The sequence below is a fragment of the Dipodomys ordii genome, unplaced genomic scaffold (genome assembly GCF_000151885.1).
Source record: "Dipodomys ordii isolate 6190 unplaced genomic scaffold, Dord_2.0 Scaffold34, whole genome shotgun sequence".
NCBI classification, from domain to species: domain Eukaryota; kingdom Metazoa; phylum Chordata; class Mammalia; order Rodentia; family Heteromyidae; genus Dipodomys; species Dipodomys ordii.
This window is the reverse complement of record NW_012267250.1, coordinates 6525618-6597706: the sequence shown is the minus strand read 5'-3', so window position 1 is coordinate 6597706 and position 72089 is coordinate 6525618.

Sequence of the window (72089 nt, the reverse complement as noted above, 5' to 3'; positions counted from 1 at the left end):
CCAAGTCTTCCCATTTCCTAACAAATGGGGCGATGTCATTCTTTCTGATGGAGGAATAGAATTCCATTGTGTGTGTGTGTGTGTGTGTGTGTGTGTGTGTGTGTGTGCATCTATATGTATATGTATATAACCATATATATATATATATATATATATATATATATAATCACATTTCCTTGATTCGTTCATTTACTGAGGGGCATCTGGGTTGGTTCCATAGCTTAGCTATGGTGAACGATGCTGTGAAAAACATAGTTGTGCTAGTAGCTTTACTATGGGCTTATTTGTGATACTTTGAGTAAATGCCCAAAAGTGGGATTGCTTGGTCATGGGGAGCTCTATGTGTAGACTTTTAAGGAAACTCGATATTGCTTTCCAGAGTGGTTGAACAAGTTTACACTTTCACCAACAAAGCAGTAGGGTTCTACATCCCCTCCAGCTCCTGCTGTTATTAGATTTCTTGATTATAGCCATACTAACTGGGATGAGATGGAATCTCAGTGTTGTTTTGATTTACATTTCTTTTATGGCCAGAGAAGTTGAGCATTTCTTCATATGTCTATTGGCCATTCTTATTTCCTGAGAAGTCGCTCTTTAAGACTTTAGGCCACTTATTAATACTGCAGTTGTGTCTTAAGGATTTGTTTTTGGGGGGATTTAATATTTTTGGTTCTAAGTATATTTTAGATATGAGACCCTTGTCCCTTGTATGGCTAGTGAAGATCTTCTCCCAATTGGGCTTTCTGTTGATCTTGCTAGTTATGTCCATTTTCACTCAGAAGCTCTGCAGTTTCATGCAATCCCATTTGTCCAACATTTCCTTGATTTGTTGTGTTTCTGGGTCTTCATTAAGAAAATTTTAGCCTATGCCAAGGAGCTCTAGAATATTTTCTATTCCTTCCTGTATGTTTTCAGGTGTTCACTTTGACTTCAAGGTCTTTGATCCATTTGGAGTTGATTCTAGTGCAGGGTGATATAAAAAGATCTAGCTTTGGTTTTCTACGGGTGTTTAACTAATTTTTCCAGCACCATTTACCTAAAAGGCGGTCTTTCTTCTGTTCCATTTCTTTTGGTTCGCTTATCAACGAATTGGTGGCTATAGGTCTGTGGGTTCATTTCTGGGTCTTCAGTTCTATTCCAGTCATCCTCAGGTCTGTTCTTGTACCAAAACCAACTGTTTTGATTACTATGGGTTTGTACTAGAGTTTGAACTTTGGTATTCATATTTCTCTAGCACTGTTCTTTCTGCTAAGGATTTTTTTTTTGCTATTCAGGGTCTTTTATTGTTCCATATAAATTTTTGGGTTTCTTTTTATATTTCATTGAAGAATGAGGTTTGGAATATTGATGAATATGGCATTAAATTTGTGGACAGTCTTTGACAGTATTAACATTTTCAGGATGTTAATCCTCCCAGTCCAGGAGCATGGGAGGTTTTTCCACTTCCTTAGTTCTGTTTGAGTTTCCTTTTTCAGGCTTTTAGAGGTTTCATTATATAAGTCTTTCACTTTTTTAGTTAACTCCTAAGTATTTTATTTGTGGGGCTATTAAAAAAGGAGTTACTTTCCTAGTTTCAGCTGTGCTCTTCGTGTTATTGGCACGCAGAAAAGCCATTGATTTTTGGAGGTTAATTGTGTACTCTGCTAGTTTGCCAAAGTTTCAAATTGGCTTGAGTAATTTGAGAGTGGAGTCCATGGGATTTTTTAAAGACAAGATCATGTCATCTACAAAGCGGGGAAGTTTTATTTCATCTTTCCTGATTTCGATCCCCTTTATGTTTGCATCTTGTCTTATTGCTGTAGCTAGGCATTCCAATACTAAATTGAAGAGAAGTGGAGAGAGTGGATGTCCTTGTCTCATTCCTGAAATTAGAGGAAATGGCTGTAGGCCTTTATTATATTGAGGAATGTTCAATGGATTCCTAGTTTTTTCAGAGCTTTCATCTTAAAGGGGTGTTGGATCTTGTCAAATGTCAAAAAACATGTGGCTTTTTAACTTTATTTCTATCTATCTGTCTATCTATCTATCTATCTATCTATCTATCTGTCTATCTATCTATCTATCTATCTATCTATCTATCTATCTATCTATCTATCTATCTATTTATTTTGTGCTGATACTGAGGCTTAAAGTCAAGGTTTGACATTCTGACTTTGCCTATTCACTCAAGGCTGGTCTTTTACTACTAGAGCTACAGCTTCACTTATAATTTATTTCAAAGTGTTGAAATGTTGGCTTCTAAAAGTTACCTAAAAAATATTTCATGCTTTAGGGCTAGCTGTTCATTCGTTAGAGCTGTTCTATGTAAGTGTAGACCTCAGAAACACTGACAATATATTCATGTCAGAGGCCAGGATTTTTATGAAAAGGAGAAAAAGTTAAATAGAAATGGAGGAGCTGAAAAAGTTGCCCACTTCTTTTGCCTAACATTTCAATTCCTGTCATAGCATTAACACCACCTTGAAAACGCATAGCACTTCACAGCTGGGAAGAAATGCTGAGCACCAACATCCCATTGGCATTTTGGTGATGAATAATATTGTGAAGGCCCTGGCTGGGATTCTTTATACTGCAGTTGTGGAAAGCAGATGTTTAAAGAGCACTGCACTAAAATACACATATAGATAAAATATCCAAATGCAGTTATGACATTACACCAGGCATGGCAAACCACCACATACCTATTTTTGTGTCTGATGCAAAGACTTTTTCCTGACTGCTTGAGAAGTGAATTAAAATCACATTTTAAAAGACAACATATCTGTTCCATGGACAAACCATGATGGTAATGTTTATATGTCAGGGTTTTTCCCTCATCTAATTCCTCTTGTATTCATACTCCCTCTAAAATAATATATGAATTTTTTTACAATTTAAATTATCCTTTACTGAAGCAAAATCACACAGCTAATATCACAGGACATTCGATAGATGTAACTTTAATCTTCCATGAAATAACAATCAGCTTTTTACATAGTGAATTAAAACTATAATCTCATTTGTCAATTTAAGAAACTCCTAATTTTAAACAATGAAGTATATTGGATTAATTTTTTCTTTTACTGAAGTAGCACTAATCTTATTACAATTTTGAGTATGCAAAATCAAAATATGAAAAAGAAACTTCAATGTCTTCAGTGAATTGCTTTATAAAATCTTTTTCTTTTAATGAGGAATTGATCAATCAAGAAATTAATCAGTACAGTTGATTTATTTTTCTAATATTTCATTGAGATAGAGTGTTCTTTCCAGAGTGTGCCTGGATAATTATCTGCTATTTTAGTCTCACCATCATAGCTGGTATATTTTGGTGCTCACTTTATGCCATGCTTTTTGTTAAGTATATATATGTTGAATTTTTCTGTCCAGGATGCCCTTAAGCCATTTTCCTGTCATTAAGCTATTTTTTCCCAATCTCAGTCTTCCAAGTACCTTGGATTACAAGTATAAGCCATTAGTATGGCAGCATTATAATTTTATGTGATTAATGTTTCACCTATTAATCCTCTAAAACCAAATATAAACTATCAAAAAGATTCTTAGCCTTATTTTCAAGATCTTCATGTACTTAAACTTGCAGTCTTTATTCCATCACTGTGATCTTTTAATTCAAGGTGAAGTATCAGAAAAAGATTGCATAAAGTTTTGTCATCTGTTGAATTACTTTTCTTTAAGGAATGACAGAATTTTACTGTCATGTAACTGGGAAAGCTTTATTGGCATTTAACAACTTGCTCAGCAGACTTAAAAACTAGACTAGAGACCATGGATTCATTATTTTTCTCTTCTATAAAAATCATAGTTGGATCTCAAACAAAGTTTGTACAATTAATAAGAAAAAAGTTTTGAATATATAATTAAGTGAAGGATCATTTGTAATAAAGATGAAAATAGTGACAGCCATTTTCTTTTACATCTCAATATCATAAATGAGACACACATTTTCAATCTTTAAAGCCAGTATTCTAGAAAGAAGAAATAACATCCAAAATGCACTCTTATATGAAGAATTAATTGAGAACAGAATAATTATCTAGTAAATCCTAGTGGTGGTTAGTCCATCATGATAATTAAGGCAGATTTTATGTATGATAATTGCCTTGACCTCATATTTCCTCTTTCTATTTCTAGACACATTATAATATATCCAGAATTATACTTTAACTTGTCAAAAGTGAAATGTCAAGACTGTAGTGTTTCCTGGTTCATAATGAAATTTAAATACAAATTTGAAAAATAACTAAAACTAGCACATGAATCATTTTAGGTAGCATTTTTAATTCTTTATTCATTTCACATTCTTAAATTTAAAAGTGTTTCAAATGCTTGCATAATCTTCAAGATTCCATTTCAATTTAAGTTAATATGTGCAAATTGGGTCAGACTTCGTTGAAAATAAATTATTTGCCTATGACTATATGTTCTTTCCATTTTGGCTTTGTATTATCATTTTATTTTCTTAGATATAGGAACTAAGGTAAATTTACACATATAGATTGCACAGATGAGTGAGTTTCACGTCTGTAGGCTTGGCTTATTTCACTTAATGTAACGTCTTCAAGTTCCCCAGTATCACTGCAAAAAACAAACTATCATTTTTATATGGCTGAAAGGCACTTCATTAGCTTAATTTGGGTCTATCAACTTTGATAAGAAAAAAAATTAGGAATAATTTTAGTTGTGAAATTGCAGATTCAGTTTAAGGTATCTGTGATGGGCAGAATTCTGAGGTTCCTCCACAGGCCCAAATTCCACCTGCTTCTCATCTGAATCTGTGGTTCAGCCTGCTGAGAGGATGCATTGCTCTCTTGTGATTGAGTTACATATATGACAAAGCTGAAAGGAATATATGGATATAGTTAAAATATAGTTGAAAATAATCCTGAATGGATTTTATCTTGAGAGGTGAACACTTAAAAGGAACTGTAAACCTGACCGCTGAAGACAGATCAAAAACCTGTAAAACTATCATATTAAGACAAATGTGTAAGGACAAGTTCTAGGAACTGGGATCCACCTCAAAGGACAAATAGAAAAAGAAAGGACACTTCAGACCTAGAGATGTAGAAGTGTTTATCCTCATTCACATTAAATGAATTCATTTGAAAATAACAATAATCCACATGCAAAGGCTTTTTACACATTGTCTTGATAAATAACCCTCAGAGTAAAAGCTCTCTGCCTTCCCCATTATTGTATTTTTGTTACCTAGATTTTATAATTGACAGAATAATTTAATGTAAATATAATTTTTATATGACTTGAAAAGCATGGTATAATATTATTCTGTTTACTGTTGACAATATTTAAATAGCAAAGTATTCTGATAGAACTGAAGTTGAAAAGTGCCAATTATAATTACATTATTCAGAGAAAAAGTGTAGAACCAGAGTGAGTTGAGATGGGATATAATTTCTCTTTAAATATCTTTAATAGCGTAAGCTGACATTAGCATTATGCATAACTACTTGTAAGAGAATGAGTTTTGACTACATTTTTAGGTAGCTGAGGGAACATGAGAGATTTCAAGGGAAGAGATTTTATAGAAATATGTTCAGCCATCTTTTACAAAACTCAAAAGAATACACTATATCATAGGTACTGTAGAGCTGGACAACTTGCTACTGTAAGCTAATTTCAGTTTATAAAATAAATGCATTAAGAAAAAAGTTAAGCAATCCTGAAAACCTCCTATGTTAAATGAATGTAAGCTAATAAAAAATTTTAAAATGTATGGATATACACTGTGTCATAATTTTAAGTTGTTAATAAATGTCAAACAATCATATGTTATTTACTTGGAATTCTCATTGCAAACAGGACCCTGAAATATTCTGTGGGACATTCCCAAGATCATCCTGAAGAGGAGCAATGTGAGACTCTATCTGAAAAATAACTAAAGCAGAAAGGGCTGAAAACTTGTCCCTAGTTGTATACAATACCTAACCATGAGGACCTGAGATCAAACCCTAGTACCTACCTTAACCAAATATGTAAATAAAGAATATTTATTCAAACCCTAGCACCTAGGGCTTATTCAAACACTAGTATCTACCTCCACAAAATACATAAATAAATAAATAATATTTATAAATAATGTTATATATAAAATTTTAATATATATTTTATAAATAATTTATTTTATAAATTTTATTAAAATTTTATAAATAATTTTATTATAAATTTTTTTTCATTTTGCTTATGTGGTGCTGGGGAATTGAACCCAGGGCCTCATGCATGCAAGGCAAGCGCTCTACCACTGAGCCACCTTCCCAGCCCCTTATTATAAATTTTATAAATAATATTTATCCATAAATATTTATATTTATAGTTTTACATATATTTATATTTATATATAATATATATTATACATATTATATTATATATTTTATATATTATATATGATATATAATGTACATAATATATTATATATTACATATAATATATATTAATGTTTATATTTTTATATATTTATATATATTTATTAATTTATATTTATTTATATATAGTATTTATTCTATTAAAATTCTTAAGATTTTTCTTTAAACACTAACCTTTAAAACAATGAAATGTAATTGCTACAAAGAAATGCCTTATTAGAAGGGAATTAAACTCTATCCTGATTATTATACTGTGAGTCATAGATTATAGTCTTAACCTTGAAACTGAAACAAATAAAGTTGATATGATTCATCCAACTTTACACAGTGATGCACAAGTAGTTTATGATTTCCTATATTTATCTTTCCTTTTAAAAGCTAAGCCACAGTATTTTTATGGATCCAATTGTTCCTAAAAGATAACAGTGAACTCTCTATCATTGACCTTTTCCATGTTCTGTAATTTTCCTGGACCTTAACTCTGATCTTTGCCCTTAAATGCTCTGCAGGAAATCAAGTGATAAAAGTAGAAAAAGAACATTTATAATTGATAAGTGACCACAGGCTACACCTTTCTTACCTAATAACTTTCTCAGAATCATTACTCACGTTGGAAACCTAAAGAATAAATAAAATTAGAGTAACCAAAGAAAAACATGAGTCAATTTCCAGAAGAAAATATTCCCTTGATGTATGATTGCCTTGCATCATCCAGGGTAGTTTATCCTTTGAGTCTCATAAATAACCTAGAAAAATTCAGTCACATTTCACATGTATCTATGACACTATTATTTACATAAATAGATATATTTTGTCACCAATAATAATGATTCATTATGATCTTGCAATATACCAGACAGAAAGGAGGGACTGTTGAAAGTATAGTCCCTGCAGATATAACCTATATCTTGGTATTGCTTTTCTGACATAGAGTTTCCTGAAAATGTGATAAAACAAAAATTATTGTTTTCTTTTTTAAAAGAATTTCTAACAATGATGTACAGAGCTCCATAACACTTCAAAGTACTAGAACTCAATATAGTATAGAATAAATAATTATTTGTTTTTGTTTGGAGGAGGGTGTTTGCATTCACCTGTTCACTGGCAGGAGTCGAGTTCAGATGACAGCGGATAGCCCTTTCACCTCCCTTATGAGTCAGTTCTGTCAGAGATTGTCTCAGCTATTGTCTGTTTACTCCTGTTCAGCAGCTGTGGGTTATAATTTCTGAAACCATTTTAAAAGAACAGATGTATCCTGTCTGCATGACATTGCAGCATGGCATTTTAGCCTAATTCTCTCATATGTTCTATTTACTTATCCTACCTAATAAGCTTTTTAAGCGCATTGAGTTAGTTACTAAGAAGCAAATTTCAAAATGACAATTAGCTGTAATTATTTTCTCTGTAAATATGACATTTGCTTTCAATAATCACATATCATACTGTACCACAAAATCGAGTTGATATTTCTTTGGAGTGATAGTGGAAGCATATAATTAAATGAAATCAGCAAAGAGGCACTCAAAAATATAAGCCAAAGTTTACTTTCTACTCTTATAAATTATCCTTTATATTTGATATATCTAAATGTATTACTATGCTTAAAAACTTAACATTGGACTATCTACTTATTAGATTTTAAGTGTACCATTTAGTATTAGTATCAATAGATTTTAATTCTGCATATGGGATCTCTATAAATTATGTATTGAGCAACTTAAATTTCGTATATAGCTGGCAATAAATTATCCAAAGATTTGAAAAAGTAAAAGTAAAGGAAAGTCACCTTTAGCAATTTGCTATAGTCTTAGAAGGCTATGATTAGTAACTTTCCACTTCCTCTTCTCCAATCCTTACTCTTTCCATATGACTTTTTTCAAATATTTCTTTAAGTACAGCCATGCTGTATTTGTCATTATACATATATTTTAGACTTAATAATTTATGCTTGTGCAACTATAGTCTTATTTTCTAGCCAATATATTTTATCTTTAACATTTACAACAGATATATTACTTTTTTTTGAAGATTCTCTTAAGCATCATCTGTTTTCTGAATCAGCAACTACAAAAGCATGCAGACATTGGAGTGAAATGGCAGATATAAAAACAACAAATGAAGGATACCATGCAATCTGTGTTTCTTTGGGTCTCGCTTACTTGCTTAATATTTTTTCCAAATCATTACATTTCTTTACAAATAGCCCAATATTGTTCTTTCTGATGGAAGAGGAGAATTTCATTGTGTTTATATACCATATTTTCTTGAACCATTTGTTCACTAAGGGACATCTGGATTGATTACATATCTTGATGGCAAGATATGGAGGCTGCAATGAACATAATTGTGCTGGTAGCTTTAGTATAGCCTTGTTTGTGTTCTCTTAAATAAATGCTCAGGAGTGGGATTGATGGATTATAGGGAAGCTCTATGTTTAGTCTTTTGAGGACCCTCCACACTGCTTTCCAGAGTGGTTGAACAAGTTTACACTCCTACAAAATGCAATAGAGTTCCCTTTGGCCACACCCCCACCAGCATCTGTTATTGTTAGTTTTCTTGATAATGGCCATTCTAACTGGAATAAGGTGGAATCTCATGACATTTGCTACTTCTTTTGTAGTAAGAGATATTGAACATCTCTTCGTGTGTCTATTGGCCATTTCATTCTTCAGAGAATTCTCTCTTTAAGTCTTTAGCCCATTTATTGATTGCATTGTTGTTTCATTGATGATTTACTTTTGTGGGGGATTAATTCTCTGAGCTCTAAGTATATTTTAGATATGAGGCCCTTATCTGATTCACTGCTAGTAAAAATCATCTCCCATTTTGTGGGCTTTCTATTTATCTTGATAGCTATTTGATGCAATCCTATTATATCCAGTGGTTTTTTTTTTAATTTGTTGGGATTCTCAATCTTTACTTAGGAAGTTTCCACCCATGACAAGCAGCCCAGTGTTCCCCTATCCTTTTATGAAATATTTTCATGGTATCTGGCCTTATATTGAGGGCTATGATCCATTTTGAATTGATTCCGGTCCAGCATGATATATAAGTATTTAGCTTCAGTTTTCTGCACATGGATAGCCAATTTTGCCAGCACCATTTGTTGAAGAGGCTGTCTTCTTACAACCTGTGTTTTTGGCACCCTTATTTAATTTTAGGTAGCTATTAGTCTGCTGATTCATTTGTGGTAACTGAGTGTGATTATAAATCTACAAATGAACAGAAAAGAAGAAAAATATGAAAAAAGAAAAAAATAGACCAATAGACCTAAAACCAGAGGATATTCTTAGGAATTGATCACAAAGTCTCAATAGCTATGTGCATATAATAATATAAATAATATTTATCAAAATGAACTCTAGAGCTAGTGTTAGTGCCAGTCAGTGTCTCATGCCTATAATCCCAGGTGCTCAGGAGGCTGACATGTGAGGATTCCAGTTCAAAGTCAGCCCAGTCTGAAAAGTCACCATGGCACTCTTTTATCCAATTAAAAACTCAAAAACTAGAAGTGTAGCTCTGACTCAACATGACAGTGCTCTAGTCTTGAGCAAAAGAGCTCAAGGACAGAGCCCAGGCCCTCAGTTCAAGCCACAGGACCACCACCACCAACAACAACAAAATGAATTCCAGGAAATGCAGAGGTTTTCATTCTTTACTGCTGTTTGTGGTTTCTTTTCCATTTGTTTTGTTGTTCATTTGTCTGTCTTTAGGAGGGTAAGTGGGACAAAGAAATGGTGAGACAATGGATGAACAAATGCAACAGTGATATTTCACTAGATACTACATTTAAAATCAACTATACAACTGTGAGTGGAGACAGGAGGGAAAAACTGTCAGAGAGTAAGGGAAGGGGTGAAGGTGTTAAAAAAAATACTCTTTATCTGATTTATGTAACAGTTCCCTGCCCATAATCAGCTTTACAATAACAATAAAAAATGAAAAAAGGAATAAATGTATGCCCCAAAATTAAATAAAATGAAAAGACAAATGATACTTTGATTGCTTCATAGAAAAGTAGGAGAAAGAACATTGCTGTCTGATGAGCATTTCTTATTCCTTTTGCAGTGGTTTTTCAACCCAATATTAAGTGCACTGTTAAGAAACTCCAGTTTACAACACATGCTCCTTATCTGTTGGAGCATCCCCTACCCACCCTGCCACTGTATGACTAAACTTTCAAATAAATTGGTCCCTATTAGGACATTTAATAAAATTTAAGTCTTAAAGCTTTACTCACTCATGTGTAGAATAGAGATCATTATCAAAAGTCCCCAAAGCTTTAATGTGTGTCTTTGAAAACCGTCTTCTTAGATATGTGATTTGTTTAGCATTCTCATCGGCATTTTGCACCAATAGCCTAACCTTCTTTTGCAAACTTTCACATAAAAAATTACAAGATGAACCAAAGAATTTTGAAGCCATTCAATTTAAATTTAGTATAATATTCTGCTTAAAGAAGTGAACATATACAAGACTGTGACCATGATTTTAATCAGATCTGTTGCATAGATAATAGTAAAAATTTGCTTTTGTTGAACAAATAAAATTAAATTCTATACTTATAATGATAGTCTGGCATAACAGCGACCTTTGATAGAAATGAATCAGTTCTTTTATAAAATATAAACTATACTTCTATTATTTTTTATTTTATTTTCATTGGTTATGGGGTTTGAACTCAGAGGCCAGGCACTGTCCCTGAGCTTTTCTGCTCAAGACTAGCACACTACAGTTTCACCAATAGCTCAACTTCCAGTTTTCCAGTGACTAACTGGAGGTAAGAGTCTCATGGACTTTCCTGCCTGGGCTGGCTTCCATTCAAGCTTCTCAGATCTCAGCCTCCTGATTAGCTAGGATTACAGACTTGAGCTACCAGGTTTTGATTATTGAGACTAAAAGTGTACATGATTGGGCCTATATTATAGTAAAGGCATTGGTGACTTAAAACTGATATTTTAGGACTGGAAAACAAACTCTTTGTCTATTATACCAACAAAGAATGAAATACCCACCAGACTCTATCACTGTGCATTGTTATGGAAGATAAGAGTCTTCACCACAAAAATCCTATGTAAGAAGCCAGCATGGGTACAACCTAAACACAATCAGCCTGCCAGACTTCAGGGAAGTGTGATTCCAAGTCTCTTCAGGAAATAGGGGAGAGATGAGGAATTTGCTATATTTATTTTGTGTTGTTAATAGATAATCAAAAATGTCTGTTCAGGATACATACCTGAAGTTCTTATCACAAAGCCTGACAAAGCAACCTACAAAATTTAATGTTGTAATAGATGAAAGTAAAGATCATAGCTATGAATCTGCCAGGTAAGTCATTTAGATGCTATCTCTTTAATATGTAACAAAATTTTCTCCTCCTGATGTTTGCAAAAATTTTAAAATTGTAATATTGTAAATAAAATTGTAATATGAATTAAACTATGAATTAAATTAACATGAGAGTAAAGCAAAGGAAAATTCTGAATGAAATTCTTAGTGAGTGAAAGTTAATGGAAGCTGACATATAAAATGAAATCACTACTACTTCTCCAACAGAACCAAGAAGTCTTTATAGTGCATTGATTCATTAATTTATTATTTTAACAAGAATTTATTGAAACCCTATTGTACAAATAAAGTTCACTTTAAAATAAAAATAATGTATTACTGGAAACCAGTTGCATGTCTATAATCCTAGCTACTCAGGAGGCTGAGATCTGAGGATTGTGGTTCAAAGCCAACCCAGGCAGGAAAGACTGTGAGACTCTTATCTTACAGAAATTAATCATAGTAAAAGCCAGAAGTGGAGCTGTGGCTCAAGTGGTAGTGTGCTAACCTTGAGCAAAAAGAGCTCTGGGACAGTTCCAGGCCCAGAATTCAAGTCCCAGGACTGGCAAAAAATAAAAAGTAAAAAAATGTATTGAGCAACACATATATAGTAGATAGTTCCAGAAGCTAGATCTAGGCCATTTACAACAAAAATGATAAAATTCTATGTTATTACAGTTTCTATCTCTAAACCCAAACCTTTCTAACGAACTCAAAAGAGTATATCAGCATGAAAATACTAGAAAAGGGACTTAAATTAGGGCCTGCTTCTACTGTCATACCACTGCTTTACAGACACCATTTTATTCTTTTTTAAACAATTTCCTCCCTCATGTGTTCAGTAATTTTCTTTATTACTTGCAATATATGTAAGAAGTACACGGTTAAAGTTCCAGGCTTGGTATCTGAGGCCGATCATCTTAGCTACTGAGGCAGCTGAGGTCTGAGGATCACACATCAAAGCCAGCACAGGCAGGAAAATGTGTGAGACGTTTATCTTTAATAAACCACCAAAAACAAAGTCAAAGATGTAACTCAAGTGGTAGAGCACTAGCCTTGAGAGAAAAAGCTAAAGAATAATGCCCATGCCCTGAGTTCTAAGTCTTAATACCAGAACAACAACAACAATGAGAAAGTAAAAAGAAAATAAAGAATATGTTCTTTTTGTTCTTCAAAATAAAATCTTTGATTAAATATAAAATTTACTTATCACATAGGATAATATTATTTTTAGAACTATCTGCACATGTATTAGGGGTAAAAGTTAAAAATCTTCAATTAACACATTGTATTTCTGTTCAGTACACACATACAAAGAGAAAAAAATAAATAAGAGAGAAAAGCAATTTATAAAATGTTAAATATGTGCTTCTAATTGTAACAGGAGAGCTTAATTGAGCTGATGCAATATTGCCAGGCTTAACATTACAATTCTGAAATACTATCTTTATAGAAATAACTGTACCATTCTGTCAATTGCTAAACTGCTTTCCAATATTTTAAACACAAACATTCTAAGTATTGCTTCATTTGCAATTTCAAACCTTCTTTGGAACACTGAGAGTCATGCTCATAGGAAACAGCTCTTACAAGTACTTATTTGTCAAAGGAGTTAGCCTTTTGAACTGAGTAGACTCTAGGTATGCACTGCCTAAGAGAAACTTGTTCTAAACACCTTTATTTGCTTAAACCTAAGAGTCCTATTATCCAAAACTTAGCTGATCTGTCACTTCAGTGTAGGATAAAATCAACTGAACATTTCATACAGGAAAGGGCAAAGTGGATTGACCAGCATGGACCTCTGATCTCAGTAACAAGGAGAGACCTGTTTGGACAAAGCTTATTCCAGAAATGAGCAATCATGTAGAGAAACAAACAGTTCAGAGAAAACCATTCATACAAGAGGGGAGTAGGATTAGAATCCAGGGACTGCCCTTTCAAAAGAGCTAAAATTGAGAGGATGTAAAAAAGTGGTTCAGAGCATGGTCTCTGGACACAAAAGCACATACTTCTTCTCTACCTTCCAACAGAACAGGAAGTTTCACCTTTGCCTTTCTATCATTCCTTCTTGGGCCTTAAATTGTTACTGTTTTAACTGCATTGTTATGGTTTTAACTCCATTTGTCTCTTCTTATCTGCAGACTTTAAAAGAACAAATGGTACAGCTCAAAGACTGACTCTCCTGAACTCTGAGCCTGACTCCTCCTAAAACATGCTCAGAGTGGTCTCTAAGTATATACTGCTTGGTTCCACAGGGTCATCTACAAAGAAAGCATATATGTTGGGACTGGAAAGAAAATGTTAGGTATTTCAAATCTCTGCATACTCATGTTTGATTGCTGAGGAACAAGGACTTTGTGTAGAGCCAGCAATCCGGGGATCTTGCCACAGATGCACCATTAGTATAAAAGAGCAAACAATCACAAAGGGAAGGAAGATGTAAGCTACAACAAAAAGGACTAAGGAATCTAAGTAAAATGCACTTAAAAATGAATAAGGGAGAAGCTTCATGAATTGGAAGATGGTTAAAACGGGAACTCTAGAGGTACTAAAAACTGAGAGTGTGAAAATGAAAGTAAGCACAACTAAAAAGGGAAGGGCACGTACGTGCTTAGTATTATTATGAACAGTCTCTGAAAGGACCTTCAAAATAACAATCAGCTATTAAAACTCATAGTCATTTATGAACAGAATTTCAGTTTCACTTCTTAGCTCCATCCACATTTTCTTTGTAAGGTAGCAGTGCTTAAAATAATCTGTTTTCTTTCATTACTTTGGGTTATCTTTGGAACCATTCTCTTTTTGAAAGTTCTTGCTCTTAGAATGGTATCTAATATCTTTAATATTCCAATATTGGATGTCCTTGATACATATTCCCTCCCCTTCAAAGAGAGATAAAAGTTCTGCCCCAATTCAAGCAGTTATCACTTAATAAAATAGCTTAGAAAGCCAGTTGAAAAGATTAATTAAATAATTTAGCCAACTGATTATATTAATATTAGAAACTAGACTCACAAAAGCATCAAGAAGAAGGCATGACAAATTTATAGGACATCATTCTATTTTATACATTACATTTATTAACATATAAAATGAAAGACGAAACCAAAATTGAATATACTGAAGTTAAGTCATGTAAACCTAGTTTGATATTTGAATATCCAAATGGGTGGGTTTCTTCATTGTGTATTTCTCATTATTCACTCTATGTACCTGGAATTGTAATGGAGAACAGTAATTTAATACTTTCTTATCATTAAAATTCTGCTTACTCATATCAAAAGTCCAAAGAAATACCTGTTGTTCCAGAGATTTGTGGATAGCAATGAGACAAGAAAATAATTCTTATTATATAGATGCATAAAATAACTCAAATATGAAGGTAGGAAACAAAGACAGATAAAAATTGCTAGTTTCATTAAACAAAAGCATAGCAGATTTCAAATCCAGAGAGGAATTTTATAAACTGTGTTCTAAATGTTAAGTGTAAAAGACAAAAATCCTAGAAAACAAACAGTTTTCTGTTGAATATGAAATTATATATACCTATGCATCTTTCCATATGAAAAGGTATATAAAAGGCATTCTATTCAAAATGGCTCTTAGGACCAGAAATTAAACTTTTTAGCATTTCTAATGAGTTAATGATTACTGAATCCTCTTTAAATACTAATTTCAGGAGCAAAATTTTTTCTTATTTGCTTAAGAATAATTCTAACACTAAATTTCAAATTAACTCTTATTTTTAACTGCATTTGTTCAATTGTAACTAAATTTCATTATGAAAAACTGACCTGGACATATAAATGATTTCATTTATGATCAACATATGTTCCTTTTATTATAATTTTCAAAGTTACCTTTCATATTTCTAAAGTGAAACCATAAGAAATAGTGCAGAAAATAAGAAACTATTGCCTATATGAAAAATTTAAGAAATGCTAAGTAGCATACCAGAAAAAACTTCAACATTCTTACACACACACACACACACACACACACACACACACACATCTCCCTTCCCACATTTGCACTTCAATCTGTAAATTAAACACATTTAGTTATAACAGAAACTTCTAACTAACATTCATGGATGGTGTGGCTCAGCAGCTACCATTCATTACAAAGATGTAAGCAAAAATAATAGGTCTGGGTTATTGCTTTTCTTAGGAGATTCCAAACTTAATAGAGTCAACATGAGTCAATGTCTCAGAGTGGTTATGTTGTGAAAATCACTTCTTACAGGAATTACATTTGGTGTCCATAAAAGACTAAAACACCAAACAGATGAATAAGGTTTTCAGTTGTTTTATTCATGCTGAAGCATTTTCATATTTTTTGTTGATGTTCTAGATATTCCTGACATCCTTCTTTAACTTAACATCTCTTCGTTATTTCACAGATTTTCATTCTTTTCATTTTGATAATATTTTATGCTTCTCTTTCATGGATATCCCAAAGGAACTTAGAAATATAGGCTTACATAATGGAAAGTATAGAAAATAATAAGGTAGGAAGTACAATTGGAAGGTTTTATTTTTAAATATTTAAGACTAGAAGAAACTTGGAAAGGTGTTGTATGTGAAACTGAAAAAATATCACAACAAAATTGCTTACTGCTAGCATCAGATAATTCAAATAAAATAAAGCAGAACTGCAAAAAATGCAGATATAGTGAGAGTGACCTACCATGTGTTCCTGTCACAGAAAACATCTTTTTGCTGACAGATACCCTTAGAGCTATTTTCTGACCTACTTTATTCCTACTAAGATAACCATTCAGTAGGAGGGCACTGGCAGGCAAAAGATGTTAAATTCAGGTGTGTCTGTCTGATAAGACTCATAAGAGGCAGTACAGAAAATGCATGGAAAAATGGTAGCATTTATGCATTACAGATCTCAATGACAAGAGGGCAGCATATCTCACAAGGCCAAAGGAAGAGGAGAGACTTCAGGCACACTCAACGAGCAGACAGGGAGCAACAAAGAAGAGAGACAGACAGATGGGGAGATATACAGACCAAAGACTTCATCTAGCAGCTGAGATATTTCCAGGTAGATTTCCCAGGAACTTCTAATTAGTGGAATTACAACAAGCCAGTATGAGGTGCCTGGACTTGTGCTGTGACTGAATGGTAATCACTTGGGCATACATGTACAATAAATTTAGGTGTTGACATTGGTGAGTACATTCAAGCGGATTATTCTTTACCATGTTATAGCTGCTTACATGGTTTCATGAGGCAGATAGATTGACCCCAGTGAGACACTGGGAGGAGTCAAAGAACTGGAAACTGGGTCAAGGGTGACTAAGCACTGCCCTAGTAGGGCAAGTCCAGGAATTTATTCAAATTGATGCCAAGCCAATGTAAAATTATAGGAATCCATCATGCTTTGTTATTTATAACATCTGTTACAAAGTACAAAATATTTACATTATGTAACTGATCAATTATTTACATGTATTTCCTGAATTTATGAATTTTGTATTATGCCTGTAAAACATTGAATATCTGCCCATGACAGACATCAATAATCAAAACCAAGACTCATTTTCACTTTCATGTTCATTTTCAGTAAAATATTTGAGGCAGCTGGCATGGGATTTTCATCACAAATAAGAAAGAAACATTGATGAATTCAAATACAAAATTTATGGGGACTATGTCTCTTCACATGTATTAATATACTGCTAAATGAATCCTAGCACTCAATATGTCCTAGTCACCTTAAAAGAAGCAGCAATTCCAAAATTTAAGTATATTGAACATTTAATATTACAGACAATAATAAAAATAGAGTGGAGAACAATTAGAAAGCATGAGAGTATCAACAATGACTAAATATGGAAAGACAAGTCTGACTGATTCTGCTGTCCCTTTTGAATATATTCTTTTCTTTTCTTTCTTTTTTTTTTTTTTTTTTACCATCGTGGGACTTGAACTCTGGGCCTGGGCACGTCTCTCAGCTATTCAGCTCAAGGTGAGCACTCTACCACTTGAGCCACAGTGCCACTTTTGGTTTTCTGGTGGTTTATTGGAGGTAAGAGTCTCACAGACTTTTCCTGCCCGGGCTGACTTTTAGCCATAATCCTCAGATCTCAGCCTCCTGAGTAACTAGGATTATAGGCCTGAGCCACCTTGCCCTGTTTCAATATATTTTTAAAAACTACCTTTCTCTCAAGAACTTCTTACAACTTGGTACCACAATTGACAACTATTATCTTTCTTTTTCTAACATGCCCTATGTTGAAGCACTGATCCTTTGGCATATGTAATTCTACTCATTCTGCTATATTTTATTGTTCTGTATTTTACAAATAAAAGTAATCAAATTTCTTTAGGGAAAATTGAAGATTAAAAAGAGAAGTGTTACTAACTGTTAAATTTATTCAAAATCTTTAAGAAGTAGAACATGAGAAAGAATTCTTTGTTTGAGAGTTTGAGGGAAACACTTGGAGAAAGCAAAGGAGAAAATGAGCTGAGCAAGCATATATTCTGCAGTGCAAGTCTGACAGCTGAGAAAAGAGAGAAAAAAAGAAAAGGAAAGCTATTTGAAAGAGCCTATGACACTACATGGTGAATCTCTGGGAAAGTGACAGCCAAACTGATAGGGAGCAGGAGCAGCATTAGATTCAGGAAGAAGGTCATGCTCATGGACTCATTGGTATCTTCCCATCTCTGCAGCCATGATACACACCCTTCATCTGTACCTCATGACAGTTCTGAGATGAGAGTGAAAAAGCTGGTTAAGGTCAATTGGTTGTATAAGCTTCTTTATAGGTAGATATTTGCAATGTTATATAAAGCCTTCAACCTGGAGGAGTCCGGAGGAAGATGGAGGAGAACCTGGGGAGCTAAACAAGCTTGTGCATAAAAACCAGTTTTAGTGTTCCAGTGAAAAGTCCAAATGCGCCATCATAATACAGAGAGTTTGGTCAGAGAGGAAAATTCAAGCAGCTTGGTTAAGGAGATAGATTTAAGGACTCAATGGTCTTTGCGGTGGCGGCAGCAGCAGCTGCGGCTGTAGCTACCATATCAACAGAGAGAGCCTGGGACAAAGGCACCAGAGGTGGTGTGCAAGCAGATTCTACTCACTGCCAGCAAGAACTGACAAGGAGCAGAAATATTCATCCTGCTGACCACAGACACTTGCAGACTGTGGATGGCCCAGAAACCGAGGGAAAGGCATGAGTACCCCACAAGACAACCTCATTTTTTCTCATGGAGCAGTGGTAGGAAGGAGGCCACTCCCCTACCAACAGAGAACTCCATCTTTGATTCTATCAAAGGCAGGGTCAAGCAGATAGCCCTAACTCAGGCCTTGGAAGAAGACAATAGGAGACATTCAACAGGTCAAAGGAACCTGACCTGTGGGCTCAGCTCCACTCAGGGGAAAGTTGCCCTTCCCAACCAGAGAAAGCTCTGTCCATGGAGGAGTGATTTTCTTCACTGAGTAAACAGAGCCAAAGGCTATCCCACCACACTGCAGCATAGGCAGCAGACCTAGCTGCAGGAGGGTAAAAGAGAATTGGAAACTCACTACAAATAAATCATGAGAATGGCTCCAGGCTGGGCTGTGTGAGTGTCTCAGGAGCTAGCCCCTAAGGGAAAAAGTACTGATTGCTGACAGACCTCAACCCTACCCACAACCTAGCCCCATCACAGCAACTCTAAGCTAGAGGAAACAATCATCTCCCTCTGTTGTGATACTCAAAGCAGATCACCTTACCAATGAACTAGCCTGGGAGGAGGGTCATAGAGTCCCTGGTAAGGCAGAGCTTCATTCAGCTTGCTCAAATAAACTGATTTAGAAAACAAGTCTAGCCACAGAAAAACCAAACACAACAAGCAAACCAGAGATTCTACCACAAGATTGCTTATGGACACAAGGATGCTCCCCCAACTCTCCCCCCCCCCAAAAAAAATCCAAGAACTTTTTTTTTCTATCTAATCTTTAAAAAAAAATTAAGTGTTTTCTATTTTGTGATTCATTTTTGTTTTAGGCTCTTTTAAAGTCTCTTTTTACGCTCCCCCCTTTTTTTTTGCTTTAATTATTTGCTGTTCTGTTCATAAAATGCCTTCATTTATTAGAGCTTTTCCTTCATTGTGTGCATACTTTATTCAGATATGGCTTACTAAATTCACAAATTCTCAGCCTTAAATCCTTTAATTTTAGTATTATTTCTTTATATTTATATAATTTTTAAGTGTTTCATTTTTAAATTTTTTATTTTTCCCTTTTTACTTTTTCTGTATCTCTCTTCTTCTTTCTCTCTAGCCTTTTCCTCTCTCTGCATTTAGGTTTTGGTTATATTCCCACTTTCCCTTTCCCTCTCCACATTCTTCTAATCTTATTTTCTCCTCACAATTCTCCCTAAACCTATTAATTTCTTGTCTGCTGACTTCATCGTTGATTTTCTTAGTGCATTGATCCTTAGTTATTTGTTGTTGAACTAGGTTGTATCTGTTTATCAAGATTGTACATGTGGGCTGGGAAGGTGGCTCAGTGGTAGAGTGCTTGCCTTGCATCCACAAAGCCCTGGGTTCAATTCCTCAGCACCACATGAGCAGAAAAAGCCAGAAGTGGCACTGTGGCTCAAGTGGTATAGAGCACTAGCCTTGAGCTAAAGAGCTGAGGGACAGTGCCCAGGCCCAGAGTTCAGGCCCCATGACCAAAAAAAAAAAAAAGATTGTACATGTACTCATTCTGACTGTGTCACTCTGTGCAACTCCAGGTCTCTGGTTGATGCTTGCCTTAAAATAGTGTTCTAGCACAAATGAACAGAAGAAGTTGGAGAAAAACAAGAACATTTGAAAGTCTATGTATCTCAACTCCCAATCATGATAATCAGGCAACAGAGCAGTTAATGAATAATCCAGAGAAGAGTTCCCAATGTGCTCCACAAACATTACTGGTGAACATGCTGAATGAAAAGATTGAAACCCTTTAAAGGACCCTGTGTGAACATGATAGGGAAATGTGTGAGCATGATGAGGATACCCAAAGATTAATACAGGATTTTTGCCAGGGTGAGTAGGCTAATGAAAGATTTATACAGGAATTGCATGTGTGGGATGAGAATAAACAAAGATTAATAGATGCATTCATAGAATCCACAAACAGAAAGCTGGAGGAATCCATGGAGGCCACAAATGGAATGTGGAATGCAGCCCAAAAGAAGGAGAGGGAGTAAAATTCAACAATCACTAATCAACTAAGGGATTATAGAATGAACATTGAAAACCAAATTATGGAGGCAAAGAATCCATACAAGATCTAAAACAAAGCTCCAACAAAGAATTAGAAGCCATTAAATCTGCCCCATTACAAGGAAAGGAAATAAAAACAATGCAGAAAGTCTTGACAGTAGGTTAGACAATGCAGAGGTTCGAATCTCTGGGATTTAAGACAGCCTGGACATTATAGAGAAAAAATAGGCAAGTATTCAAGACAAATCCAAGAAATATGATAGATCTATTCAACATTTAGAAGAAATGATCAGAAAGCCTAATTTAAGACTAATAGGTGTAGAGAAGGGCCTAGAGACAGACATTAAAGGCCTAGGAGATTTGTTTAAGGGGATCCTAGCAGAGAACTTCCCAAACATGGAAAAAAAATATATAGGCCCATTCAGATATAGGAAGCTTTTAAAAACCCAAATAGACCAAAGCAGAATAGGACATTCCACCATTACAATGTAATCAGCACAGGATTAATAGAGACCAAGAAAAGGATCCTTAAAGCTGTCAGGGAGAAAAGAACAATCATCTATAAAGGGAAACCAACCAGAATTACTTCAGATTTCTCAGCAGAGACAATGAAAGCAAGAAGAGCCTGGCATGATTTATGACATGCCCTAAAGACAACTATCAACCAAGAATACTGTACCCAGCTAAACTCTTCTTCATAACTGAAGGTCAAATAAAAACCTTCCAGAGCAAAGAGAAATTGAAACAATATATCTCTACCAAACCAGCCCTACACAAGATGTCCTATATATAGAAAACCAACAAGAGCACAATAAATGCCAAGAAACAGCCCCCAAACAGAGAAACCAGGAAGCACAGGAAGAACCAGTTGGCACAGCCCCAAAGAAGATGTATAACATGGCAGGAACTACCAAACACCTCTTAGTCCTAACTCTCAATATTAATAGACTTAACTCTCCAATTAAGCAACATAGTCTGCCCAGTTGGATCAACATGCAAGATCCTTCTGTCTGCTGTCTTCAACAAACACACTTTGTCCCCCCAAAACAAACATATTCTGAAAGTGAATGCCTGGAATATCTACCAAGCAAGCAGCCTCTATAAACAGGCAGGAGTTTCAATCCTAATATCAGATAAAATAGACTTCAAATAAAAATTAGCAAGAAGAGATAAAGAAGGTCATGTTGTACTATTTAATGGATTTAGACTTCAAATAAAAATTAGCAAGAAGAGATAAAGAAGGTCATGTTGTACTATTTAATGGATCTTTCCTTCAGGAGGAGATTACAATTCTAAATATCTATTAACCAATAAGAGATCACCCAAGTTTATCCAAGAAACACTACTTTTCCTAAAATCTTACATAGATCCAAAGACATTGATTGTTGGAGATTTAAACACACCACTATCCCCACTGGATAGAACAACCCGTCAAAAACTCAACAGAGAAACCTTGGATCTGAAAAACTGCATAGATCAACAAGACTTAACAGACACCTACCGAAAATTTCACCCAGCAGCATTAGAATACACGTACTTCTCAGCAGCACATGGAACATTCTCCAAAAAAGACCACCACAATTTAGGTCACAAAGCAAATATGTCCAAATTCAGAAACAGAATCTATGCCCTGCATTCTCTCAGAACAAAAGTAAATAAAATTAGAATTTAGTACCAAAACACCAAATAAAATCCTGTAACACATGGAGGCTCAATAACACAAGTTGAACCACAAGTGGGTCATGGAAGAGATTAGAAAGGAAATTCAAATATTCTTGGTATTTAACAAAAATGAATATACAAATTGCCACCTCCTCTGGTATATAGCAAAGGCAGTACTCAGAGGCAAGTTTATAGCTCTGAGTTCCTACACGAACACATTGGAGAGATCTGAAACCAACAATTTAACGAGTCACCTGAAGCTCCTTGAAAAAGAGCAACAAACTAAACCTCAATCCAATAGATGGAAACAAATAATTAAATTAAATCAAAATCAAATGAATTGGAGCCCCAAAAAACAATAGAAAGAATCAACAAAACAAAGAGTTGATTCTTCAAAAAAATTAACAAAATTGACAGACCCTTAGCAAATATTATCATTAATAGGATAATACACACCCAAATAAACAAACTCAGAGATGAGAGTGGAAACAACATTACAGAAACAACCAAGATTCAGAACATTATAAGGGAATACTTCTCAAAACTTTATGCTAGTAAGTTTGAGAATCTGGAAGAAATGGATAAATTTTTAGCAAATATTGACATGCCCAAACTAAACCAAGGTGATTTAAACCAACTTAACAGATCCATATCAAGCATGGAAATACAAACAGCAATAAGAGAACTACCACCCAAGAAAGCTCAGGACTGGATAGATTTAAAGCTGAATTCTACAAGGCCTTCAAAGCAGAACTTACATCATTACTCTTCCAACTCTTCAATGAAATTGAAAGTGAAAATTCACTACCATTCTCTTTCTATGAAGCCATTGTAACCCTCATCTCAAACCAGGCAGGACTCATCAAAAAAAGAGAAGTATAGACCCATTTCTTTGATGAGCATTCATGCAAAACTTCTCAACAAACTTTTGGCCTATCAACTTCACAAAATCATACACGATGATCAAACAGAATTAATTTCAGGGATGGAACGCTGGTTCAATATACACAAATCAATCAGTATAATTCAGCATATCAACAAGAGCAAGGATAAAAACCCCATGATTTTCTCAATAGATGCAGAAAAAGCATTTGACAAGATCCAACACCCCTTTATGATGCCACCTCTGAAAAAACTAAGAATCCATGGAACATTCCTCAATAAAATAAAGACTGTGTATTACAAACCTACACCCAGCACTATACTTAATTGTGAAAAACTAAAGCCATTTCCTCTGAATTCAGGAATGAGACAAGGATGTCCACTCTCTCCACATCTCTTCAATTTAGTATTAGAATGCCTAGCTATAGCAATAAGACAAGATGCAAACATAAATGAGTTTCAAATTGGGAAAGAGGAAGAAAAATCTCCCTCTTTGCAGATGACATGATCTTGTATTTAAAGAACCCCACATACTTCTCTCCCAAGTTACCTGAGCTGATTCGAAACTTTGGCAAAGTAGCAGGGTATAAAATTAACCCTCAAAAATTAATGGATTTTCTGTATGCCAATAACAAGAAGAGTGCTGGTGAAATCAGGAAACAACTCCTTTTGTAACAGCCCCACAAAAAAATAAAATACCTAGGAGTTAACTAAAGTAGTGAAGGACCTCTAGGATGAAATATTTGAAAGCCTGAAAAAGGAAATTGAAACAGAACTAAGGAAGTGGATAAACCTCCCATGCTCCTGTACTGGGAAGATTAACATCATGAAAATGTCAGTACTGCCAAAGACTGTCTACAAATTCAATGCCATATCCATCAATATCCCAACCTCATTCTTCAATGAAATAGAAGAAGCAACCCAAAATTTATATGGAACATTAAAAGACCCTGAATAGCAAAAAAGAAAAAGAAAAAAGGAAAAAAAATCCTTAGCAGAAAGAACAGTGCTGGTGAAATATCAATACCAAAGTTCAAACTCAAGTACAAACCCATGGTAATCAAAACAGTTGGTTCTGGCACAAGAACAGACCTGAGGACCACTGGAATAGAACTGAAGACCCAGAAATAAACCCAGAGACCTATAGCCACCAATTCTTCAATAAGCAAACAAACAAAAAAAAAGGAATGGAAGAAAGACACCCTCTTAGGTAAATGTGCTGGCAAAATTGGTTAACCAAACATAAATCCTTTTATATCACCCTGCACTAGAATCAACTCCAAATGGATCAAAGACCTTGAAGTCAAAGCGAACACCTGAAAACCTTACAGAAAGGAATAGAAGAAACTCTAAGGCTCCTTGGCATGGGCTGAATTTTCTTAATAAAGACCCAGAAACACAACAAATCAAGGAAATGTTGGACAAATGGGATTGCATGAAGCTGCAGAGCTTCTGAGTGACAAAGGATAAAACTAGCAAGATCAATAGAAAGCTCAAGAATGGGTTGGTCTTCACTAGCCATACAAGGGACAAGGGTTTCATATCTAAAATATACTTAGAACTCAAAAATTAAATCCCCCAACAACAAATCCTCAAAGAAACAACCTCCCGATTTATATTAATAAGTGGCCTAAAGTCTTAAAGAGAGACTTCTCTGAAGAGGAAATAATGACGAAATGCTCAAGTTCTGTGGCTATAAAAGAAATGCAAATCAAAACAACATTGCGATTCCACCTCACCCCAGTTAGAATGGCTATAATCAAGAAATCTAATAACAGTGGGTGCTGGAGGAGATGTGGCCAGAAAAATACCCCACTCCATTGTTGGTGAGAGTGTGAACTTTTTTAACCACTCTGGAAAGCAGTATGGAGGTTCATCAAAATACTACACATAGAGCTCCCCTATGATGCAGCAATCCCACTTCTAGGCATTTACCCAGAGAATTACAAACAAGGACATACTAAAGCTAACAGCACAACTACATTTAATACAGCATTATTTACCATAGCTAAGATATGGAACCAACCCAGATGCCCCTCAGTAAATGAATGGATCAAGAAAATGTGGCATATATATATATATGCCACATTATATATATATATATATATATATATATATACATACATACATACATACATACACACACACACACACACACACACACACAATGGAATTCTATGCCTCCATCAGGATTGATTACACCACCCAATTTGTTGGAAATGGAAATACTCGGAAAAAAATTATATTAAGTGAAGAAAGCCAGGCCCAAAGAAACATAGGTCCTATGGTTTCCCTTATTTGCAATAACTAGTATATGTCTACGACAAGCAGAAAAAGGTCAAAAGCTATGTACATATGACCATATAAGATGCTAGGTGAAATGAGCCCCAGTATAGGGAGAGAAGAGATTTTATCTTTGTTGCTGTTGTTTTTAATGTAGTTGTAATGTGCTATGTGATTCTTTTGTGTCTTTTGTATGTTATTCCCCCAGGGTTTAACCCCTGTTGTCTCTATTTGATTCCGCTGTCCTGCATCTTATATATACATTTTTCTAATTTGGGGTGGGAAAGGAAAATAAAAAATGCTAAAATAAGGATAGAGGTTGACCCATTGTAGCAATGAGATGTACAAGACACTGTGTTGAAAACGAACTTTACATTTATCTTGTTGCTTTATTTTCCCAGTTGTTGCTTTAGTTCAACATTAAGGTAGCGACTAGCTGCCAGTTCTTTATTTCCATTCCAAGAAACAGGAAGTGGGGAAAAATAAAACATAAACACAACAACAACTTCATATTAAAAATAGTATATCTTAGACTTCTGTCTCTTCTCCTCCATCATCTGGAAGTACAATAGGCTTGAATTTAGTTGAGTAGAGGCATTGTCTTTAAATTATTAAAAGGAAATTTAGTGTTATTGTAAAGGTAATATACAGAGGTGTTATAATTACATATATCAGATAAAAAATACATTTCTTTTAGAACAATGTTACCCCTTCCATTGCTCTCCCCCAGTTTTTCCTCCCATCCTTACCCATGAGTTGCTTAGTTCATTTTCAACATAGAATCAAGTATCATTGCTGCATTTGTTCATCATTTGTCCCTCCATTTCTGTGCCTTCTCGTACCGTCCCAAAGATAGATATTTAATTTTAAGGGAGGGTATGGAAGAAATTTCCAGTTAAGTGGCTAGGTGTGCATAGGTTCACCTAAAATCAATATCGGAGGTGCATGCTGGCATGCATTCCTTTGGGGGGAAGAAATGGGATGCCCCTTCCTCTGTGTGGGTCAAAGGTCCTGATCCCAGTGCCAGGCTCAGGTGATGTTTTTCGGGATATGCCATTGGTGCTCCTCCTAGCTAATTGTGTAGAATTATGCATCAAGATTCCTTTTGTGTTTTTTAAATAGAGCCCCACCTGCACCTTGCTCCCTTTTTTGTTACCCTGAATGAAAGGTTGCTAATCCTCCATATCCCCCAAGAGTTGTTTACTTTCAAGGTCATCTTCTTGTCCTGGGGTTGGCCCCTGACTACAGCCTTACCTTCTATGCTCCTATGCCCTATAGAAGTGTATGATGTTTTAATAAACTTTGTCTATACCCACATGGTATGGTCCCTTTCTGCCTGACAGACACTGAGTTCCTGTGTGTACAGCAATAATCAAGATTCTCTTAGTGAAAAGAAGAAAATGAATGAAGGGAGAAAATGAAGGCATGGTATAAAAATAAGCAGATCACATTAGAGTTATTGGCGGGAGATTGTAACATACATTATCTGATATCTGATCAGTAGCATATTAACCTTTTGTTTCAGATAAAAGCAATCATTTCTGATAAACACAGCCTGTTCATAGATCTGAGGACCAGGTAAGGTAATGTCATTATCCTTTAAGAAAGCTCATGCAATTCAGTGCTTTTTTTTTCTGAGTGCTAATTTTAGCCAAGTTGAACACCCATGATGACAGGACTTTACCCTTCCGGAGCACTGAGTCCTGTGTGGCCAGTTCATTTCCCCAATCATTACTAACCTGGACAGCCTGGACCTGCAGAGAGCTCTGATAGATATACCTGCCAGAATAATGAGCCACCTGCTTATAGTAGCACAGATTGAAGGAAAAAATTTTACCCAATAAATCTCTAGGGTATTACCATAAAGAATCTACACAATATTGTTTCAGGCTACAGTAAATCATACTCCACAACAAAAAACTTCATGAAGTACATATAAATAACATAGTAGTTTGAGTAGCTCCAGAAATATATTCTCTTTACTCCTACCAAGCATAGAATGAATTTCTCTTTCTTTTCATAGCATTTTATATTTAAAGGATTACATATTTTTATTGTAAAGGTAATGTACAGAGAAGTAACATTTACATAAGCCAGGTATGAGTATGTTTCTTTTTGAACAGTGTCAATGCCCCCCCCTTCATTTTTTCTGTATAGGAAATGCTTAAGCGGTAGAGTGTTTGCCTTGATTGCCTTGAGCTGAAGAACTCAGGGACAGTGCCCAGGCCTAAAGTTCAAGCCCCACAACTGACATAAATAAATAAATAAATAAGTAAATAAATAAAAATGAGGTATCTCTGATTATGGAAGCACATACACTAAATGCAAAATCATGAATTTTATGTACTGACCCCTGTCTATTTCATATAAATGTATACAAACTTGACTCTCTTAGAGTAAGATAATGAGTCATATTTTAGCACTATTTATGACCACAGACTTCACAGGATTCACCATTTATCTTTACTATGGGTGCATGCTATATATGTTATATAAGTTAAATCTTGTCATTTAAGTTTTCACATCATTATCTGTGTTCTTCAGTAGAAGCTGTATTCCTTAATTATTTGTGTTCTGGTTAGTAGTTGATTGGTTTGGCTTAAATTCTAGTCTTTTGTATTAGTTCAGAAGTATTAAATTTTCATCTCATGTTATGTTACATTAATCCATTACAGTCTTGATTGAGTAATGTTTTAAATGACACAAGTATTAGTTACAAAATAAATCAATTTGTGGCTACTATTTTTTCCTTCTTGATAGTTCCCATCTTCAAAACCAGTCATCACTATTTGACCTTTCCACATCACAGGACTCAGACCCTGACTCTCCATTTTCCATATTTAACAACCCAGTGATTATAATTGGCCTCAAAGGTATTCCAGTATCTTCTAACTATTTTAAATTCACATTATTAGCAACTTACATGCTACCTTTCATAATCACTCGTCTTCCTCACATAATATATATTCAGATCCTGGAGATGAAGGTTCAGACATCTTTGGGAAGTAATTGTTATATTTACTGAAAAGTCATATAATTCATGTTAATGTGCATACATATTTAAAGAAATTTAAAGCATATAAATTTAAAGCTTTAAAAGAAATTTAAAATTTAAAGCATTAAAAGAAATGTTTTCTGAATCAGCACTATTAATGTTTTGTGTAGGGAAGTGGCAAGGTGGCTCAGAGGGGTACAGCACTAGTCTTGAGCAAAAACAGCTCAGGAACAGCACACAGGCCCCAAGTTCAAACCCCACAAATGCTCCCCCCACCAAAAAAAAGCTTCTTAATGTTTTTTTTGTAAGATTTATAACACACATGAAGATATAGACTGATTTTTTGTCTTTTTTGCAATTTTATGTTTCATTTAAGTTTAACTTGAAAATCAATACTCTTTATGAATATTATAATTTTTGTAATTGTTTTACTCAATGCTTATTTTTTCCCAAATAAGAATAAAAGCAAACATGTGTTATTATTGATAATATACACTGAGCTTAATTATTGAAAATAGTGACCAAGTTTCTCCATTGTCTAGTAAGCATTTTGACATCTATAATTAGTGAGCAATTTGGAGAGAGATGTTTTGTATCTATACAAAAGTACTTTTATTTACCTAATAATAAATCTTTTGGTTCAGCACTATTGATAATTATTGCTTAGTGATTTCTGATATGACAACAAAGTAGAGTTTTATAAGTTCATTATTACTTGTACTTTTTTGTTTTTTGGTCAGTCGTGGGGCACCCAGCTACTTGTACTTTTGATTATTAGCTTGTATTCCAGAATAAGTAAAAACATTATAATGCTCATTCTTTATATTTTTTAACTGGGTGCGGGATTAGTATCAGTATGCATTCATAACTTTAGTTTTGTTTAGTCATATATCATCATTATTTCCGATTTTAATGCTCAACTTTTATTATACTTAGGTAGTGGAGTGTCTCTCATCTTATTCCTATTCTTTCTTTGAAACTTATTATTTACAGCTAGGCACTGGTGGCTCACACCTGTAATCCTAGTAACTGAGCAGGCTGAGATCTGAGGATCGCAGTTCAAAGCCAGCCCCAGAAGGAAAGTCCATGAGACTCTTACCTCCAATTAACCACCAGAAAACTGGGAGTAGCACTGTGGCTCAAGTGTTGAGTGCAAACCTTGAGCTGAAGAGCTGAGGGACAGTGCCCAGGCCCAGAGTTCAAGTCCCACGACTGACAAAAAAACAAAATCAAAAAACAAAAATGAACCTCATTGTTCCACACCCACGTGCCAAATTTTGAGATATATTTCAGAGGAATTAGTTTTACATTGCCAAACTATACCAATTAAAAAGTGTACATAATTCAACAATAGTGCATTTTCTTTTTGTCTTTACAATATATTTCTAAGAATTTCACCTGAAATCAATTTATTTATGTTTTTAATAATACTGGTTCCTGGCATCAAATGTAGCTTTATCACATTAGGTATTATTAACCTAAGAGATGGTAAAACTAGTAATAGATTATGAGCCAAGTAATTTTTTAGAAACCTGGCCGGGGGTGGGGGGTGGTTCAGCAAAGAAGACTTTAATGTCTTGGCAGCAAGCTACAAGAGACAAGAGGCAAGAGGCCTAGGGAAAGGGAGAACTAACTTTTATTGTCTACTAATCTGTCCATTGAAAACTCAAGGCCTTCAGTGAATTGTAAATTTTAAGGTTTGATTTCATAGGATCTGTGGCCCTCTTTATATGTTTGTAGAAGTAAGTATTTTTTTCCCTGGGTTATATACTTTGATATCAGTATAATGCTGAAAGCAATTGTCTCCTTCACTTTGTACAACAAGAAAACTGTGGCTATAACTAAATACACAATGGGCCACTTTTGGGGAACTCTGATGCATTTTGCATCTTGTATCTTGCATCCGATCTCTGAATTTCATATTTCAAAGAGCAAGCATTGTGACACTGAGAGAATCCCACAGTGACAAGAGCAACTCACATGTTAGCTCTGTGCTTGACAATCTTCAGGGAGAATTTCTCAGGTAGAAAGAAGATAAGTGCTATTGACTAGTTCATCTTCCACCCTGAGTAATTTGAGGTTTTTATGGTTAGTTTTACCAGGGACATGCTGAGTTTAAGCTAATGTGTTTCCATCCCAAATGGCACAGCTTCTTTTTTCTTTTTCTGCACTAAGCACTGAGCATGTGGTGTTTTCTATTCATTTATGTCCTTCCTGTCAGCCATCCTGAGCAACAGTGATCATAGAAGAGTTCAGAAGCTCTTATGGGTAAATGGTGATGAATAGAACAGAGAGAGACTGCTCTGACCATAAAAGCATCTAATTTGAAAACAAGGGCATTACAAGTGCATGAAGAGGGTCCAAGCCTTTTACTCAGTCATCCAGAAGTGATTCAGCCTCATCCAGCCGATACTTGTCTTGGTTTTGGTTATGACAAATCAGAGCAAGTGGCAGCATAATTTTTCTGGTTAAAAGAACAAAGTTATCAGAAATAATTTTAGCTACTTATTTTTACATTGACTAGAACAAGGAAAGTGCAGATAATAGCAGTCATACTTCCCCAGCCACAATGTCAGCTGCCAGGCCCTCCATCCATATTTAGAGCCCTCCATATAAACAGAGACATTGACTTTCTCAGCCAGTCATAGCAGTTAAAAAGTGTTTTTTATACCTTGTTTTCAACTATAAGGACAAATTAAGAACCAACTAGACATCACAGTTATGACAAAGATAGATCTGTGAGACTTGATCTCGTGAGATGTTAAAAATATAATTGTGCAGACTGAAAATTCCTAAATTTGATTTTCTTTTACTCCTAGTTAGAGGTTGGTATCTACGTATGAAGATGGATGTGGATTGAAGTCACTTTAAATGAAATTAAACTTGAGAAATAAATTTATGGACCTGTCAAAAGATTATTGCCTTCCCAATTTTACTTATTTCCTATCTCTCATACTCTACTATATGAAATGTGTCATTTTGAGTTTGTCTTGCTAAAGTGAAGAGCTATTTTACATAGCGTGGTCTAAGAGACTGCTTGGTCCAAGGAAATTAGAGGAAGTTTAATTAGGATAAGTCCAATTACGCAGTTATAAGTGTGGGAAGAGGGCTTGGAAGGTGGCTCAGTGGTAGAATGCTTGCCTTGCATGCATGAGGCCCTGGGTTCGATTCCTCAGCACCACATGAACAGAAAAAAAAAAGCCAGAAGTGGTACTGTGGCTCAAGTGGTAGAGTGCTAGCCTTGAGCTGAAGTGCTGAGAGACAACGCCCAGGCCCAGAGTTCAGACCCCACAACCGAAAATAAATAAATAAATAAGTGTGGGAAGAAGCAAAGGTAAAATTGTAGATGTTTCTTGGAAATAAAATAGTGAAGGGGTAAAACAATTAGGAGAATAACAGGAAGAGCATAATACAAGAGGAGCTAGCTGAAGAATGGAATGCCAGAAGTCTATGGCACTGACTATAGAATGATCTAAGGAGATTAAAAAAATAAGCAAAAGGGTAAAGAACAATGGAATTAATGTTAACTATGTTTCATTCTTCTGTTTTATATGTATAATGTGTGTGTGTGTGTGTGTGTGTCTGTCTGTCTGTGTGTGTGTGTTTCTGAGCCAGTCCTGGGGCTTGAACTCAGGGCCTTGGCTCAATGTTAGCATACTACCACTTGAGACACAGGTCCACTTCGGGCTTTCGGGTAGTTAATTGGAGATAAGAGTCTCAGGGACTGCCTTGCAAGGCTGGCTTTGAACTGCAATAATCAGCTCTCAGCCTCTTATTACATAATGTTACAGGCATGAGCCACCAGAGGTTAGTATTCATTTTAGATACTTTTGATGTTTAGTCATTCTAAATTGATGTGTGTTCTGATTGTATTGATGGTTAGTGTTTAAATAAATGCATATGAATTATGCTAAAGAGAGATGGCTTTATTTTATTTATTTATTTTTATTTTTTATTTATTTTTTAGCTTTATTTATTTATTTTTATGTTTTGGCAGTTGTGCCTTGTGAACTCAGGGCCTGGGGTCTGTCCCTGAACTTTAACTCGTCAAGGCTAGTGCTTTACCCCTTTGAGTCACAGCACCACTTCCTGTTTTCTAGAGGTTAATTGTAGTTAAGAGTCTCCTGAGGAGCTTTCCTCATGAGGAACCATGATCCTCAGCTCTCAGCCTCCAGAGTAGCTAGGCTTACAGGTATGAGCCACGGCCACCTGGCTTGGCTTTTAGGACTTTATTTTCTAGTTTTTCATTATTTTTTTCTAAAACAAATTCATGCCAATAATGGTGATTTTAGATGAGGCTTATTTACATGCCATCCATTTCATTTACTCTGTGTATAACTGTTTCATTATCAGGTTTGTGATCTTAAATGCTCTCCAATGACCAATGTATTAAAGGCTTGGTTGTCTGCCTACTCTGTAACTGGTAGAACCTTTAAGTGTTGGAGCCAAATAGAAGTAAGCTGGGTCCCACTGAGTCGTGTCCTTGTACAATGTATTAGGCTTTTATTCCTGTCTTGTCTTTCTCTTTTACAGCTACTATGAGGTGAATAGTTTCTTTCCACTATAAACTCTGTCATGATGTTCTGCCTTGTCAAAGACCCAGAGCAAAGGGGTTAAACCACTGACACCTCCCAAGCTCTGTCTGTGCCAAAAGAAATACTCTTCCATTTATGTTGTTTTTATCCTAGGTACATAGTAAGAGCAACAGAAAAATTGCCAATATAATTACCTCAACCATACAGAGACTGCATGAAAAAAAGAGGTTAAAATTAAACATATTCACATTTCTCATATAAACTTTGCAAAGTTAAAAATATTCAAATAAAGGCCAAGCTGTTCGATAGAAATGGACTCAATACCTTGCTCATGTGACTGTAACCCCTCTATAGAGTATCTTTACAATAAAAATATATACTTCAATTTTTTTAAAGGCTAGGTTGTAAAGCTGTGTTCTCAAGAGTGTATTCTCAAAGTTGAGCCACTTAAAAGTTGGTTAATGTTAGACAAATCAGGACTTACATATTTATATCTCTAAAAACAGCTTAATAATACCATACACTTTGTAGAATTGTAAGGGAACAATGACTTCCCAGTGAAGTTAATATTACAGTGATTGCCTTTAGTGCTATTCTAATGCAAATCTGGTAATATCAATATATTATTTTTATGAATTCTGGAAAAGTAAGGACATTAGGAAATTTGCATACTATCACAAAGGAAGTTTAAAGTCCTTGGAGAACTTTTCATATTCTAACCTGATATTATTGCCTAAATTTTTTAGTTAAAAATAATTTAATGAAGACAGATCTCTATATTATATTTATTTGTATATTGAATGCTATAATCACTGTTACTAATAAAGTTTGCATATTAGTAGAAAGCAGAAATTAGCATGGATAAGTTACAATTATGAGGAAGAAGTTATGAGTAAAATCAATATAGATTTTTTGTGCCTAGCAAATTTTCACTCATGATTATTTGTCATATTCAGACTAGTCTTCCTAGTTCCCCAAGTCCTTCTGTGGCAAAGGAAAGTAGGGATGAGTAAAGCTACCTTGAATAAATATTTCCTGAACACAGCATATCGAACCTTAACTTGGGGAATATCTAAACTCCATGAATGGAACAGAAATATAATTGACATATAGAACTGAGAATTTTCCTTCAAGAGCAGTCCATCACCAGGAAAACAGTTTATCTTCCTGTCTGAACTGCACTCTTGTTTTAACAATAACCAAAGTATGTACCTGTGCTCAGGTACCTTTTTCTAGACAATTAGCTCCTTGAAAGATAAAGCTACGCTATATAATACAGAATCATGTTTTGATGATGTATGTATATGAATAGGTGTTTGAAATAGAGAATTAGAAGTGAAAGCAGAAGTTCAGTATTAAAATCTTGAACTTGGGGCTTATGCCCACTACAATTGCTTGCTCATGGCTGATACTCTATAACTTGAACCACACTTTCTGTCTGGCTTCTTGCTGGTTAATTGGAGATGGACTTGAACGAAGTTTTCTGTTTAGACTAGATTTAAACCAGAATCCTGCAGCTCTCAGCCACCTGAGTAGCTAGGATTACAGAGAAGCACTAGTACTATGTTCTATCATTTCCTTTCTCTGTTATAACACACTCATAAATGGTATACATGAATTTTTCATATAATCAGTATATAAAATGTATAGCATGACTACATAATTAGGAAATATGCTAGTCTTGCTAAATTTATGATGCATTGGTTATTTTAAAAATCTATATAAGGGGGGGAGTTCATAAGAAAATGTAGATTCTATCCCTGATTTCAGTGTTAAAAGAATTAGCATGCAATCTAAAAATATGTGGATTAAAAGCACACTGACCATGGATACTTTCACATTATTGTTCAGGCTAAGCAAGTAGAATATATTTTCAGACCTGGCAAGGGATTTATGTAGTTTAATAAGCACATTAAACAGACTTAATGAGCATATTAGCCCTTGGGATCCTAGCTTACAAATGGCAACTTTCATTGGAATTTAAATAAATTATCCAGTACTATGACAACCACATCCCATCTACGCTGCAATGCCTGGTTGCCTTCAAAGCAAATGACATTTCCCTTAGTCTTTAAGCCAAAGCCAAAACTAGTATCCAGCAATTTGAATTTCCCTGTTAAGATCAGAAACAAGAACTGAAAGTTCATTTTTATTTCTAAGGTCAATAATCAGTGAGGATCTCCAAAGGAGAAGAAATTTTTAAAGAGGGGGTGTGGAATGACAGATTCAAGATCAATGACAGTCAAGTGGATCTCGGCCTTCTGTTTTCTAATCTTGGCAGAATCAACTTCCAGCTCCTACTGAAGGGCAGCCTTTACGCTCTTCCCATCATGCCTAAACTAAGTCCTCTTATTTCTTAGACTTTTACAGGCACAAAAAGTCATGTTTAGATTTTTCCCTGTCAAGGGAATTCATGTTTGTCAACTAGACACCTTGCTATCTAAATTACTTCTTTCTAAGTAGTTCCACCTGAATAGCCTCAAGACATATTTTATTCCATTAGTTCACTTATATTTACAAAATCCATGCACACCACATATGTCTACATTGTCTATTTGTGATGGAGCTCTTTAGTGGAAAATATACTTCATTGAAATATTCATTATTTTGGAATACCCATGTCACAATTCCTCTAGTACTAAAGCAATATTAATTTTAGTGTTCTAGCTGGTCTGTATATTTCCCTTTAATTAGTAACCAAAATAAAAGAAAGCAAACCCAAATCAGAACTCCTGTTCTCATGAATAGAGGACAGACACAAGATTATAAGTTATTTCTACATTTATAGAGTAAGCTTCCATATTCTGTATTGGTTTTATTGCAGTATCATCCTTAGGAAATGGTTGTTCTGCATTTTGCTTTTCAAATCTAAAGATTGTTCCTAATCTATGAGCACAACCTTTTTATTGTACAAGTCAGGCTTCAAGTGGGAAATTACAATCAACCAAGATTATTTTTTCAAGAAAATAGTAGAATGTAAATCAAAGAAGAAAGTCAAGCCTATCAATAGAACCACTGCAGTGATAATGACAGTGGAGAATGAAATTTAATAAACACACTGAAGTTGAATATCAGTGACTCACATCTGAAATCTTATATACTTGGGAGGCTGAAGTTGAGAGGGTTAAGAATTGAGGTGAGGCATAAAAATGCATGAGAACCTCTTCTCAATTGCTGAGCACAATGGGGCACACAGGTTATCTCAAGCTACACATGAAATTGAGATTGAGAGAATCACAGTTCTAGGATAGCCCAAGTAGTAAAGTTTATGAAACCATATTTTCACTGTCAGAAGCTGGATGTCCTAACATATTCCTGTGATCACAGAAAAAATGGTAAACCTAACATAGACATATCACAGTCCAGCTGGGTGGGAAGAAAGTCCAGTCTAGTAAGCATGAGGCCAAGTATGATGCTGAAAACATAAATTTTAAATAAAAAACAACACAGGAGATATTGAATATGGCTGAAGCATTCATTTCCCTAATAAGATCAGAAATAAGAACTGGATGCAGTTTTAATACTCCTATTCAACACTTCAAAAAATTCTAATATATGCAATAATAAAAGAGAAAGAAATAAAACCATTAAAACCAAGTGGTCAGCCAAGTGTGTTATTAACTGTTTGCAATCCAAGCTACTCAGAAGACAGGAAATAGAAGGATCCCAGTTGGAGGCCAGTTCTGCCAAGAAACTTAGTGAGACTCCAGTCTGAATGGCTATCATCAAGAATTCAAGTGACAGCTAATGCTAAACAAAGATTGCAGAAAACAATAACAAAAAATCCTATACACTGGTGGTGGGATTGCAAATTAGTCTAGCCACTATGGAGAACAATATAGAGGATCTCCAAGAAAACTAAAAATAGGAGTAGCATGTTGTACTGTGGTAACATTATTCAGTTACCACTCTCCATCATGTATCTGAAGGGAGGAAAGTCAGAATATTAGTTAGAGACCTGCACACTCATGTTTCTTGCAACACTATTCACAGTGGAAAAGTTGTGGAGGAGACCTAGATGTCCTAGGATTAATTAATGGCATATACAAATGATGGAGTACTATTCAAACATAAAGAAGAATAAAATGATATCATTTGCAGGGAAATTGATATGAAGATTATCATGTGAAGTAAAGTAAGCTAGAGTCAGAAGGACAAAGATCACATGTTTGCTCTAGTAAGTGGAACCTAGACTTGAAAGAGAAACATATGTGTCGATTTACATACATTGAGGTAAAACAACATTGTAATTGTGGGGAGATTGTCTGAGGCATTAAGGAGATGGTAGCCAAAGAAAGAAAAGGATGGATGGTAAATAATAAAAATTCATGTATCTATGTAGGAAAATGGCCTAAATATACTCACTAAAAGCTATTCAATAATAGAAGGGTAGAGGATGGGAAATAAGTGTACAAGAGTGAGTTATGGTGATTAAAGCATAATTAATATGTATGTGTCAAATACCATAGTAAAACCCTTTGTACAATTAATATCTCCTTAAGATAATGAATGATCAGAATGTAAGACAAGTTCTTTTGGTGGGTAAAGGGGAAGGAGTTAATAAAGGAGGTGAAGAAGTAGTCAAAGTATATGTATGTATGGAAAAAAAAGCAATAAAGCCTGTTGAGATTGTTCCAAGAAAGAAGAAAGGACAAAGGAATGGGAGAGTGATAAAAGGGTAAATTTGCTTAGGGTACATTGTATGCATGTATGGAATATCCAAACAAACCCACCGTGTACAGCTAACACATGACAGTAACCATGTGAAGAAAAGTTAGAGAGCCTATCTCACAAGAAACTAGACATGGTAATGCACACCTAAAATCACAAATGGATCATAAAGGAGGATTGTGGTATGAGTTCAGCCGAGGCTAAACCTGAGCTCACCCTCTCCGAAAACAAAAATAGTACTGCAACTATCTGTCTAACTGGAGAAATTGGTCATTGCTCAGGACCAAATATTGTCCTCTTCAAATGTATATGGTGATGGCCCAATCCACAAGATGCTGTCTTTGGGTGATAATTAGGGTCTGCTGAAACCATGAGGGTAGGTGACTCAAGATAGTGTATTAGCAAGCAAAGAAAGGGAAGAAGGGAAAAACAAAAACAAAAAACGTTACAACTGCCTTGCCATAGAGTTTGGAAATTTCCTTAGAAAAACTTTAGATAATGATTCAGCCATTACACTACTGGATTTTCCAAGGCATTTTAAAACATGTGTGCATTGAAAGACTTGAATGTTTATAGTAGCTTGATGTGATTAATTAAAAACCATAAACAGCAGAGTTATCAACTGGGAATGGTGAAACAAATTGTTATAGTTACATATTGCAATGATGCTCATCAGTTGAAAGGAATAAACTGATCATGACAACAGTAAGTATGAATCTAGAAGTATATCTGCTAAGTAAAAGAAGAAAGAAAAAAAGAAATATAGCATATATAAATTCACTACCATAGAATACAGAAAATGTAAACTAGTCTTTAGTGACAGAGAGCCAAATTAGTCACTACCTGGAAATAGGGATAAGGGGTAAGGAAGACATTACAGTTTGTCACAAAGAAACTTCAGTGTGATGAATGTGCTTATTATCAGACACTTGGTGGTGATTTTACAGGTAGAAATTTACAGAAAAAAATTTACATTGCAAATTATATTTTGTTATTTTAAAATGTATATTACTTTTATTTGATATGAAATATACTCTCAAAAATCAGTTTAGATGATATGATAAAGAGGATAATGCAGAGAAATAACACCTCTCTTATAGGAAATTATCCTATCTTCTCTAGGTATTTTTTGTCAAACTCTAGGAGCTGACCAAATAGAATACAAGCTCTTATTCTTTTTATTTATGTTAAGAAGTTTTGCTATTCTCTAATGTTTTTCAATTGCCATTCACAGGAGCTGATGCTTTAAAAATAGCAATTTTTATAGAACAGTATTAGTTTAATAGTGTTTTTCTTATAATAAACTAAGCAATGGCTTTTTCTCTATCATTAGGGAATGATAGAAGAAAATCTATACGTTTTTATGGGTAAAAATTGGACAACCTATATCATGCTTGATTGTAATCTTTCCCTTGTGAACATTGAATCTAATTACTTATTATTAGTTTTCAGAATAATTATTTTAATAAGGGCTCTTCCCTAAGTGCTTTGGAAAACAATCCTCTAAAGACTTCTGTTTTTTGCCTAACTTTCCCTCTTGTGTTTTGGATATAATCACACTGTAGATTAAGTCCTAGTAGTACAATTTAAAATGTGAATATTTAATAATTCCATATGCTCTAATATATTTTAAATTTTAGAGACTTTTACTTTATTTTTAAAATATTTAATTAAAATATCACAGAATTTCTTTTTATTGAACAAAATAATAGCTAACATAATGATATTTAAATACTTTCCCTTAATATATTTGGATCTTATTCATCTCTCATTAGCCACTTAACTTTTTTTTCCTTAAGACCACTTCCACACACAGAAACCTCCATTTAGGTTCATGACTTTTTAATTTCTTTGTTTCTTTATTTGTATTTACGTGTCTAGTTGTTACATATGAGAGAAAATATGGCATTTGTCTTTACCATGTGGCTTATTTCACTTATCATGGTTTCCAGTTCCATCCTTTAAAGGACATAATTCATCCTTCTTTGTGCCTAATATTACATTATCTCATAATTCATTCTTCTTTGTGCCTAATATTACGTTATCTATATCGATAATCTATCATTCTATCAGTCTATCAACCTATCTATATATCATGCATTCCTTATCCATGCATCTGTTTATAAATACTTATGCTGATTACATACTTGACTATTATGAATTGCAAAGTAATAAACATGGGAGCATAATTATCTCTATTGTTTGCTATGCTACATTTCTTTGGGAACCTCTATATTGATTACCATAATGGTTGGATTTATCAACAGAGCCACCAGTGGTCTTGATATAAAGGTTTTCTTCTCTTCCACATCTTTACCAGTATTTGTTGTTATATTTATTATATTATTATTTTGAAATAGTTGAACAAAGCCATTCAATGTATCAATATTGATCAATATTATCTCTTTCATCATTGTTGTTAATTGTGTTCTGTTTGTTTGTTTATTTGTTTGCCAGTCCTGTGGCTTGAGTCAGGGCCTGGACAATGTCCCTGGAGCTTCTTTTGCTCAAGGCTAGCACTCTACCACTTCAGACAGAGCACCACTTCTGGATTTTTCTGTTTGTGTGGTGCTAAGGAATCAAACCCAGGGCTTCATGCATGCTAGCAAGCACTCTACCACTAAAGCCACATTCTGAGCCCATTACTTGTATTCTTGATAATGGACATTTAACTGGAATGGGGTGAGAATTATAGTGTTGTTTGGATTTGCACTTCCTTGATGGCTAAAGATGTGGGACATTTTATTGGCCATTTTATTTCTCATTTTTGGAAAAGGTTTAATTAATTTACCCATTTATTAATTTGATTATTCCTAAAAACTAGTTTCCTGAAAACTATTATTTTCTGAAAATTTTACATATTCTGGATACTAACCTTTTGCCAAATTAATAGTTGGCTAAAGATTCTTACATTCTGTGCTCTATTATCATTCCAAAAATTATTTCCTTAAATGTGCACATGCAAGCACATCTGTTAATTCTTCCTCCTCTTTCTAGAGTTACTGAAATCTTATACAGGAAAGAGTTGCCTGTGCCTATATCTTACAGTGATATTCCTTAAGGGGATATCTATTTTGAGTTTAATTTTATACAGAGTGAGAGTGTATATGTGCATTCTAGTTATTTGTCTGAAAATATTACTGGAGAATCAGTGCAATTATTTACCTGAGTCTTTGGCATTTGATGAGAGAAGAACTCAAGCAAGACACAAAACATAGTGAAAGTGATAGGAAAGTCTGCAGGAAAGAAATATGTCATTTTTACCCCTAATCTTTGATAAGGCAACAAAAGAGACATGATGAGGGGCAGAAAAAAGGATTCATTACATGGCACGATGCCATGAGAAGGTAACACTTGAATTTATCTTTAGATAGACATAGTCGTTGGGTTTAAGTACAGGAAGACATAGGGGCAAAAGGTAAGAATGGTTGAAGTGTCTCAGTTATCTTGTTGGCCTGGCTGGGTATCATCTCAGTTCTGTCTCCCATGACGCGATTCCTCTGGGTCCAAGGTGTAAAGACTATAGCTCTTTATTCTCAATTGTTAATGGTCTGTCCTGCAAGGCTCCATTGTTCATTGCCGGGTAGTGTCATTCCTTTGCCATAGCGATGGCAGTCTTGTCTTTCCTGGAACCTAAAGTGACTCCAAAAGGACTGTAGGAGAACAGTTTAGACTAATGACAAATACAAAATGGAGGCAGAAACGGCAAGCTCTTCTTCTGAGTTTTGCTAATTCATGGCAACAGAAATAGCTTAAATACCTGTTCCAAATACATTTTCAAGAGACCAAAAGTAGGCTATCTCCAGGGTGAGGAGGATAGCACGAACTTTAGAGGTTTGAGTACTTACTGACATTGCTCATGAGAAATTGCTACCCCCAGGTCCAGTCTACAGAGCAGAGCTCACTTAGGTCAGTGAGGTTTAATTACAGTGCTTTTCTCTTGAGATCTTATGATAACCCATAGCTTCTGCTTATGTCAGTGCTCTATACCATTTTTTCCTTGAAGAACTGAAGGAATTGAAGAATTTTTCATTTCAGGTTTTCTTTGTATATCCACATTGCTCATGGCTAGTTCTTACTTATCAAAAGCAATAGATAATAGATCAAATCAGCTTCTCCTGAAGATTTTCTTGAAATTCAGGAGGAAAAAAATGAGGAAAATACCTTATTTTGGCTCCATATCACAACTGAATATCTTCCAATCCCATTTTTACCAGAATATCCTCATCTACAGTTATAAGGCAGTTTTCAACTCTCTATCTACTGTACACTTGTTTCCTCTTGCTCTTAGTTATGTTTATATATGCAATTTCAAATTCTTTAAAGAGACACAAGAGTGTCTGGAAACTCCCACAAAGTATATGTCAAGCAGAGTCATTTATGGAAACCCATCTCAATTAAGGGAAGGTGCATAGAATTATGGCATTTATTGCACATTTTCTGATTTCAGTTCATTGCTGCTACACAGTGAAATGTGTTCCTTAGAATATCTTATCTTCAATATCATTGCAAGGAAGAACAAGATTAAAGAACTTGCATGAGATTTTAGGAGGAAAACAAGAAGTAATTTCACTATGTGGCACTTATGTGATGAGGAGGTTTGATGCAAATATGTCCATAGATTATTTTAGCTTTCCATATGCTTCTCCTCTTTCTGATATCTTGGCCTGTGAGACCTATCACCCCATATCAGAGATGTGATGAAGAAACAGTCATTACAAGAGGCAATATCTTCCCATTACTCTCTAGAGTCCCTCCCTTTTAGAAATGTCACTTAGATATGTAGCTCCCAGGTTTGCAGCTACATATATACTTTTCACATAAATTAGTGGGTTAAGTCTGGTTACATCTTTCTTGATCTTTCAGTTTTATTTCTAGTCCTTTATGGAGTACATAAGTTCTTTTGTTGTTGAAAGTCTTATCTCCAGAAAAACCCTCATATTTTTGTTATTTATCACTGCTTACAAACCTTAAAACTTAATGTTTTAGGTCAATGCCAATTGTATCTGTGTATATAAATCTAAAAATTGGACAGGTTTTTATTGTGAGAATCCATTTCTGCTCCACAAAATGTTCTGGGCCCTCCATCAGAATAATTCAAATATCTCAGGGGTAGAAATAATTGGAACCTCATTAGATGCTTCCCTTTCTTCATATGATATCTGATCTTTTTTTTTGTGGTACCTGTGATTGCCAAATGAGCTTCCAAGAGTGAATATTCCAAAGAAGAAAAAGTGGAAGTAGACTAAATTCTTAATAACTGGGACCACAAACAGGCAGCTAATCCTTCCTGTCCTGGTCTAGAGGTCAAAGCATATCCACACTTAAAAGAAAATAAGCAATCTAAGCTATTTTCCATCTGTCACACCTCATAATCTTTAGCTCAGATATATTAAATAATTGTAGCTATGAAATGATATTTAGTCTTTTTACATGGGAAAGATTAGTTAAGTTGCAGAGAAAAGCCATTGCAGAAACTTACTGTCTCTAAAGTATTCCAGTATCATTATTTCTTCATCTATTCTGATAAATGAGTAGGGCGGTTCATTGGTTCACAATCCTGGTCATCAACATTTTTTTTGAAATTTTGGCTTCTCTTATAAGCACAAGTGAATTGTTTATAAAACACTCTAAAAACACTACATTTGAAATCCATAGAACTCATTTCATACTGTACTTTTATCATTGAACTTTTAGAGATTCACCATTCTGTTTTTTGTTTCACTTGGTCAAAGAGAGACATTTCAGGGAGTTTGTGTTCCATTTTCAATACTTAAAAGAAAGAACTTAAAAAAAAGAAAACGAAGAGATTTCTATATGCCATCTCTAGTTGCTTGAACTTGGGTACAAAATTTAACCACTCTGAACTTCATTTTCTATGGCAATGATTTTTGATAATAATAACAACAGAATATTCCTCTAGGGTTTTCTCAGTGAATATAAAATACGATAAGCCTAAAACTAAGCTGCTTAGATTTTTTAGCATAATATATAGCTAATGGCTAATGCCTATTATTTTATATTATATAATTTTCTTTTTTGAATATTCTCAGGAAAATTTATTATATCACATATACATTCTCTTATCCAAAGAAATATAACCTGGGAATTTTGGAGCTTTTCCATTTTCCTAATTACTGGAAATCTTAGAGTCAGATTGAAATCTAAATCCAGACATTTCTTTGTATAAATGAAGAGTTGATAGGTTATTTGGCAGTAATAGAAACATCAGCATTCCATAGCTGAACAAAATAATACTACAGTTTATTTCTTTCTCCTGAAAAGAAAGAGCACCATGGGCTCTGTAGAAACTGTAAGATATAAGCTGTCCCAGCATTTCAAGTTGCTTTTATATTATGGTTCCTTTCTGTACAAAGCAGACTCACTTGCTTGTAGGCTGATTGCTAGCCTCTCTTTGAAACTTCATGCTGAGTGGTTTGTAGCTTGAAATTAGGAGATCAGCAAATGTTCTTAGGTCTCATTTTCTCCTTGTTCCAGAGCCATTTGTTAAATATTGACCAGCACAATTCTTTTTCATTATTATTTTTTATTGTCAAGGTGTTGTACAAAGGGGTTACAATTACATAAATAAGATAATAAATATATTTCTTGCTGAACTTGTTACTTGCTCCCTCATTTTTCTCCTACTTTCTCTCCCCCATCTTTTCCCCCAAGTTGTACAGATTCGTTCCAACATATTGTCTTGTGAATATCCCTGTTAAGCCTTTTCAGGATCTTCTCTTTACAATGAATAAAGTTAGATTTCTTCTTTTTAATCCTTTTATACTAGAGTTTAAATGATGCAAAATAAATAGTTTGTTTTATGGGGGTGCTGTCTGAGGCGAGGCCTCAGACAGGTCAATGAGATCAATAACAAAGGAAATACTTAAGTGAGAAAACAAGTCCTACCACTGAAGGGGGAAGAGCAGTCCTGAAAAACATATGGGGAAGATCAGGAGACCTGTTAAAGTGGTCAAAATAAAACTGGGGAGAGGAAGAAAAGGAGAAGCAGAGAAGAGAGAGAGAGAAGGATGGGGAGAATGAGAGGAACAGAAACAGTGATGGGGAAACAGGAAAGACAGGGATAGGAGAGAGGGAAAGACGGAGAGGAAAAGGAAGGGGAAGGAATAAAAAGAGGGAGGCAGAGGAGAAAGGAAGGGGAAGAGGAAGAAATTTGAACTTCAAGTGAGGCAAAAACTTTATTGACTGTATTGAGGAGGGAATAACATCATGGAACTTAAAATTTTCAGAGTCACCCCTAACAGTCCCTTTCAAGAATGACATCTGTGTGAATGAATTGAGCAATGGGAAGACAGTCATTGGTACAATTTACTGATCAAAACTCACTGGAGGGGGGTAACAAGGTTTGCAGGGCAGAACTGCAGGGAATTCTTAATCTCAGTTCTTTGTAACTGTCCAACCAGGATCTAAGTATTGTACAGAAATAGAAAACGTGATATGTCGATATGTTTTATTCATATATGTTGGCCTACTTTGGTTTGAGGGATACACTGTGATGAGAATAAAAACCAGAAAGACGTTGCACATTTGTACATGGAATGAGATTTGTATGCAGTATATTTAAGACATTTTCCTACAACGACCTTCACAGAAAAAAGAAAGAAATTGAAACCTGTAAGCTTAGGAATGCAGTGGCTCTGAGGCCACTCAATCAGGAAAATAGACTATTTCAGATGCATCCCTGAATAAGTTACACAGGATGATTCATCCTATTAAAGGATTCAGCAGGGCTTTGCTGTCCACTTTTGGCTTTCTCTAGTATAAATTTTCTGATTCTCTTCCATCTTTAATTTAAAAAGAAAAAAATGCATTTTCAGCTAGATTTCATCATCTATTGTTTTCATTTCTTTGAATCTCATTTATGAAACCCTTACCTAACTTTGTCAGGATCACTTTATCAGTTCAACATAGTAGTAGGCAAAAGTGTGGCCTAGTTCTTATTCATGCCAGAACAATATATTATTGATATCATTCTGCATCTCTAAATCATTAATAATTTTTGATGCTATGATAATCAATCAATTTACCTGACTGTCATAAATTGTCTGCTATTTACACCAACATTTCTGGGAATATTCTCAATATTGGCTTTTATTTATTGTGTTTAGATAGGACCATTAGTTCCAAGTTGAATTTATAGTTGAAGGATGACTTTGTTTTCATGCCTATGTGAATGGGTAGCTTGACAATAATTCCTCATGATTTCATGTGTAGTTCTCCATTTTGTAGTTGTGAAATTGTGAATTGTGAAAACAATGTAGGGAAGCCTTGCTACAAATTCCAAAATATAGAATTATACCTAACTTATCTGATGTTGAGGAGAAAGGTAAATAGTGACTTGAACATTGTTAGATTTGAAATTATGTAAGTAAAACATTACTACCTCATTATCTTGTTATGTCTACTTAACATAGAAACTAAACGTTGCCAATCACTTCATAAACACAATTTTCACTAGAGATAAGGAGTTCAAAAATAAAATTGTTTCCTGAATTCACTGGCAGTTGCAGCATAACTACTCCTTCTGTGCCTAGATTACTCCTTTGTTTTTCTAACTTTGGTGTGAAATACAGTTTTCTGTCTATGCTTTCTAATATATAACATCCCTACCAGAATCCACAGCCTTGCTAATTCCCTTCCTTTGTCTCTGTTTTGATACTATGGATGCATTAGAACAAGAAGACTGTGGTGGGAATAATGCCATATAACTTCAATGCTAACTCTGGGAATGCTTGCTCTAGGAAAAGGTAGTCACCCTTTAAAGAGTTTGATCCCTCTGAGACCAACATCTTGTGATAAAGTCATATGGAAAAACTGTGGAAAGGAGAGAAGCAATACTCAGCCCACACCATAACCCCAGTTATTGTAGACCCCCATGTATTTGTACCACAATCCTATTGGATATTCAATACAGAGGAGTCTTCAAATGATTTCAATTCCAATGTTATCTAATTCCTACTAATACCTAATGAAAGTTTGACTAATAAATAATAGAAAAATATCTTCATTCATCATTTTTTCTGGTTCTTTGATGCATAGTAGCAAAGAACTAGAACAGCTGACTTCTGTTAATTGTGAGAAGAATTCTTATGGATAAGATTAACCACTGATAAATTGATGGCAAGAGAAAAAGAAAATAAGAAAAATTGTAAAAGCAACGGTATGAAAAAATGAAGAAACTATTTTTGCACAATTATTGAAATTTAAGTATTCATGTTGATTACAACTTTGTTTACACTATTCAAACAAAAGCTAGAATTGGGCCTATAGGAGAGTATAAGCTGATTAAAATAGCTTTAAATCTGGAATTCCTAATTTGGAGTTTCAGGAGCTCTATGCTGCAGCAAATCAAAGCCAAGTTCAAAGAAATAGTAATAGTTGGATGGCATTTTTTTAAAGTAGAAGGATAATGCTAGTTTAGTAAAAAGCACAGGTTGTAAGGGCAGACTTGATGAGCTTCACAAATGTATCTGATAGCACAATTTGTGCGCAATCAGGATATGAGACAATTCCATTTGAATTACAGATTTCCCATGAGCTTTCCTGACAATCCCCTAACACATCACTGATCTTTATAGGTCATTTTTTTTCTGTCTTGAATATTATATGTATGGAATTTAAGCAAGACTCTTCCCTAAGCCTACTTATTCTCTCTCCTGTTTTGTGTAAACAGTGCATATCTTCACAGTATTGAATATTATTTATTTTCCATTTGTTTATATATTTTTCTTTTGAGGAAAATATATATGTATTACAAAGTTACTTCTAGCATTGATATTATATGTCATTTTGAGAGCCTGTTTTCCTGTTTTTATTTGTTTATTTTTCATAAATATCAAAAGTCTTAGAGTGTACACATGTTTAATTTCATAAGTAAAATAAGGCCTCTGAAGTTGTAATATTTTATACTTCTTTTTTTTAATTTTAAAATCTTTTTTTAAATCTTTAAGAGCTTGTACAAAAAAGTTCCCATTCTACAAATCAGTATATGAATACAAAGTGTCTGATAACATTGTCATCCATAACTCTTAACCCATCCCTTCTCTCGGGTTTGTTTTGTTCTTTTCTTTTTAATTGAGATTAGGTGATTACATAAATTTAACATATTTCACAGTATTATGGAAGAGTGATACTTGGTTAAAGTCACAAACACATTTTAACCTTCACAAGGCAAATTGTCATTATCATGGTCTATAAAGTTTGTGAATTCTATGAGCTTTGACAATACAATTATCTCTTCCACATCAGGTGACATTTACATTTCTTTCCTTTTGCTTAGTGTGCCTGTTCCCTCTTTCCCTCTCACTCCTCCCTTCCCATCACTGTCTTTGGGTTGCTTAGTTCATTTTCATCTATGTCTAGTACAGCTGATGGCCCCTCTGTTGTGTGTTTTCCTGTTTCCCACTGATTCTGTGTCCTTCTCCTAGCTTCCCTCCATTACACACACACACACACACACACACACACACACACACACACACACACACACATATGCTATATATGTGGTCAATAACATGGAGTCATTTAGCAATGATACCACAAAATGTGTTCAGTCCTTTGTTTCTCGAGTCCTGTTTATTTTGTCATATCTCCTTGCATTTTGGCATTAGCACCCACATATCAGGGAGACCATGTGTCATTTGTCTCTTTGTTCTTGGCTTACACTACTCAAAATTATTTTCTCTAGTTGTATCCATTCCCCTGCAAATGCCATTATTTTGTCCTTTCTAATGGCTGCATAATATTCCATCGTATATAGGTTCCACAAATTTTGGATCCACTCATCGGTAGTGGGGCATCTGGGTTTGTTTCTGTATCTTGGCTATTGTGAACAGTGCTGCAATAAACATGGAGGTGCATGTGTCTTTGTATCCTGGTTCCTGTTGCTCAGGGTAGATGTCTAGGAGTGGTATGGCTGGGTCATAGTGGAGGTCTATATTTAGCTTTCTGAGGTACCTCCAGACTGCTTTCCAAAGTGTTTGTATTAGTATACATTCCCACCAGCAATGCACACCCCCTTTCTCCACACCCCTTCCAGCATTTGTCATTGGCTAAATTTAGGAAATGGGCCATTCTGACTGGGTAAGGTGGTTTCTCAGTGTTGTTTTTATTTGCATTTCAGGGATGTGTATCTCAGTGTTGTTTTTATTTGCATTTCAGGGATGTGTATCTCAGTGTTGTTTTTATTTGCATTTCAGGGATGTGTTTCTTTGCCATTTTTTATCTCTTCTTCTGAAAAGTCTCTCTTTAGCTCCCTTGCCCATTTTGTGATTGGTTTGTTAGATTTGGAGGGGGTTAGTTTCTTTTTGTTCCTTGTATATAATGGATATTAGGCCCTTGACTGATATATTGCTGGTAAATTTTTTCCCCACTTAATTGGCTTTCTTTCTAGTTTGGTTGCTACTTCTTTGGCTGTGCAGAAACGTTTTATTTTAAGATAGTCTCATTTATCAAGTCTCTCTCCAATTTGTTGTGACCCTGGGACTCTGTTTAGGAAGTTCCTGCCTGTGCAGGAACTCTGTCCTGTAGTAGTTTCAGATTATCAGGTTTGATGTTAAGGTCTTTAATCCATTTAGAGTTGATGTTACAGCAGGCTAGGGCCCACTTTTAGTTTTCTGCATATAGTCATCCACTTTTCGCAGCACCAGTAGTTGAAGAGGCTATGCTTCTTCCACTGTATGTCTTTGGCTCCTTTGTCAAATATCAACTCTCTGTATGAATATGGTTTTATTTCTGAGTCCTCTAATCTGTTCCATTTGTCTTTGGGTCTCTTCTTGTGCCAGTACCAAGCTGTCTTTGTTATTATGGCTCTATAGTATAGCTTAAAATCCAGTATCGTGTTCCCTCCTGCATTCTTTCTTTTGTCTAGAATTGCTTTTGCTATTTTAGGTTTTTTTGTTGTTCTATATGAATTTTTGGACTGTTTTCTGTATTTCAGAGAAATACATCGTTGGGATTTTAATGGGAATTGCATTGTATTTATATATCAATTTTGGCAGTATGTTCATTTTTACTATATTAATTCTGCCTATCCAGGAACATGGGAGGTCTTTCCATTTCCAGGTGTCCTCTATGATTTCCTTTATAGGCTTTTATAGTTTTTATGAAATAGATCCTTTACATCTTTGGTTAGGTTAATTCCTAGATACTTTATTTATTTTTTAGATTTTTGCGAATGGGGTTGTTTTCTTGATTTCCTTTTCTGTTTCTACATTGTTGGTTTACAGAAAGGTGACTGATTTTTGTGGGCTAATTTTGTATCCTGCTACTTTGCTAAAGTGGTTTTAAGATATAAAATCTTGTCATCTGCAAAAAGGGATAGTTTAACTTCTTTCTCCCCTATGTGGATCACGTTAATGTCTTTTTCTTGCCTTATTGCTCTGACTAAGGATTCCAGAACTATATTGAAGAGGACTGGAGAGAGTAGGCATCCTTGCTTTGTTCCTGTTTTTAGGGGAATTGGTTGTAGTTTTTCTTTTTCTATTTTTCACTTCCTATATTTGTCTGAGTAATCACCACTTTGTTGCTGTTGATCTCTTGGAGAAATGGAGCATTAAAACCTGAACTCTCTATTTGGTTGGACAGAACTGTGTTTCCTTACTGTTCAGTTGCCATCTTGGCCCATCTTAACTTATTTTATACTTTTTCTAATAATATCCAGTAAAGTTGCTTGCTTGGGGTAGTCAGGAGGGAAGGGATGGTAAGGGAAAAACAAAGGAGGGAGTAACAATGCTAGATAGGAAATGTACTCATTACCTTACTCATGTAAATAATAGATATATATTTAAAACAAAAAACAAAAAAAATCTGCTGTCCATGTTCACTAGAACTTGGGATTGTTGATTATTTTAAATATTAACCTGTCTAAAGCCTTTAAAAGTCATTTTAATGTGTATTACTAGAAGAATATTTTTCTAAACTTATTTGTTTATTGGATATTGGGAAATGTTGCTATGGTTCTATTGCTTACAGCAGTTTTCTCCTTTTTATTTGAATACAAGCTCTTTGTTTTTTTGTAAGGCAAGCCCAATAACAGAACAATGTAGCACACAAATCAAATCTAGCACCAGTTATAAAATAGACTCAGGATAGCTTAAAAGTTCTTTAAGACATTCAACGCTACTCGGTTGAAAACAGTGCAAAAAACCCTAAATTTTTTTTTCATGCTAAAATGGAAGTGTAGTTCAAACAACTCTGAACTTCAATTCAAGGACCTATTCGGCGTACTGGAAATTACAGAAGTAATACAAAGCATTTAGTCTCACCCTGAAAAACTGACCACTAAGTTATTTGAGGTGTATCTAAAAACAGAGACTGAATTATAAATGTGTGAGTGTTTTAATTTTAGCACATAGTATTCAGAATAAACTTTGGAGCCTTATTAAAATATTTGTTATAGTTAAGGGATACTTAATATGTACTACCAACTTAGTTTATACAAAGAAATTTACAAGTTTTGAAAATGTGTATACAGAAGTATCTACTGTTTTTACATTATACTTAGGCATAAAAATTTCTTATAAAACACAAAACATGACAGTGGCATATATTTGTAAAATCAGTACTTAGGAGCCAGAGATAGAAACATCAGCTTTTGAGTCCAGCTTGGTTTAAAGAATGATTCCCCATAGCAAATAAAACAAAAAAAAATTAAAAAGTAAATAGAAATAATTTAAGTTACAACAATGTTTACTTTGACATAACTATTTATTTTTGAGCTGGTTTATTGCCTGGCCAATTAATATTAATAAACATTCATCAAAATTTAGTATGAAACATATTCATTAAAATAAACAATGGTTTCCTGAGAACTTACAGCTATTTACATTTTTATCATTAAATGGTAATACAAATCATATGGGATATGTCTTAATTTTTTAAGGTTTAGGAAAGGAAAAATGCTTATGAAATTATTCTCATTCAATATTTCACAGTGTAATCATGTTTTCTGACTAAAACCTGTCAAAATATACAGAGTATTCCAGTTTTAAGCTATCTTTCTATTTTATAAATTATTTCATGTTGACAACACAAGTTTACTAAGTGAAAAACACTACAGATAGAATAAAGGAAAACCAATTTCTCACTTGATAAATGTAAAAATTTTCTCACCTGAATTGCTAATTACATTATTATTCGTAGTAGTAGTAGTAGTAGTAGCAGTAGTAGCGGTAGTAGTGGTAGTAGTAGTTGATGTTGTCATCATCATCATGGTTCCTGGGGTTTGAACTCAGGGCGTAGACCTTGTTCTTAAGGAATTTTGCTCATGGCTGGTGCTCTACCCCTTGAGCCACAGTACTACATTCACCTTTTGGTGATTAATTAGAGATAAGAGTCTCCAGGACTTTCCTTCCCGGGCTGGCTTTGATCCACTATCCTTAGATCTTAGCCTCCTGAATACCTAGGCCTAAAGGCCTGAGTGACAGGCCAGTTCTATTTAATTAAGAAATCTGAAAATCTAAATCTAAAATCTTTCCCAACTCCGATCATGTCAACAGAGTAAAAGACTAGGAAGCAGAAGTGTGGATAAGCACAAAGGAAGGAATGTAAGGACAGGTGCGTAGAGATCTAGCCTAATTGTACCCCACATTCCCCCATAACATTGTCAGTTTGGGGTTAGTACTGAGATTTCTTTACTCTTTCCCTTTTTCTTTTTCTGTTTTTTGTTTCTTTCTTTCCTCGCTCCATTTCCTTCTTCTTTTATTCATTTTAACTTTCCAACTAAACTGGGTGCTAGTGACTTATGACTGTAAATTCTATCTACTCAAAAGGCTAAGGTCTGAAGATTGTAATTTGAGTGCTGCTAGAGAAGCAAAGTTTGTGAGACTTAATTCTAATTAACCAGCAAAATCCAGACCTGGAGGGGTAGCTATAGAGGTAGAGCACTGGACATGAAAGAAAAATCCTAATAAGAGTAATAGTCCAGTCAAGCTCCAGTGGCTCATGTCTATAATTCTGGCTACTCAGGAGACTGAGATCTGAGGATCGTGGTTCAAAGCTAGCCCGAGGAGGAAGGTCCTTGAGACTTTTATCTCCAATTAACCACCTGAAAACCAAAAGTGGCACTGTGGCTCAAGTGGTAGAGTGCTCTCCTTGGGCTGAAGAGCTGAGGGACAGCGCCTGGACCCAGAATTCAAGCTACAAGAGTAATGGTCCCTGAGTTTAGCTCTAGTACCAGAACAAAAGGAAAGCAAAACTAAGCAAAACAAAAATAAAAAACAACAAAAATTTCAACATATTTGATCTTCTTAATTTTTAAGAAATAAAGAAATTCAGAAAGTTCTCTTCTTTTAAGGCCTACAAGGTGAGGACTTTGGACATAACCATACACTCATAGTCTCATGGTAAGAACATAGGCATGCTTTAATCTCATATATGCCTATAAAACTCATAATCCTTTTAAAGATTTTGCTTGTAAGTAAAATATAAAGAATTTAATTTATTTAATCATTTGTCTTGTGTTACTAATCTACTCAATCTTGAAAGTTAAGTTTAGGATTTCCAGTTTTGTAACTCATACTAGATTTTATTGGCATCATGAGCTATCATAAACAAGGGTCTTTATGATTTGGAGATGAATTAGCAACCATAAAGGATTATGTATTGAACATTTAGTCTTCAGCTGATAGAGCTATTTTGGGAAATTCTCAAAAATTTAGTAAGGAGCCATAGAGAGGAGTTAGTCAAAGTTAGTACAAAGATTCAGTTAAGTCAGAAGTATAAATTCTAATAAAATCATAATGCTTATAAATTGAAATAGTGTGTGATAGACACAATAGTTCACTGGAATTGTATACCTTAAGATCTATCAGATGCATAGAATAGTAACACTGCAGAAAAATAGCAGTAGGTAATTTTTTGAGGTGATATTCATAGTTTTGATCATTTCCTAACTGTACACTTATATACAAACTCATCATATTGTGTACTTTAAACAGAAGCAGATTGGAGTGTGCCAATCACACCTTGATAAATTGGCTAAAGAACTGAAGAACTGATTCAAGTATACAATAGAACCCACTCTGCAATAGCAAGTGAAAAAATACATCTCTTGTGGAATTAAATTTGTATTTGAAATTCTGCAGAAGGTGAGTCTGTAGTGATAAAACTTATATTAATTGTCACTTTTCTTCACTGTGATAAGTTACCAGAAGAAGCAACTAAAGAAAGGATTTATTTTGGCTCACAATTTGAAAGAGGCTTTAGTTCATGTTAACTTGATTCCATCGTTTCTGCGACTTGGAGAGGCAGACATCATTGGAGGGAGCATAGGCAGAGGAGATCTGCACACTACATGGCAGACAGCAATAGAACTGGGCACAAGGCTCAGCTTTCTAGGGCCTGTTCCCAAGATACTTCCTGCAGTAGGCCCCAACTCCTACTTTTTGCCACATCCTAATAATGCCATCTATTAGGAACTGATCAAAGGATAAGCCCCTTGATTAGGTCATAACCCTCAGGATACAATTTCACCCCCAAAGCCTATTAGCTAGTGACCAAGCCTTTAACATTGGCCACTTTCAATGCAAACCATAATGAGAACATAAGGGAATTATGGAAGCTGATGGATTTCTTCTAAAATTTGATGCTGACAGTGATTGTGGTCTCCTTGTATTTGCCAAAGCTTATCAAATCATTCAATTAAAAAGCATGAACTTCAGTTCTGTAAAATATGTTTCAATAATGCTGTGGAAAAATTAAATTCTACAAGCACCTATTACATCTATAGATTAAATCATCACTCTGAAAATAATTATGTCCTCAGATTCTCATTGTATCATGTTAGAGTAGTTGTAATAATTCCCCATCAGTCCTTCTTCCATTCTGTCTTGCATGATGCTACATTAACAGTAAAATGTGACTGTAGCTGTTGCCCTTTTCTTTGTGAAAATGCTTCATTTCCTTTTTCTTTCCGGAACACTGTATGTTTTTTTAAGTCTATTTCTTATCACATATCCTTTGGATTCTTCCCTTTGATGTGTCCGAAGTAAATCACTGCTGCCCCTGCAGGGATTCTGTGCTCTGAAACACCACTTGTGTTGGTAATGTGCAAACATTACAAACATTGCCACACAGTATTTTTTTATACCTGTCATGTTTTAAAAATGAGGTTAACTGTTAGTTAAGACCCACATTGTAATAAATTTCTCTCTTAGATTAGCAAAGAATTTTATCACCAAAATTTTGTATTCAAGAGAACATCAGAGTATCATTAACAGTCATATGAGCATGAATACCATTATTGTAGTAATTTCATCCTATCTACCTTTTAGTCTTAGCTTTTAAGATGATAAAAGGCCACACAATTCTGATTAGAACATAGAAAAGTTAAATTGCAAAACCATGGGTCAATAGCTCTTAAAAAATATCAAAGCATGAGAAGGAACAAATTATTCAATTGGCACTGCATGATAGCAACAGAGAATTTGAGACTACTGAAACAATTGTTTTATACTAAAGGAGAAATCTTTAGAGAAACATTATTTTTACTGTGGTGATATATATATAATAAAATGATATTATCCAATAAATTAGAGAATACAAATATTAAATTAGTGCTTTAAATCTGGTCAAAGTCCATCAACAATTGCTTGTATACCTGACCTTATTTCTACAGAATAACGTACATATCACATGGAGACAAGTTAGTATAATACTGAAGACCTCGAGTCATGGTAGATTTGGATTTGAATCTTCAATAATTTTGTGTGTGAACAACTATCTTAGAAGGAAGTGACAAGAATTTGAAGAAATGTTTCATGAGAAAGTGCTTATTATGATCTTTAACACATTTTAATAACCTCACAAAGAACTGTAAATATTTGAGATACCTTAAGATTTCAGACCTTTTTGTACTTCACTTGTCTGTACTAGTGAGGCCCTGCCCCATAATCAAATTTATAGAAACTATGCAGTATGTGAATAATGGTGAATTATGAGAGATAATCAATTTCATCAATAGATTCGATTATTGAAGCCATAGAATTAATCATCAATAGATGTCCACATTGATGGGCAAGGATAAGGGTTAACCTGGAGATAACAGTAGCATAGGATGAGTTTGTGTGGGCAATGCTATAGATAACTGATTGATGAGCTATTATTTGGATGTAATCGTCTAGTGAAAATAAACCAAAGTCTACATGTATTTAATATACATGAATGTATATTTACAATGTACATAATACAGATCATCCCATGATAAATCTATTGTAAGTTGAAAAGCCAGTAAGTCAAATAATATTTAATACACCCAACCTACCTTAAAGCTTGTCCTAGCTTACCTTCAACTGAACTCTTTTAGAAAACATACATAACTGAGCATTACCAGAGATAATCTTATTTCATGATTAGCTTAGGAAATAATAGAAATTAAAAATTAAAAGAACAGTTTCTACTGAACACACATTGATTTTTAACTAACTTAAAAGTATAGTTGAATAATTGTCAGTCTGGCCCATCTGTATAACAAAATTAAAATTGCAAAGGGTGTGGATTCAATAGCACCACATTTACCTAATCCTTGATCTGTTCTCCAACACCATAGAGACATTAATTTATTGTATTTATTTTTGATGCATTTTTGTCATTCAGCTGATAAATAATACATCTGTTTTGCAAATGTGATAAAAAAATCTCAATCACCTATTTTGTCATTATAATAAAAAGATCTATGAAGATATATTTCTGAGTTGAATACTTATCTTTTTAAAATTAATGTTATACTTGTGCTGCTGGTGAAGTATATGGCAATTAAAAAGTTAATGATTAACATTTAATAACAGAATGAAGCTTTAAATTAGAGATATAGGAACAACATTGGGTACTAAATTTCAATAAACATACCCATCACATTTTAGAGAATTATGGTTGGCATAAGTAAAAGATCTAAAATCATTAAAAATATCACAACATGTGAGAAACCCCTGGGTTAACTGAAAATGAATGTGCATGCCTGTGGGCCAAAAAGGTACAATTGAAGCACACTCTCTGTTGTATAACTGTCAATGAGATTATGTCTTTGTATCTTTTACATTGAGGCCTTACTTTTTGTACAGATAATTTACTTTTCATTTTCTAGACCACTTAGCAAGTACTTTCAGTATACTGTGTATTTCAATTAACTCACCATTCATGATCATACATAACTTTGTGTTGCTAGTTATTAATTTTTACGGCCTTTTGGTTTGATCTCTCTCCTGCAATTGGGTGTGTGAAGACAAATTTGAGGGATTCCTGAAGTGACAAATGTGCATTGCACACAGGGAATAGATAACACTCCCTCTTTACCCACAGAAACCTGCAATGGTTTCCTTCCGGACCATCAGGCATACCATAATGTCCAATAATTATGATGTTTTCCTATATACTTATACAGTGACTCTGTGATCAGTATACCAACAAATTACTAAAAAACAGAACCCAAACTTCATAATTTGTCAGTATCTGTCCTATGGTTTTTCCTGTTTTGAAGGAGATTTTCTTGAGTACACCCAGAAATATTCATTCTGGATGCTAAGTTAAAGATATTTTTCATAAAAAAAACAAAATATGAGCTAATGAAGTAGTAACGAAATTGGAACTATCAAGTGTTTATACTTTTTAATGATAATTTGAATTAAGTGACTTTAATGCATATTTATTCTCAACACAACAGACTCTTTGTGATTAGCTTATCTTACCAACTAAGCAGTTATATTAAGATGCGTATAATTCATTTATCGTGATTATTATAATTTGGTAAAAACAAAGCTCTTAAAATAACAATACAGATTTGTTTCTCAAACTAAAACGTGTAAGTGGAACTGTATGCCCAGTAAATCTTTTGATTATTTTCCTGCACTCCTCAGCCTATGGAGGTAATATAATACACTTTGCAATAGTGTAATCGTTCTTTTAAGACTCTCATTGTAGAATATGAGCTATTGGAGAACAATTTCTGCATCTTCCTCTTATTTACCTTCCAGATTATTTTCTCACGGTCAACACTAGGTTTGGTGCTCCTTAAACCTTTCCATAATATACATGAATACCTAAGCAAATGATATAGAAAATGTGACCCTTACTAATTCGGCCTATTCTCTATCCCCATGTACTCATTGTCTGAGTATTACAAAGGGCACAGTTACTTCCTTTTAATTAATAAGAAGCATTTAATTTAGGATAAAAGAAAGTTTGTTACCTGGGATACAAGCTGTCATATCTAGTTAGTGGTAAGTTACAATTTTTTTTTGTCAGTCATAAGGCTTGCACTCTGGGCCCAGTCGTTGTCCCTGAGTTCTTCAACTCAAGGCAAGTACTCTACCACTTGAGCCACAGCGCCACTTCTGGTTTTCTGATGGTTTATTGGAGATAAGAGTTTCACAGACTTTCCAGCCTGGGCTGTCTTTGAGCCATGATCCTCAGATCTCAGTCTCCTAGCTATGATTACAGGGTGAGCCACCCGCACCGGGTGATGTTACAATTTTAAGGAATTTATCAATATATAGTTCAAGCTTTAGAAATGGATTTATTTCATGTGAAAGCTCAGATTATAGTCCAAACAGACGTAATTTAAGCTCAGATTTGTGTTCATAAAATTTCAAAGGCTGGGCTGGGAAGGTGGTTGAGTGGTAGAGCGCTCACCTTGCGTGCATGAAGCCCTGGCTTCGATTCCTCAGTGCCACATAAGCAGAAAAGGCCGGACGTGACGCTGTGGCTCAAGTGGTAGAGTATTAGCCTTGAGCTGAAGAGCTGAGGGACAGTGCCCAGGCCCAGAGTTCAGGCTCCATGACTGACCAAAAAAAAAAAAAAGTACTTCAAAGGCATTACCAACTCAGAAATGTTTTTGTTTTACTTCAACATTTAGCAACAGCTTCAAGAGAGATGAAGGGGTTTTATAAAGATCAGTCTTCTAAAGTCGGGAAATTGCATGGTCTTAGTCCTTTTTCTTATTTTCTTTTGACTATTCAATTATTTACTATATTACCACCAAGTTCTTCTGGTCAAAGTTTTATTTTAAGGCAAAATTTCATAAATGTTGAGGTATAGAATACACAATGTAAAAGATATAACATATACTAATATTAGTGGTGTAGTTCAAATTTGTTTGCATATTTACCACACACCAAGAGTACAAACATTTCTAGCTCTTTTTAAGAATATGTAACACATGTTACATTTGCTGCGCTTTTAAAAACATATGTAATATAGCTGTGCCATAAGGTGTAAATGAAATCAAATTTCAAGTAGCATTAAAAAAGTTATTTTTTTAGTTTAAGGTTATTAAAATGGTAGGTAGATGACATCTAAAGCTGAATATACTCTATGTATATGAATTTGAGATTATGGTTACAAGATCAAAATCTTCCCTTGTGCATATTGCAAAATTTTATTACTTAATGATGGATATCTGATGACTCATATATTGATAGCTATAGTTTCTGTCCTGCTGTTGTCTTGGCTTATCAGAGGATGACTAAATTTCAAGACCCCTGCAAATTAATTCATGCCCAGTGGACGGTGTCAGGACTAGGCCACAGAAGGAAAACGTGAAATGATCTATTCTCATCTACTCATGTAGAGTTGGAGCTACTTTCCCTTGCTTGATTATACCTTCCTTTCCCTTCCTATCACTACCTTTTATATTTATTTGAGGAAAGAAAGGCCATTACTAATCACATTATACTTTGAAGTGCAATAAAGAGGCAATGTGATTGAAAGGGTTTTATTTTTATGATATTCTTAGAATGTTTAGAAATGAGAAAATTCCCATTGCAGCACCAATTATCTTCATTGGAATATTTTATATTTGTGTTTTATTTTTCTGAAGGAGTATAATTTCAAGTTCTTATTGAATAAACACACACAATGTGTATAGATAGTGATAGCTCTTTCTCTCAATATCTATCCCATTTTATATATTTCTATACAGGTTTATAGTTGTATATATACATGTCATCTATATATTTATGTATCTATTGTTATATAGCGAATAGGCATATATGCATATATATGGGTAAATTGAGATGTGTATAATGAGAGATATATTCAAACAAATATCTGTATCTGCTTATGTAACCATATGTATAATACCATTAAGTAGAATAACAAAGTGATTCAATTGCAAACTTGCAGAATTAAGGAAATTAGTTCTTGATGATTCATATTTATGTCCTTATTTTTCTCTAACTTATAACTCTTGACATGACATACTAATAAGCCTGTATTGTGGTACAAGTTAACAAGCCAGTTAATACTTTAATATTTGTGTATTTCTCTTTCCATAAAATATCCTAAGCTCTTAGTCTAACCATTTTTATACCATTAGTTTAGGTGTCCAACTAATAGTTTTGTATTTACTACTTATAAGCATTCCTTTATATAGATTACAAATGCATGACGTTTGAGATGCAGTAAGTAGTGACAGGCTGTTATTTTGTCAAAATTTCTTATCTTCAGTATGCAGGGCATTGGATAAGATGGGATTTTAGCATTTCTCTACATTCTGAAACTTTTGAAGCATGTGAAATTCTTATTTCATTATTTGTTTAGGTGATTCTTTATCTTCATGGAATTTTGTAGTGACATAATATACTGAAAACAAATGATTGTTTTTAAGATTATATTATTGTGACCCTGAGAATATGAGGTTGTTTTCTAAAATCCATTGATTGGATTAATTTCCCAATGAATGAAGATATTAAGCCAAGCTTATCTTATCTCACTCACTGTTTATCCTCAATCTATTCTTGCTGAAGGATGAAAGGTTAGAATAATCTGAACAAGGTACACTGCCTAGAAATAACTTTTCCACATGTGCAGGTAGAAAGAAATAGTTAGACACATGTTAGAAAAATATAAAGAGCTAGTGTAGCGTTGAAAGTATCAAGTATCAAGTTGGAGAGCAGGAAACTATAAGAGAAAGTAAGAGATTCTTTTCTGGAAAAAGCAAATTTTCAAACGTTTTTTAAAAAAATTGATTAAGGATTAACTTTAGTATAATGGGGTTTAGCAAAGAGAAAGGAAAAGAGGGAGAAGCATTTCCTGTTTTCCATGTAAGGCATAAGTGTTGAAGATTTCTCAAGATGTTTTGTAAAGTTCAGATTTGAAGTTTGTATATTGCAGAGATTATTTATATACTAGTCAATTTGTTTTGGCAATCCTAGGGTTTAAACTCAGCACACTTGAAAAGTTGGTGCCCTACTACTGAGTCTTGCCAACAGCCCACTTTTGTGCTGATTGCTTTTTAGATATTGTCATATGTCCTATCTACATGCACCTGGACCATGATCAGCCTATTTCAATATTCATCATAGCAGGGGTGACATGCAAATGTCATCATATTAGTTTCTTCTGTTGACATGGTATTTCAGAGGCTTGTTTTATGTGATGATGGCTTGGATCCATGATATTCCTGATTTTAACTTCTCCTGAAGTTGGTCTGTCAGGCACATGCCATTACAATTGAGAAGGGGGTCTTGTGAGCTTTTCTGTTCAGATTTTTGCCTTGAACTGAGATCCTTCTGATCCTAAACCCCCAAACAGGACTATAAACATGAGTCATCAGCATCTATCGGTCTTTAGTATCAATCGTTGAGAAACCATCACAAATATAATTATATCCATATCTTGTATACTGGTATATCTCTTGAACTCATGTTTAAAGAACATTGTTATTTTGTATGTTTTCTCTCATCTCATGTTAATTTAAAACAGCATTGAGTTAATTTCTAGAATGATGGAAATATAAAAAATCATCTTAAGTCAAGCAGGGAATTTGATTTTCTGAATTTGTTCTCTTTACTTGATTCCTTAGCATTTAAAATCATGAGAAAAAATTCAGGTAAGCCAACAATACTCCCAGTTATTCTAAATGTCAAATTGACTTCTGTTATTGAAATCTGAAGGCTGGTTTATTAATGCCCTTTTCAATTAATTTGTGATTGTCAGTCAAAAACACATTCATGGATTTTATACAGCAAGAAAGGAGAGGCCACAACCATCTTTCTAGTACTGTCTAAAACCTGTTCAGTAAGAGGAAGCACAGGATGAATCTACCATCAGTGGAGAATGTTAATAAAAATGCCTTATAGACAAAAGACCTGAAGTAAAGGTAATCAGTGATTATATTTTGTATACAAATTAATTGGTGCTCTTGACACATTTTTGATTGTAATAGATTCATCTAAAATTCTGTGCATCCACTTTATGCCTGATCATTGGCTTACAAAATTTTGACTATATTTATTATGAGTAAATAGCAAGCATGTAGTGTGCTTGTTATTTGTTAGAATAAATTACAAAAGATTGTAGTGAACTTCCCAGAAGGTAACCCACCCGTACTAAACTGTGCAAAAAGCAGTCTCATAGAATTAAAATGAATTTGCTATCATATGTACCTTCTTCTTTTCTTGCTGATTGTTTTTGGAAAGAGCCTTTTCATCTACACTGTTTTGTGTACTAGATATCTCTGTCACTTTGGACTTTGCAGGATACTTGCCTTAGGCATTATGATAAATGATACTCATCTCCCCATTCCTAACACATTTTGTTCATGTGGAATCTCTGATCATCACTTTATAAGAGATAGGCTTAGAACCAAGTCTTAATTATGCAACTAAATTAGTCAGAAAGCAATACCTATTTTAGTAATGGACAAGTGAATCAAGACAGAGTAATCAAATCTCCCAAATGATGTTTAGCATATGAAACTGGTTCTCGGTCATCTTAGAAAAAATGTTCACCTGAGAAAATCCTGGATGGTATGTCTCTGTCATTCCAGTTATGACAGCAAATATAAATAGGAGGATTCTAGTCCAAGCTAGCCTGACCAAAAGAACACCTGTCCATCCCTACCTCAATCATAATCAGAGCAAAATAGGATGAAAGTGTGGCTCAATGAGTTGAATGCCTGACTAGTAGGTGGCCCTAAGCTCAAAGCCCAAACCCTCACGTGCACGCAGGGGCACGCATGCACACACACACACACACACACACACACACACACACACACACAAACACACATTCCCCTAGCCAGGTGCCAGTGATTCATGTTGATAATCCTAGCTACTCAGGGGCTGATATTTGAATATCACAATACAAGCCATTCTCATCAGGAACATCTATGAGACTCATATTTGTCAAGAAAAACAAATGAACAAAGAAATGAAAAACATAAGTGAAGCTGCGGCCTAAGTGATAGAACAAGAATCTTGAGCAAAATATTTAAGGGATAGTAGCTTTGAACAAAATAGCCAAAGGATGGCATTCAGGCCCCAAGTTCAAGTCCCAGTCCAAGGACCAGCAGGAACACACACACACACACACACACACACACACTCAAAACCTCTAAATCACTTTTTAGGGACAATACCTTTCCAATAGTCAAACATTTCCTTATTCTCAGAAAATAGAAGCATTATCCTTTGAGCTACTAATTTAACTAATTTACTTTTGAAATAATATGATTTTATAATCATATGGCTTACATTCTCAACTCTGTACTTCAAGCTACTTGACTGAACAAACAAAATCTTTCAGTTTTACGAATTCAATAAAGTTTATAAAATGTGAAAACACTAATTGCAAGAGAATGGCTTTATTGAATTTTTTACAAGAATCATCATTTGTCCTATTTATTCAAATGTGACAACTTATTTCTATAATCTTAGCCCTTAACAGTAGCTGAAACCTATTGGCCACAGTTATAATTTTCCTATAGCTATTTATAAAACATCATAATTACATAGATTTTAATTATTAACCAAGGTATCAAGGTAATTTATTTTGATATGAATGCATTAACTGGTAATTGCCATTGGTAGTAGCATTCTGATTACATTGAAAAAGTTTTACACTAACTTGTGTATGCTCATATAAAACTTTCTCAGATTGATTTTGATGCATTCAAGTAGCAAATTAAAGCAGCTCTAGACACATTTAATTTAGATTTTAATAGGGTGGTTGTTAAACATTTGCGAAATTCAAGATTTTGTGAACCACAAAAGGTTGAAATATCTACAAGTACACCAGTTTGTTGCAGCCATAGAATTTGAGTTAATGAAAGTGTAAAATGAGCATGTGAAGTTATGGATGATATAGTGTCTCTTGATAAAGTGAATACACATGAGAGCAATGAACTATCTTGAAGACTTAATCAGTTTCTTTTTAAATCTCATCAACCTCTTCATTCCCCAAGTAATGGCAAATAATGATATCATAAAATGGTATAACTGTGCAAAAGGATTCTTTTGGAATCTTTCTAACTCCTCTTCCAACTCAGCTGCCACTCCTATACAGAACTTGTTTGATTGTTATTAGTTATTTAAATCTATAAAACAAGTTCTGTACATGTATAATACATGTATTAAGCACTTATATATAAGCAAAAGGTACAGATAAGCAATTGAAGACAGATAAGTAAATTGTTGTATATAGCCCTCATGTTAATAAGGGGATCAAGGGAAAGAATAGAATAGAAGAGAGAATCATAGAATCATGTATGTGAAAATGTCCTATTTGTCTCCCCAAATTTGTATTTCATTCTGGGACAAAAATTGTTCATTAAACCTATTTTCTCTTATTTTTGAGAATATATAAAGAGTGAATTAATAGCATTTGTTGATATTAGATGCTACTTTGTGACAGGTTTAAATACAATTTAAAGTAAACAGAGGTGTAGTAGCCCATTCTGGAATTAGCTAGGTAAAACAAAAATCAACACAACAAAACTTGTGGAGGGGAAGGGAAAAAACAAATAGTTTAAATAGGGATACAGGTGGACCCATTGCAACAATGAGATGTACAAGTCGTTATGTCAAAAAAACGAACTCTACAACTTTGGTGGGGGGGTAGGGGGCAGGGGGGTGGAAAGGGATGGGAAGGGGAAACAAAGGAGGAGGCAACAATGTTTGATAAGAAATGTACTCATTATCTTGCCCATGTAATCGTAACCCCTCTATACGGTATTTTCACAATAAAAAAAAAAAACTTCTAATCACAATTTCTCATTTATCTCCCAATTTTTTTTTTTTTGGTCCAGTCGTGGGGCCTGAACTCTGGGCCTGGGCGCTATCCCTCAGCTCAAGACTAGTGCTCTACCACTTGAGCCACAGCTCCACTTCCGGCTTTTTTCTTTTTGCTTATGTGGTGCTGAGGATTGAACTCAGGGCCTCATGCATGCAAGGCAAGCGCTTTACCACTGAGCCACCTTCCCAGCCCCTTATCTCCCAAATTTTTATCTACAAAATTCCAATGAGCATGTTCCACACTAAAGCTACAATACAAGAAAAAAAATAGAAAAAATAATGTTTTAATAACCTTGGTCAAACTATTTTCTTCAGTTTAGAACAAAAAGTCAACTACTCAGTAATGAGGAAGTGCTAATGTACTATAAGAAAAAAAAATCTTAGTTTCTCCTATGATTATAGAAAACACTTCATAATCAAGACTCATCAACCTCCTATCCTCTTGCACTTCAGTGCGAAACTAGTTATCTAAAATATTCATATAAATATACTGACTTGAGCAAAATCTTTCTTTGACATATTCAAGTAGCTGTCTTCTTTCAGAGTCTAAAGGTAAATGCAATGAAGAACAAACATGGTAGTTTCCATTCATAATCCCAAATACCAAGGATTTAGATTTCTGTTGTAGGCCAGTTTGTGAAACACTATTTAGAATATATATATATATATATAAATATATATATACAAAAATATAAAAATCAATCATTCATATATGTACATATACACACACACACACACCACACACACACACACACACACACACACACACACACACACACACATAAGTGTATATATACCTACAGTATATATATATATATATATATATATATATATATATATATATATATATGGTAGATTCTGTTTTGAGGCCTAGAAATAAAGTAATGATCTAAAAGTTTCAAAAAACTTATTATCATGAAATTTATATGATGGCTGGAAATATGGCTCCTGAAAAATAGCATTGTAAGTAATCAAGCCTGTCAATGGAAATGTGTCTTCTTAGACTATTTGCTATCAACACGCTATTTGAAAGTTATTACAGATTTTTCTCCCAGAGGATTTTTCTTTCTTTCTTTCTTCCTAGTTGTCTATTCTATTGAAGATAGAGTCAAAAAGAAATATGTAATTTAAATGAATTCTATTTTACGAAGTCCAAATCTATGTGCTTTGTTCATTTGTAAGTTCTGATTTGTGACAAAAATTAGGCTAGAAGTTGCTGGGTGAGAGAAGGAAGAGAATGTGATGCCAAAAGACATCTTGAGGATGGTCAGCACATTTTCCAGAAGTGATTGTGAGTACTGGGATAAGTTAAATAAGAAGCATTTTAAAGTTGATGCTTGGTTCCCTATTTCATAAGTTTTGCTTTATGAGGACAATTTATAATTTATCAGAAATCGCACAGGGTTTGGAATCACAAGATGAAGTACCAGGCCTGACCTAAGTACCAAAACAGGAAACATTGATGTGATTATGGGATTTCTCTGCAAACTATTTCCACAACTGTTGCCTTAAAGTTTTGAGTCACCTCAACATCTAGCTCATAGCCTCAATTTGCAAGTAGTTAATATTATTGCAATTTGCATAAAGGTACTTGGTTATCTTCCAGCCACTATTGCCTACAAGTTAAACAGGGAATTTAATGTATCAAAGTGATATTGTCCTCATTACAGAAATAAGTAGGATTTTAATTCTTTTTATCAAGATTTACAAAGGTTAAGATAAAAGAAATGAGAAAATAACATGTATTTCAGTACCCCAAAATATATATTCTTCGAGTTTTGAGATTATTAGTGAGAAATGTATAGAAAAGTACATTAAAAATGCTGTCCATTTAATGAATGTCAGATTAAAAAAATCGAAGTGAAAAACAAAAATACAAAGTTATTAAGACTCATTTTAATCTCTTAGATGCATTTACAGTTTATAATGGAATTCTGAACTACTGTTTCCCATTACCCAGGAATTCTCTTTTGTTCTCTAATTTTCAGATTTGTAAAACTTTCCCTAATGGTTTATTAAATTTAATACAGCACTTTTAAAGTTATTTATTATTTGTCTTTAGGTTTGCAGGTAGCATTAGCGTCAGTTAAGCTAGTTTGCTGATTAGAGAAAGTAATAAGTTTTAGTTTGCTGCAAATGAATCTTGAAAGCTTCAGTGATTACAAATGTCTGAGTGTAATTGCTTTTATTTCAATAGCTAAGGTGGAAGATTATTGAAGATTAAATTTGCTGAAATTCCCTAACAACTACCTCACGATTTACAATGTCCTGGGGAGTAATAGTGAATAGTTGAATACAGTGTAAGTTTAGTGTTCCTAAATTCTTTAATGCTAGCTCTAAAGCACTTTTGGCAACTATTGTAGAAAGCCTATCCATTAGCTTACTGACAGAAAAGCTGAGGCCTGGAGATCGGGCCTCCAAAAGATTTGGAAAAAAAGCTGAGGTTGAAATGCAGTGAAGGTATTATTTTGATATGAATACATTAACTGGTAATTGCCATTGATGGTTGCATTCTCATTACATTGAAAAACTTTTATTTTGCACTAATGTGTATACTCATATAAAACTTTCTCAAATTTGTTTTGATGCATTCATCTAGCAAATTAAAGCAGCCCTCGAAAAGGAGAAATTGAATTAGACACACACACACACACACACACACACACACACATACACACACAGAGACAAAACAGGGGCTCTGAAACAATCTGATTTCAGAAAACCAAGAGGCTGTTGAGGAAAACAGGAAAATCTAATAACAGTGTGCAAACACTTTTATTTTATTACATTTTATTACTTATTTATTTTCTAATTTGTTGTCTTATCAAGTATCATATAAGTTATTAAAGATGTTGCAAAAGCAACTGATGAAATGTAAACAATACAGAGTAAGAATAACTCAATAAAGAGTTGTGATGATGTCTTTTCTGTAAGGTATGACATACAAATTTGTGAACAACGGCATAGGCCCACTTGTCAAATAGACTTGTTAAGAACTCATAAGAGAGTTCTGTGTGAGCAGAAGTGATTTATGGCCCTTCTCAGGTAAAATGCTTATAAAACTGATGCATTTCCCATGTTTGTTCTCCTCTTTCCACATTTATTTTATGCCTTAATTTATAGATGTTCAGTGTTTCTCTATCATGCATTCAATCACATGTTTGGAATTGTAGATTTCCACAGTGAGAATCAATAGGTATACAACAAGAAGAACTTAGGTACTGTTACTGATTTATTAAACTTCCTTCTTAGAGTCCTGTTTCCTCTTTGATATCAATTAACTTTCATTTACTGAGGTCTGTGCAAACTCCTGAATTCTTAAGGCCATCAAGATCTGAAGACATGAACATGAGAGCTAAATAGTTATTGAACAAGGACACCCTATCCATCCGTCTCTTGAGTAGAGTTCTTCCTTTCTCTCTGTCTTCACATCATCATTTCATAAGGAGACCAGTTATACTGTTTCTCAATAAGGGCTATCCTGTGCTGGGTCTTCATCATATCCTTACGGGAGTGCAGTTAATTCATACCAGTAATCCATTTTCTGAATAAACTAAAGAGGATATATCAATTATATGCATAACTTCACATTGTGTTATAGTTATATAAATCATTCATGAACAAATTTGGCATTCAGTGGCTTGTACATGTGTATATGTATCCACACATAGATACATTGTATATCCATTTTCATATTCATATTCAATTTTATATGTAATGGAAGACCATGGGAAAAAGTAAATGTGTTAAGAAAAAAATTTAAATTGATAATATAGTTCATCATGTCCCAGATTCATAAAAGATATTATATCCTAGTCATTCCTTCAGAATGAGTCCATTCTCCTCACAAATTACATAGTCACTATCATGGGGAATTGATGATTTTATGATGTTTCAGTGAAACAGAAAATAAATATATGGTAGCCAAAAATGAGACCGAGTATCAAAAGATATGTCTGAAATCTCTCCATATATTCTCACCATCCCAGAAAGATTTTTGCCTTTCTAAGGTAGGTATTACTCAAAGTAAATAAAAAGCCAGCCTGCCAATTAATTTTGATGATCAGTATTACCATCTTATTAAATCTAGGTTTTGCCATTCCTCCTTACAGGAGACTCCTAATACTCTAGGAAGTAAAACAACAACAACAATAAAATTCAATCAATTTTGGTAAGATCGATGAAAGAGACAAGTTTCTTTGTAGAAGTAATCACCATTGTGGTTCTATCAGCTCTAGGATCATGATTGTTACTTAATTCTTCATCCCCCAAACCCACTTTGTAGCCAATCAACGGGAAGGTTAGATAGTGTATTCTGTTTGTTTATAATTGTTCAATAGAATTCACTGTTTTGTTAATTTGCAACACAAATTTGTTTTCTTGTTTGTTCACAGCCCTCTAGAGTCCTAAATGGTGTCTGAAATAGACAAAGGAATAAGTAGCAGTGAAACCCAACATGGCGAACTTTCTGGAAAATTTAAAATGCAGAGAACTAATGCTTTAGTGAGATACTTATGAAACTTTTATTTATTTTATCAAAACAGAAGCTTCTTAGTTTTTTTTTCTAATACACTTGTAGACAATGTCACTTGCTATATGTGGTTGTTGTTAAGTGTTACTATGTTACATTTTATGGGTCATATGTGGTAGATTTTGTTGGCTATACTTACAAGAGAGAGCCTGGAGTTTCAACATTAACTTAGAATTTATTCTTACTTTTGGAAAGTTATTAGCTTAAGTCAATAGTACTATACACAGCATTTCATGGACTAACTATCTAGAATATACAAACTGCAGTTTAAAAGACCTGTGATAGAGCTGGCAGCCAGAAACATTTTGATCACTTTTGTTTCTTGATGATTACTTTGATGATTAGTTTATATTCCGTCTGATGAAGCTGTGAAGACAATAAAATATGTGAAAGAATATTTGGGAGTGGGGAGTGGCTGGGGATATAGCTCAATGGTAGAACAATTACCTAGCATGGCAAAGGCAAAGGCCCTAAATTAGATTCTCTGATTGATCCTAACTGTCCCTAACCCCAATGTGTGGTAACTAGATCTTAAATTAGAATGATTATTCTGATCATTCAGTTAAATTACATTTGTATTCTGTTTGAATTACATAAAGAAAGATATGTGTTTATATGTAAAGTATCAATATTAAAGATAGTTCTTTAAAAATTATATCACTCAGGGCACCAGTGGGTCATGCATATAATCCTAGCTATTCAGGAGGCTGAGATCTGAGGATCATGGTTCAAAGCCAGCCCAGGCAGGAAAGTCCATGACTCTTATATCCAATAAAACCACCAGAAAACTGGAAGTGGCACTGTGGCTCAAATGGTAGAGCATGTGACTTGAACTGAAGAGCTCAGAGACAGTGCCTAGGTCCAGAGTTCAAGCCCCACAACTGACAGAAAATAAATAAATAAATAAAATAAAATTAATATCACCATGACAAAATTTCATAAAGGCAGAACAAATTAGGGGTAAAAGTAGGTAGAACAAGAGTTGAATAGAAATTATAAGAGATTAACTTGAGGCATGTTGGCTAAAGATTATATTGAACTTTATTTGTGATAGAGGACCACTGCATATAATAAAATTGTATATATGAAATATACATGAATATGATGAGTATGAGTGACTACAAATATAACTGGGGAAATGTAAATGAGACCAATGCATTGAACTAATGCCAATCGAGTATGTGTAGAGTAGTTTGCCTATCTGTTACTATTTGGGAACAGATATAAAAGAATATATAATTTTCTCTGTATTATTTTTATATCTGCACGTGAATCTATAATTACCTGAATCAAAAATTTAATTAATGTAAAGTAGATTATTCTTAAAATTGTGATGTTAGTTACAATCACTTTAAGAGTACAGAAAATTTTAATATTCAAGGTTAAGTGTTTTTAGATAATTATACCCATAATTATAATTGTTATATCAGACACTTAATGATAGCTTAAAATATGGTAACCTGACTACTCTATACAGTGAAGACTCAATTTGCTCCATTCCATGAAGAAAAATATATAGTCTTAAAAGTCACTTTTAGTTTTCCAAAGTAATAGTCCAACTCTACATAATAAATCTGTTTAAAATACTTTTTCTGCCTTGTACACTTATCAGTGTTTATGATTAGCAAAATAGAAATTTGTACAGTTGTCATCATTTCTTTTGTATTTTTATCATTGACTGTAGAAATGTGGTAAGGTGGACAAAAGGGAACCTTACTGCATTGTTGGTGAGAGTGTAAACTTGTTCAACCACTTTGGAAAGTAGTATGGAGGTTCCTCAAAAGACTCCACATAGAGCTCCCCTACGACCCTGCAATCCCACTTTTGGGCATTTACCCAAATGTTGACAAACAAGACCACACTAAAGCTACCAGCACAACTATGTTTATTGTAGCATTATTTACTATAGCTAAGATATGGAACCAACCCAGATGCCCCTCAGTAGATGAATGGATCAAGAAAATTCTATGCCTCCATCAGAAAGAATGACATTGCCCCATTTGTTAGGAAATGGAAAGTCTTGCAAAAAATTATATAAGTAAGCCAAGCCCAAAGAAACATAGGTTCCATGGTTTACCTTATTTGCATTATCTAGTATATGTCTGAGTCAAGCAGAAAAGGTCAGATAAGATGATGTTAGGGAAACCAACCCTAAGATATGTATTCAGATGTTTTTTTTCTTTCATGTGATTGTTTCTAATGCATTTATAAGATTATTTCTTTGTTGCTTTGTATGTCCCTCCCCCACAGTATAACTCCTGCTTTCACTGTATTTGATGTCCGTATAATTTGTGGAGGGGAAGGGGAAAAACAAGTCGTTTAAATAGGGATACAGGTGGACCCATTGCAACAATGAGATGTACAAGTCATTATGTCGAAAACAAACTTTACAACTTTGGTGGAGGGGGCAGGGAAGATTGGATGGGAGGGCGGGAGGAGACTGGGAAGGGATGGAAAGGGGAAACAAAGGAGGAGGCTACAATGCTTGATAAGAAATGTACCCATTATCTTGCCCATGTAATTGTAACCCCTCTGTACAGTATTTTCACAATAACAAAAAAGAAAAAAATCTAAAAAAATT